The sequence below is a fragment of the Myripristis murdjan genome, chromosome 3, assembly GCF_902150065.1.
Source record: "Myripristis murdjan chromosome 3, fMyrMur1.1, whole genome shotgun sequence".
Taxonomy (NCBI): domain Eukaryota; kingdom Metazoa; phylum Chordata; class Actinopteri; order Holocentriformes; family Holocentridae; genus Myripristis; species Myripristis murdjan.
This window is the reverse complement of record NC_043982.1, coordinates 43,360,629-43,421,576: the sequence shown is the minus strand read 5'-3', so window position 1 is coordinate 43,421,576 and position 60,948 is coordinate 43,360,629. Positions and strand designations below refer to the sequence as shown.

Genomic DNA, 60,948 nt, shown 5'->3' with positions numbered 1-60,948 from the left:
TAGGGCTCCATGAAGGCCCCTGTTAGGTCCTCATGGAGGTCCTCCAACAAAAACCTAAGATGAAACATAATGAGACTGCTCCAGTGTTTGTAGCGGGTGCTGATTTTCAACATCTGTCCCTAACACAGGCTTTTGAGAAAATATGTAAAATAACTACAGAATATTAAAAAAAAAAAAAAAAAAAAAAAAAAAACTAGACATGAATACAGGGTTGTTGCTGAGTTCACCAATTCAGTAACTGTTATTATTATTTCTTTTTGGTCGTAGTAGTAGTTGTAGTAGTTTTAGTAGCAGTAACAGTAGTAGTAGTAGTGGTAGTAGTAACAGTAGTAGCACTAGTAGCAGTATTAGTAGTTGTTGCTAGCAGAGGGAACCAGAGAACTCTTATTTTGAAGGCGGCACGAAGAGAGAAAAATAATTAATAAAGCACTCCAGCCAATCAGGAGCAAGGAGCGTTTAAAGCCCACTAACAAATGGAAAAACAAAAGTTAAATTGTGCAGCTAAGAAAATTATCTTTGTGGTTATTGTTGTTCATGAATACAGATTAAAAAAAAGGGTTAGGGTTAGGGTTAGGGTCTTGTTTATTCCCCTTTCGAATAAAAGAAAAAAACAAAAACGATTAAACGCAGGCCTGCCATGATCCAATTTGCTCAGCTGACTGGGATTCACATTCATATCATTTTTTTAGTCAGAAATGATAACTGAATTGGCTCTGTGACAAAACTCACGGTGTTATAGCAGAAGAATGAAAAAGTAAAAGACTGGCATCCAGCGCACATCATTTTTTGATTTAGTTATTTGCATAATTTTAATGAAAACATAAACTTTATTGAATATTTATAAGACCTCCATGCCTTCAATCGTCTCGGTTGTTCGATATCAGTAAAAACAGTCGTATTTTTTCATTCTTTTTTACTTCATCGATCCTGTGCTCTCAAGTCGGAATTGCAATATTTCCGACAGCACCTGAGCTCTTTCTGCACTATTTCATCTAAAAAATGTGTAAAGAAAAAAAAAAAACAGCGCACTTTCTACAGTCAGTACAATGGCCCTTTTCTTCTGTGAAGTCAGGAATGGGCGAGAGGAGGTAAAACCTTATTTCTAATTCAATAAAGCTAATTGATTGGAAATGACTCCTGTGCGCCTGGGCCGGGACAGCCTCCGGTGACGCAGGCCACCTTTCGGCTGACGCATGCGCAGAGGCTGAGTGTCGCTGCACCAGCAGGAGTCCAGGCAGCCACGGGGGACGCGGAGCTGTCGTTTTGTTTATTTCACACAAGATAAACTTTCCCCAAACATGTCGGGATTTGACAGCAACCCCTTCGTGGATCCGGTGGACGTCAACCCTTTCCAGGTGAGACTCTCCCTCACGAGCTGCATGTATCCTCCGGTTTGCGGACACCTTGTTTTACGTCTCCGGTAAAAGCCTGTAAAAAGATATGCTGCGACAAAAAACAGGTTTGGTTGGTTGCTGGGTTTGGTCTCGGTATTTCCTGGCTGAGAATCGACTGGATTTTGAAGTTTGACGAGTTGCCATCCAGTTGTGTTCGCGAGGATCGCTTGTATGTCGGTGGATTGGCGTCGACAGGTGCGTCAGACTCACCTGAGCAGGTGAGCAGATCCAGAAGTGCCTGCTTGTGTGTGATCATGACCCCGCTGTGACTTCTCCTCATCACGCCGGCAGGTTGCACCACATCATCCACAGCATTTATTTTTTTTTTTTAATGCCGGTGCCAAACCGGCAAAATGAGTTTTAAGTTCGCATTCGTGTCCCTTTTAGTTGAACAACAGAGTTTATGTTGTTGTTAGTGTTTTTAGTAATTCGCCCTTTAATATTTTATTCTTCTTCATGTGTGTTTCTGTTCACATTTTATTATAAAAACTATCCCGACATGGCTGATTTTTCTGTTTACCTGTGATCTACAGTTATGATGGTGTGAATGAGGACTTCGCAGCTGTAGGCAGCAGCAGATGAGAGCCAACATGTTTGTCTCTCCTGTGTGAGGAGTAACTTGTTTGTTTAAGACTGAGCTGAGAAATGATGTCTGCCCTGACACGGCGCTGCCCCCGGGCCAGGACTCTATTAATAGTTAATGTCGTGTGAGACAGTTCAAATCAAACAATACACAGACTCCTGGACAGGTTGGACTCCTGTGGGAGCTTTAAGGCCTAAAGTCTCTTAGCCTTCCTGTTATATTTGGGGTCAGTTTAACCCCATCCAGTGTCTCTAAAGACATGGTCATCATCATTTTTGTGCTTCATATTTCATGGCGTTTCCTAATTTAATGGGGACAAGTGGGTAAACATAAAACATGATGACATGTTTTCAAAGTCCTGGACACATTTTGTGTGCATCAGTGTTTCTTTGGGGTCAGATTGACCACAGGCTTTTTTTTTTTCTCTTTTTTTTTTAGTTGAATAAAACATTTAAGAAATATCAACATTTTACACACATTTATTTTAGAGGTTTTGGACACTGAGGAACTATATAGATGACATTTATAATCTGCAAAAAATTTCCCTCTGCTTTAGGGCCCTCACCTGTAGTAACACCTGTAGTAACATAACCACACCTGCACTGACCCCTGTAGTAACATAGCACACCTGAAGTAACACCTGTAAAACACCTGTAATAACATAACCACAGCTGTAGTAACATAACCACACCTGTAGCAACACAACCACACCTGTAGTAACATAACCACACCTGTAGTAACGTAACATAACCACACCTGTAGTAACATGACACACCTGTAGTAACATAACACACCTGTAGTAACATGACACACCTGTAGTAACATAACACACCTGTAGTAACGTAACATAACCACGCCTGTAGTAACATAACCACGCCTGTAGTAACATGACACACCTGTAGTAACATAACACACCTGTAGTAACGTAACATAACCACACCTGTAGTAACATGACACACCTGTAGTAACATAACACACCTGTAGTAATGTAACATAACCATGCCTGTAGTAACATAACACACCTGTAGTAACATGACACACCTGTAGTAACATAACACACCTGTAGTAACGTAACATAACCACACCTGTAGTAACATAACACACCTGTAGTAACATAACCACAGCTGTAGTAACATAACCACACCTGTAGTAACGTAACATAACCACACCTGTAGTAACGTAACATAACCACGCCTGTAGTAACATAACGTAACCACACCTGTAGTAACATAACCACAGCTGTAGTAACATAACACACCTGTAGTAACATAACACACCTGTAGTAACGTAACATAACCACACCTGTAGTAACATAACCACACCTGTAGTAACATAACCACACCTGTAGTAACATAACACACCTGTAGTAACATAACACACCTGTAGTAACATAACACACCTGTAGTAACGTAACATAACCACACCTGTAGTAACATAACCACACCTGTAGTAACATAACACACCTGTAGTAACATAACACACCTGTAGTAGTCGTAGAACTGATATTTTATGACAAATGGTCAAACGGAATGGAAAAACATGATTCCCACTTGACCTTTGATGTCTAAGAGGGGGTTAGCAGGGAGGTTTATGTTTTATTTAAAGGGCTGTTTAGGTCGTCAACATAAAGCACCTGACACATGAACTTGGGTATAGATGATTATTATAATCATTTTTCTGTAGGTTTAAATTACTGGGGTGAAACTGACCCTAAGTGATAAAAGATGTGAGTAAACTGGAAGGAAACAGGCGGGTTAACAGCTTGTTATAACACCAAGTCAGCAAGCCTCTCTTTTTCTTTTCAGGATGCTTCAGTCACACAAGCCACCAGCGGAGCGACTGAAACCGTGGGGGAGTTCAACCCGTTTTCAGCAGGTGGAATGGTGAGGCCTTCTGCTTTTGAAGCCCGACACCCAAAAGATGCAAATTGGTGCCATGATTACACCGAAACTTCAGATAAGCAGAGTCGGTGCATTTTAGTCATTTCTGTGTGTCTCATAGGGAAATCACACCGCCACCACCATCCCCATGTCTGCTGCCTCATCTCAACCTGCTGTACTACAGACCTCTGTGGAGCAGAGTCCACAAGTAAGTGACACACACACACACACAAACACACACAAGTGCATGTGAAAGGAACTGAGAGAGAGAGCACGTTTCAGACACTTTGAATATCAGCAGAGATTAATTCACCGGTACAGGATTATTTTACTGTGGGCTGCTGAGGGCTTCAGTGATACACCACTCTGGTCTTCACTTCTGCAGTGCGTTAAATAAAAGTGAAGTTAAATAAAAGTGAACATACGTTGTAATGAGCCTGCAACAAACAGAATAACAGCCCCTTGGAGGATAATTTGTATTAAAATCTATCCACACTATTTTAGAGAATTTATAGGAATAGTATTAACGCAGAGTATCTCTAGAGAAATAAAATGTTCAGGTTCTTGTTTGAGGCTGTAGGGAAGATTATTGATTAGTATTGTGCAATCAGTGCTAAATTTGATCTAAAAAACTAAACTATGCATGCAGTGGTATAGATAGCGAAATAAAATTTTTATTGCAACTTGCAAGACAAAATACTAAGAGAACAGCACGAGAAAGACAGGAACAATGGATCCATGACAGTTAAACATTTTATCACAGAACGACAGAATAAGGTGATGAAAAAAATAAAAGAGAAAGAGACATAAGTTAAATAAAAAACTACATAAAACCAATAAATAAACTCAGGACCACAAAATGCCACTATCATGCATCCACTGGTCCTTTGGAAGCCTTGTCTAAAGATACTTCATGATTCTGGAAGTTTCCCACAGTTAGCATGCATTGTGTGAGCTGTTTTAATATTTCCACGGCGGGCCGGTTGTGCTGCTGATCCGTGCTCACAGGGAGATCAGAGCCGCCGAGCAGCCGCCCTCTGAAGTGTCCTTGAGCAAGACTTCAGGTGTTTCCAAGTGGTCGACTGTGTACATCTGACGCAGATCAGAGTGTCCCCAAGTGACATGTAGTTCCAGAAAGGCTCCAAAAAAAAAAAAAAAAAAAAAAATCAAGGTCCAAGTTGGTTTTCGGAGATGGTGTCGTGTGTTGTGCCTACAGGCCAGAAACTGAGGTGGGGCGAGTTGCAGCCTGTAGCCCATGAATTTCCCATTGTCGGGCCAAGTGGGAGAACAAACACATTATTTCTGATGCAAATGCCCCACTTGGCCCAGGTTTCACCCGCTAGCTCAGGGATTTCTTTTAGCTTTTTCATGTTTTGTGTCCTTAAGTTGACTTTCATGAGGGTGTGGACCCCCAGGTGAAGTGGTTTTACCCTTGGGACCCTAATATGGAAAGATAGTTTGTTGTTTTATGCAATAGTAAAATACTCACTAACGTTTTTTTTTTAGCATGTATTATAGCAATTTCTTGTGAATTAGTGAAACTATTAATTTAGATATGGCCCCTCTAGAACCCTTTAAAGATCCCTGAACCCCACTTGAAAACTGCTGCTCAGCAACATGAGTGTTGCCACCAAATTTTGTGGCAATTCACCAAATAGATTTGCAGGTGTGTTGCTGCTGGTTTGGCTGCCGACCGACTGACCGGCATGGTGCAAGGCCTCCGCATCTCAGTGCAGAGAAAATCACGATGAGGCTGTGAAGATGCTGCACACGTATGCCTTTTCCACCACAAGCAACCGGTTCCGTTCTGGTTTCTGCACCAAATTTTGAACCATTCATTGTGTTTCCACTAATTATACATTGCCTTCCAAACAGAAAAGTTGGCTCTCGGCTAGAACCAGAAAATAGTTGTTCTCAAGTGTGAACCGAGTGAATGTGTGTTATTCTACAAAGAAAGATGGAGATGAGAACTAAAATAACTTTGAGGTCTGGTTAAAAATGTTTTTGCCAACACTAAACAGATTCCCTCATGCTTGCATACAAATCTGCAAATAAAAACATAACATAAAAAAATTAGAGTTTATCATTTTCAATCTGAAGCCTATCAGGCTCAGATTATGTGGGTTAATTCTTGCAGCAGTTGTGAAGGGTTGGGCTCTGTGCTGCAGGTGACAGCAGGCAGGTGCACACCCACCGCTGATGATAAAATGGTTCCACTCCAAAAACTGGTGGAAATGCAGTCCAGTTCCTTAGTCTGCACCTTGGATCCAAGAATCTTGAACCAAACCAATTCAAGAACCGGAAATCTTTATGGTGGGAAAAGGCATCACGATGTTGTGGTGCAGTAGTTTCCGACCTTTTTGGCTTGTGACCCCTTAAAATGAGGCAGACGGGTCGTCTGCCACAGGCTGCATAGACAGAATGACAAATAGTTCAACCAACCAGTTTCATTACATACAAGAGGAGGCCTAGACATTGAAAACGATTCCACATTGTCACTTTGTGTGGCAGAACTGTTTTTATCCCGTAACTCAGCCCACAACCTGTCCAGAATCATCTCGTGACCTCCTGGGCGGTCCCGACCCCCGGGTTTTAGACACCCCTGTTGTAAAATACAGCTCTTCCCTCATCCACCAGGCAACTGCGGCCGCTGCCCAGGCCAACCTGATCAAACAGCAGGAGGAGCTGGAGAGGAAAGCGGCTGAGCTGGAGCGGAAGGAGCAGGAGCTGCAGAACAGGGCGACCAGGGGGCTGAACACTGGAGGTGAGCCACGCCAACACCACGCTCGGATCCTGACTGACACCGCAGCTGCATGACACTCAGGGCAGATATTGGTTCATCACAGATACACTGGTGTCAGCATATACAGACTGTTTGTTATCTGCAGCAAAAAGAACCAATTTCATTTCATTTCGTTAAAAGCCGAGCAGCTGCATTTTGGACGGTTCAAAGACGTTTTATTCAAATAGTCCAAACAAAAAGAGATACTGTAAAAGCATGAGTAATTATGTCCATTCCAGCCGTGGACACAGCAGTTCTTAATGTAGTTCTTGATTTAATTTAATGCTCCTCAGTTGGAAAAAAACATGACCATGTCAGATGGCTGTCAGGCTTGTTGAAACTGTCAAAGTAATTTTGCTATCTGATTTTTTTTTTCTGTCTCACTTGGATCCACCAAGTGGATCCAAGTGAGACAGAAGAGAAAAAAAAAATTCTTAAAGACCCCATGAAATAGACTCTTAGTTACAACAGGACCAACAGGATCTCAGTATTAAGACAGAAACAATTTTATTTGAAGGGACAGCTGGATGAAAGAGGAGGCTTAAAGATTTGTGAAGGTTTTATTGGTTGAAACTTTAATTTACAGCCACTAGAGCAGGATGATGTCACTGTTTAAGATGCTCTGTGTTACAGGACATAGAGGTCATGTGAGGTCGTTTCATGGGGATTTTAAACTGAATCACCAACTTGTGAATTAAACTGAATCTCTGTTAAGCCAAAGATTCACACCTGTGGTTGTACATACAATGCTAGATACACAGGAACCAGATGAATTCACTGTCTTATAAGTCCAATCTTTGTGTGTCAGTCAGGGAAAACAACTGGCCGCCTCTGCCCAAGTTCTTCCCGGTGAACCCCTGCTTCTACCAGGATTTTGAGCAGGACATCCCTGAGGAATATCGCACAGTCTGCAAGAGAATGTACTACCTCTGGATGTGTAAGGACACTGTGCAGCACTCCTTCAAAACTGACCTGCTTAGTGTTACTCTGCAGGATGAAAGTGCCGGTCACTGATGGTGGCCGGGTGCTTCCTGAACGTAAACGAGTCCAGGTCAAAGCTCTGGGTTTGTATGTCGTAGTCAGGAATCTGAGCAAAATCACAAAGGAAATGTTCCTTGAGTCTGTTTGGTACAGAGGAACCACGGCTGCCATGTACAGTTGAACAGCTATGAAGCTGTTGAGCACCTCACCAAGACACTTTATGTTGGCTTTTATGTTGCTCATCTATCTGCAGATCAGTGCAGTATTCCTTTTTCTTTCTTAAATGGCTCTTCCCATCCCAGCATCTAACAGTACTTCTGCTACTCCAGTAGAAGTACTGTTCCTCTGCTGGTATCTGACTGCAGTAGAAGTAGAAGTACTGTTCCTCTGCTGGTATGTGACTGCAGTAGAAGTAGAAGTACTGTTCCTCTGCTGATATCTGACTGCAGTAGAAGTAGAAGTACTGTTCCTCTGCTGGTATGTGACTGCAGTAGAAGTAGAAGTACTGTTCCTCTGCTGGTATGTGACTGCAGTAGAAGTAGAAGTACTGTTCCTCTGCTGGTATGTGACTGCAGTAGAAGTAGAAGTAGTGCAGTAAAAATCTCCTGCAGTAAAAGTCCAAAGTGTCTCACTTCAAATGTCCTGGCAGTAAAAGTGACTGAGCTCCTTTTTCCAAACAGTAACTGTGTTAGCTGGGATCTTTTCCATGCAGTTAGAAAAGGAGGAGAGAACACGCTGCACACTGCATGCTTTTAAAGGGGCATTACACTAAAACTGAAGTGAGAACCTTGTAGACTCAACTGACACATGTGGAATAAGCATGCAATATGATGTTGAGTCCACATGGTTCTCATTGTCCACACTTATTCCACTTTTTTCACCAGTTGAGTCTAAATGGTCCCCGCTGCAGTTTTTCATGGTGCAGCTTTTATTGTGGAATTTTATTGTGAAATGACAAAAAGTAGAAGCAGGCTCTTCTTCTTATCTTTGCTGACTGAGCTTTTATTGTGAAAGGTTCTACAATCTGTCATTGATGATCTGTTCTCTGTGATGGATCTGATTTAAAATGTAGTGAAGTGAATACTCTAAAAATGTACCTAAGTAAAAGTGAAATTGCTTACTTTAAAAAAATACTCAAAAAAGTACAAGTACACCAAAAAAGCGACTTGGTGACAGTAATGTGATTAACCCCCTCCCTCTCTCTTGCTGTCTGGCTCCCTGTGTGTCTCTGCAGTCCACAGCGCCACTCTCTTCCTGAACGTGCTGGCCTGCCTGGCTTACTTCACAGGAGATGCGAAGCATGGCGTGGACTTTGGTCTGTCCATCCTCTGGTTCGTCCTCTTCACCCCCGTCTCCTTCATCTGCTGGTACCGGCCCGTCTACAAGGCCTTCAGGTACGCTGTGATGAGCCTTGGAGCTTGTTGTCTTGAGATATGGCGACCCACATCACTTATTTAACACACGAGAAAGCTCTTGGATACATTCCTTCCTTTAAATTAATCCTTTTGCAAACAAAGACGTCACTTAAAAAATGGTTGAAAAAACTGCCAAGAATGTTTGACTGCTTTTATGTTGTTGTTTCCTTGCTGGGATGAGAGAAAAACCTCCATGCATTAAAATAAGCAGCACTATGTGACTCTTCAACTTGGATAACATTTGTAACATGTTCTTTATTTTTGTTTTTGCTCCCCAGGTCTGACAGCTCCTTCAGCTTCTTTTTCTTCTTTTTTGTGTTTTTCTTCCAAGTGTCAGTGTACATCATCCAGACTGTGGGGATCCCCAGCTGGGGCAACAGGTCAGTGAGAAGTCAATTATCACATTTTGGGTAGAACACCCAAAACCCATAGGGAGGCCCATCGAGATCTTAATCATGAAGTAAAATTAAATGGTCTGTTTTTTTTAATCTAGAGGTTTTGGAAAGCAAATTATTGTTGCCGTTTTTTTTTTTTTTTTTTTTTTGTTAAAATGTCCTTTTCTGTTTGTTCTTCTGCCTTGGTGCCATAGAAATGCATATTTGTTTGACTTTGAGTACACATTGTGCTTATTGCATTATTCATGTCCAAATCCTGACTGTCTGCAGAAAACAAAATGTTCCCATATTTTCCTTCCTTCCTTCCTTCCTTCCTTCCTTCCTTCCTTCCTTCAGTTTTGCCGGTGGTGGATAGACTTTGTCCTCCTTCATGTTTGCATGTTGTTTCAACCTGAGACCTGCTGAGTTGGAAGCAGTGTGTTGGGCCTGTGCTGCCACCTGCTGGCCTTTTTTTTGTGCATTGTGCAACGAGTGCCTTTATTTTTCAAGGCTGCTGTTCACAGAATACCTGCACGTTTTGGGCAAAATCCCTGTTTTCTGACATACCCAGACTGAGACGAGATGTTTGATACCATTTTACCTCTGTATGTCTTCTTGTGCAGTTCCCATGGATAGCATTTTGTGTTAGCTTAGCATAAAGACTTAAGGTCTGTGGGAGTTGTTAGCCTAGCTATGTCAAAGTGAAAAACGAAACCTGCCTCATGCTGCCCCATTGCTCGTTGCTGTGGGTTAGAATGCTGGCTCCATTTGTTATATGATGGATTTTGTCATGCACATGATTTCTTTACTTATTTTTTCCTACAATATTAATCCAGTGGATGGATCGCAGCGATCTCCATGATCGGCCACAACCTGGCCGTGGCCGTGGTCATGATGGTGGTGGCAGGCTTCTTCACCGTGAATGCCGTCCTGGCTGTCATCCTGCTGAAAATGGTACGTCAGTCACACCTTTCTCCTGCCTGTAGTGACCCTTTCATCAAAGTCAAACAGCTCAGCGGGTCTGCCACACAGTGGGTTTGGAAGATTAGATTATACACTGAATTCCTCATGTGAGCCTCCCACCAGACAAAGCCTATGTCTAAGGGAACGTGCAGCAGCTGTTTAATCCCACAGACAGCTGAGCTGAGATAGCTGAATGTTGCTGCTAACGGTACACCAGGGACGCACCGATTGTGAAATTCTGCTCAAAAACAGACAGATAATTATCGTCCACTGCCATCGGTGAATGTCATGTTATTGGCTGGTAGCCCGATGGTTAATATGGGCCGATACTGATATCCCACTGAATAATTGGTGCATCTCACACAGATACATGAAAAGGGCTCAGTGCATGAGAGATATTTAGGCTTTTGTACAGTGTGGTTCCTTTTGATAACTCAGTTTATCAGAAATTCTTCATGAAATTCTTTTTTTTTTTTAAAACTATTTGTCTGTGAGCCTCCCCCATGAGACTGTTTGTTTTCCCCCCGGCTGTGCAGGCTCAATTTAGTCTCATCTTCAGTGTTAAAATCTTGCTTTTCTTCAAACAAGATGAAAAAAAAAAAATCTGCCAGCAGGGTGAGATAATCCCACTTGTTTCCAATGCGGTTTCACTTGTTTCAGGATTTTTTTGTGGGAATAAATGTGTTGAAACAAGGCAGAATAACATCAGCCTCTAGGATCAGGAAAAAGATACTTGATTCAAAAATTTAGGGAACAAGTTGATTAGGACAGGAAAACGTGGGCTTATTTTATCCAACTGGGAGTTTTTTTTTAACCCGATTGGAAGAAAAACATGATTTTTGGAGTTACATGGTGCAGGCAGGGGAGATGGCGTCTTAGTTGGGAGGCTCTGCAGTCAAGAAAAACACAATTTTAAAGACTAAATGACTTGTTAAGATATATTTTTCCTTTGCAGTGCAGTGGCGGATACAGAACATGGCTAATGGGTGGGCCTAAAAAATTCTGGATGGGCCTGTTATTTCATTTTGTTTATTTTTTTAGATAGACATGTATAAAATGATATAATGAAAGAAAAAAAAAACCTCTCGGACCCGTAATAAATTTTGGTATGCAATTTCCTAGTAGGCTGGTCATTTCATAAAATAAACGTTGGAAAAAGGACATTAAAACATTTATTTAGTTAGTTAGTTATTTTTTGGTCTTGAATCTGATAGGGTGGGCAAGCTGTCAGTCTGGGTGGGCCTACGCCCACGGCCGGCCCGTGGCATAGGCAGTATAGGCAAATGCTAAGGGCGCCATCTGCTGGAGGGGCGCCGCTAGCGGCCAGAGGGACGCTGGCACCGGTTGTTCTACCACATAGGCGGCGCCATTTTGAGCCAGGCCCACCCAATCAAAACAATATGTTTTCGGGATTAAAATGTTCATCCAGCCAGCCATGCCAGCCTTAGCAGAGCTCATGTGAAACTAGCTTCTCAGTCAATCAGCAGCTTTCTATCATACGTGAGTGCCCGCCCCCAGGCTGCGTCATCAGCATGTGACCCAATCAAATGAATGAGTTAGTTTGCACGCAAACGGTCCCTCGCCGACTCAGGAAGAAAGAAATATGTACAGGTAAGAGAAAAAAGAGAGACGGAGACGGAGTTTATTATGGCGAAACAGAGCAGTTTACTTGGCTTTTTCACCAAATGACTCCGTGTTGAGCAGGAGGAAACTCCTGCGGCCATTCCACCACTTGATTTAAATGTTACGAGTGCGAGTTCTAGTTTACCGGTGAGCTCAGCCGTCCGGCCCCGCTCCCAAAGCAACACCAGTCCTCCTCCTCCTTCATCCCTTCAGTCATGTCAGCAAGCCAAGCCACAGTAACAAAAATAACTGGGACCATTTCTGCTGCACTTAATAGCCTATGATAGATTTATTATTCTGAATAAGCTGTAACCAAAATAACTTGGGGCTTTTTATGCTGTGTGCGTTTTATCCGTTGTTTATAAGACGGGTGCTTCCCATCCTTAAATGTGATTGGCTGAGCCGCGTTCCATGCCGTTGTAAAATCAGTGTAACCCGCTGGCAGACCGCAGCACAAAATATCCCTGTGCCAGTGTAAACGGAAATGCGTTGCCTAGCAACCAACTACTCTGCACTCAGCTTACTCGTTAGGTCACATTTGTCTCAAGACTTTTGTGAACAAAATGTCAGACTTTGTAGTGAATTTTGATTTGCTGGATGACCTGAGCCTGGATGAGTGGTTGGAGGAGGTGCTTGGTGTCTGTTAAAAGACGCTGAATTCACCACCAGCAACAGTGTTTTCGCCGGTGTGGTAAAGAAACTCCGCCGAGAAGGACGTGACAAATCTTCCCACCACCAAGCCATAACCGAGGCAGACTGCCAGAAGATGAAGCACTTTCAGGCACGAAGCTCAGACACACCTTGGGGGCTTGACTGTAAAGTCTGGTTTGACGTGCAGCTTCATATGGGATGCAGGGCGAACGAGGGCAACCGTAAAGCCCGACTCTTTCAGCATACGCCACGACGAAAATGGCCCAAAATATGTCACGCTGAATGCACAAAAAAAAACGCACCTGTTGCGAAACGCACGCCACCGTCCCTGCAAAGAGGAGTCCAAACATAATTGAACACTATTTTAACAATTGCACCATTAATGTAAATATCCAATTCAACATTAACGAGCCCAAATAGCCTGATGTGACATGATGATGGCGCTAGATGAAAAAGTGATCTTAGCGGTGGAGGGGCGCAAGAGAGTTCGCCTCGGGCGCCAACATAGGAAGGGCCGGCCCTGCCTACGCCCATCCAGGCCCACCCGTAGATCCGCCTCAGTTGCAGTGTGTGTCATTCCAGAGCTTAAACAAGGTGTGAAATTGTCCTGACAGACTTTTAGCTCCATCACAACCGTCTGTAACCTGTTTAATCAAAGTTGAGCTGTTCCACCAGGGCAACACTGTTCAGTCAGTTCGTGTGCATGATGATTCTGAGTGGATTTGAACGATGAGCCTGTATGTCACTCCAGAGCGCTTCAGCACGGTTAAAACCACTGCAGCCGCGACACACCATCGCAGCCGTGAGCCGAGTGTTCCCAACACACACCGCCAGACACGGCGCCGCATGCAAATCTATGAACACTCGCTGCGGCTTCATATAGTTTGTTTGTTCATACTCGACATCAGCGGGAGGCGCGTGGAGATTAAAGAGATAATTGTATCCAAAGGAGACCGAAAATAGCAGCGACAGAAATTCAGGCGGCAACAAAAACGCCTGTGGTGGGAAAAAAACAACAGAGACAGCCGAGCGAGTGTGAGGATGTTGAATCCGTTTGATCGGTCGTGAAGGAGCAGATACTCACCAACCCCTTCATTTTGAAAGAGCCAGCCTCAGCACGCCGGCACAGAGATGAAAAGTCGAGCGTTGAACCAGAAAAGAAACGTTTTCCTTTTTCCGCCAGAGAGTGTATAGTGCGGTCTACATTTCTGCGGCGTGCTTTGCATTTGCAGCACGGTCGATGCTACACAACGCTTGATTTCTCCTGTTATACATCCTGAGAAATGCACTCATCCCTGTAATTTATATCGACTGACTGGGTGAACCTCAGTGACAATGTGCAGATTGAGGCGTATTCTTCCCTTTTCAAAGCCAGAGGTGGTCAGCTGTCATCTTGTCCAGGTGATGTGCTGCTGTGCTGGACAGGAACAAAGCTCATTTACCTGAGAACTGAACTCAAGCACATTTTTGAGTGATGGTACTTTCCATTTGTATTGTTTTCTTTTTGGGTTGGGACTTGACTCCACTACATTCCTATGCAGGTTTTTTTTACTTGTTACTTTTAAGCCCCGCTTTGGAGTCAGCTGTTGATTATTTTTTGTCTTTTCTAAAATGCGATTGGCCGTGCACTGTGTATGCATTAATCCACTTTAAAACTGTAAATCAGCCATAGTTAGCATCTGTTGTCCCTGGCCCGATGTTAAAAGGAATCCTTAAAAGTAGAATGAAATAATCTGCACAACATGGATCATCACAGTGACACAGAGTCCACACAGGACAGAACTGATGTACACACGAGTAGAACATACAGGCGGAAATGAAAAGATTTTTAACAAAGGAAATCGAGATGCTTTTCCTCAGGCGGCACAACCAGTTTTTTGATATTTTGTCCTGAATGCACACGGTCACGCTCTGCCAGCAGGCCGGGTCACTTTACGACGCCTCAGAGCGACAGGGTGCTGTGTTTCCTGCTGCGTGTACGCATTTCTACCACAGTTAGTTTTGTATTTTTCAGGAGGTTTTATTTTTATTTCATTTTTCATTTTCGTTGTGAATTTAGTCTCGTGTCAGTTCAGTCTCCAGAGTGCGTCTCAGCTGAGTTTTTGTCGTTTGAAAATGTTTAGTTGGAGTTGAGTTTTTCTTCGTGTCAGTGTCAGTGGGAGTTAGTTTTTTTTATTCTAATCTGGACGGTGTTTGGCCGATGTCATGCTGGCTGGGCTCACACATTTCAGCAAACTAACCAACAGCAACACTAAACACATTTTCTGTATATTTTTCTTTTATTTTAGTTAGTTTTGTTTGCACACAATATCGTTTCAGGTCATTTTTTGCTCTTTAAATTGTAGGTTATATTTTTTTTAAGTGCACTGCGGCTTTACTTGAGCAGGAACCATTAAATAGTGCATTTTAGAGTGCACAATAAGTCACAGATGGCACTTACCAGTGTCCCTCTTCCTCGTTGGTCCAGGTGCACTCCATGTACCGCAGGACGGGGGCGAGTTTCACCAAGGCCCAGCAGGAGTTCTCGCAGGGAGTCCTGACCAACCGGACCTTACAGACGGCGGCAGCCAGCACCGCCTCCTCCGCCATGCAGGGAGCCTTCCAGGGGAACTAAGACCCTTCACGCCTGCAGCTCGTCTCTTCCTCCAGCAGCGCACCACTGAGGTCATGTCCCCGTACTCTTCAGCGGCTTCTTGTTCATGGTTTGGGTTTGCTTATTTATTGAAATGATGAAAAAAAAAAAGGAGCCACTTGTGAACAGGACTTTTTAGCTGGTTAATCTGTGCCTAGGTCTGCACATATCGGCTTACCAGGCTGATGCAAAGGATGGCAACCGAGTGGTGATGCAATGCAAAGAATGGCAATAACGCAGTTGCCAAGTGAGATGTCTCCACTCTGAATGCACCAACAATTTGAAGGGTTGGGTTACACTAAAGTTTAAACGGCAACATCACTACTGGTTCAGTCATTTTACTGTTGAATTTGGCTGTTTGTAAAAAGTACAACTAGCATGGTTTTCTGTATCTTAAAGCAAGCCTGTCTGCAAAGCTCCACCTGTTTTGCACCCTCAGCTGAATGCAGCATCTGCTTTCTGGAAGGCAGTCAAAAGTGATTCTGGGATACACAGGGAATCTCCAGCTGAAGCAGAAATCGGCCAGGCAAGTTGAAAGAAAGTGGGTGCAGCAGAAAAGTGAATTACACCAGTGAAAGCGGTGCAGTAGTGAAAAGGGCTGATGTTTGCTTACATTTATCGAAATCCTGTCTTTTTTTTTTTTTTTGGTCTGTGGGTGCAAGAACACTGCTGAAAAGTATGAGGATGGTGCCGTCTCTCTGTGTTCCACTACAAAATAACATGAAGGGCTAAAGACTTTCAACCTTTTGCCTGCACAGAAAGTTTGAAATACATGAACTCAAACTTGACATGAGAATGTGGTGCTGCTGGTGGATAATGAATCACTGTTATGATGTACTAATCATTTAACAGCATCATTGCAGGAGCGTGTGGGATTGTGAAAGGCAGGGGTTTTCAGAGTCCGAGCCTGTGGGCCTCCCCTCCAACAAACTAAACTCTCTCTTTAACCAAATGACAGATATTTATGCAATTACACTGCACGGTCTCCATTTAATAAACAAAAAAAATCTGTTTAATAGAAATCCATCATGAACATCCTTTTCACCATCGGTCTCTTGAGACATACCTACCTCCCACTTTGAAAACCTCTTGTCTCATTCTGCCTTATACACACTTAAATACTCTTTAAAATGCTATGCTGTGATTGCTTTTCTAAGAGAGCCCATTTCTGCCACATGAAAAAATAAAAAAATGGCTAAATTGCTTGTTACGACTGAGGCATAATGTGGCGCAAATGTGACTTTTTTTTTCTCAGTACATAAAAACACATTTTAGCCGTTTGTTATTTTTTCATGTGGCGGAAACAGGCTTCCGTACTTTCCTACTTGATGTCCTCTCAGGAAACCGACACTTTCTTTGGGACGCAGGCTGAAAACTGAATGGAAGTGAGAATCAAAGGTCATTATTGTTTTATAATGTTACATCACTCATCAAAAAAAAAAAAAAAAAAAAGTCTGAATGTACTCATCACTGCTCAAAACTATCCAGTGGTGATTATTATTTTTTTTAATGTTTTTGTTACTACTGTAGGATAAGCTGATTGTTAATGAAGGGTGACGGGATGAAGGGTTTTCTCTGCTGTTGTTTAATCAGGTTACTGAACTAGATGAAGTCACACAAAGACTCTGAGATGGTCACATGAAGACATTAACTATTTATCTGAAACGGTGCATTGACAGGAATACTGGGATAATATGTAATCATTATTATTATTATTGTTATTATTATTATCATATCGTACTATTTTCTGCCATAGTTTGGATCCTTATTTTGATAGCGTTAAAGGCTGGGTGGTGCTTTATGTTTGTGAAGCTGCTGTAGGGTAGACTACCGAAGAGACGACCCAAGTAATGACGTGCTAGAGAAAATAGAATAAAGAATTAAATGTAATAAAGAATTAATGAGCTGAAAGAACATTTGATTGATCTGTTGACGGTGACCAGTTTGCCTAAAGTGATTTTGAGGCCATAGGCATTTCAGTGCAGAGTAACGTCACCGCAGCACTGGAAGAAAGAAAGCAGGCATGGTACTGTTCTGTATTTACACTGGCTACTAGATAGATATCTGTATCTTATCATAGTTATCTTTTAATTAGCTATTTATTTACACTATTGACTGGGAGTACACGGTCAAACTCAGATTTCTCCCCTTGCCGTCTCAGTCTAAATCACTGTGCTTTGACAGGTGTAACCTCAGTGCCTTTAAGTAGATGTACCAATATTTGTGTGGGGATGTTGGTGCATGGACAGAAGTTGTTAGTTTGTCATGGGTTTGTTTGCTTTATCCCTCCTCTCCTCTACAATGTCGATTGTTTTTGTCATTCTTTTGAGAGAAAAAAAATGTTTTATGCCGAGTTTTCATTTGACTTGTGTATTAAAATGTGTTGTACATATCTGTGACTTATTTAAAATACCTTTTATTATAGACGGGGGAAACGTAGCTGTTGGAAACTGGTTCTTGTCGACTTTTATTCAATTAATTGATAGATCTGAAGACTGGAACTTTGTTTAATCTAAGTCAAGAAAGATAAATGTCTTTGGTGTTATGAAAGTGAAATGAACAAACAAATTAAAAAAAATAAATCACAAATGAATCAATGAATAAATAAGAGGAAATAAACTGCAAACTGACCTGTGAGCTAATCAGGAATATAAAGGAGTTGGAGGCCTTGGGTTTTGACCTGTAGCTCTATCATAGCGCCCCCTTTGGTCCAGTTGATGTCACCTGGGAACCTGAGAGCCAATAGAATGGCCTGGTCCAAACCACACACTCATTTGTTAAAAGCCGGGTATACACTGTGTAATTTTGGGCTGTCCTGGATGAAAGATGACCATCATGGAAGAAACATGGCGATGTCTTTCCATCTCAGAATGTGATTGCTGCTATGACCTACGTCTACTAACCAGCCAATAGGAATGCAGCATAAAATATCACACTGATCAACACGACACTGGAGCTGAACCCACTGATGAAGGTAAAACGAGCAACACAAAATGTTTGGGATTTTAACACAGAACAAAAGTCCTCATCCTCCTCCTCTTCTTCTTTGGCTTTTCCCCCAAACTCATTCCTGTCACTTAATATTAATAATTAACACATTAATATCACTATTGCAAGGCCTCATTTCTTTCTCATCTTCATAGTTTACCACTACAGCAGTGCAGATGGATCACGTACGCCGATGATGCTCTCTTGTTCACTGACTTGCATCGTAATCTGTAATATTCAGTTCTGTAGTCGACATACACTATATTACCAAAAGTATTCGCTCACCTGCCTTTACTCATACTATGAACTGAAGTGCCATCCCATTCCTAACCCATAGAGTTCAATATGATGTCGGTCCACCTTTTGCAGCTATTACAGCTTCAACTCTTCTGGGAAGACTGTCCACAAGGTTGAGGAGAGTGTTTATAGGAATTTTTGACCATTCTTCCAAAAGCGCATTGGTGAGGTCACACACTGATGTTGGTCGAGAAGGCCTGGCTCTCAGTCTCCGCTCTAATTCATCCCAAAGGTGTTCTATCGGGTTCAGGTCAGGACTCTGTGCAGGCCAGTCAAGTTCATCCACACCAGACTCTGTCATCCATGTCTTTATGGACCTTGCTTTGTGCACTGGTGCACAGTCATGTTGGAAGAGGAAGGGGCCCGCTCCAAACTGTTCCCACAAGGTTGGGAGCATGGAATTGTCCAAAATGTTTTGGTATCCTGAAGCATTCAAAGTTCCTTTCACTGGAACTAAGGGGCCAAGCCCAGCTCCTGAAAAACAACCCCACACCATAATTCCTCCTCCACCAAATTTCACAGTCGGCACAATGCAGTCTGAAATGTACCGTTCTCCTGGCAACCTCCAAACCCAGACGCGTCCATCAGATTGCCAGATGGAAAAGCGTGATTCATCACTCCAGAGAACGCGTCTCCACTGCTCTAGAGGCCAGTGGCGGCGTGCTTTACACCATTGCATCCGACGCTTTGCATTGCACTTAGTGATGTGTGGCTTGGCTGCAGCTGCTCGGCCATGGAAACCCATTCCATGAAGCTCTCTGCGTACTGTACTTGGGCTAATCTGAAGGTCACATGAAGTTTGTAGCTCTGTAGCAATTGACTGTGCAGAAAGTCGGCGACCTCTTTGCACTATGCGCTTCAGCATCCGCTGACCCCTCTCCGTCACTTTACGTGGCCTACCACTTCGTGGCTGAGTTGCTGTTGTTCCCAAACGCTTCCATTTTGTTATAATAGAGCTGACAGTTGACTGTGGAATATTTAGGAGCGAGGAAATTTCACGACTGGATTTGTTGCACAGGTGGCATCCTATGACAGTTCCACGCTGGAATTCACTGAGCTCCTGAGAGCGGCCCATTCCTTCACAAATGTCTTGTTTCACAGTCTGCATGCCTGAGTGCTTGATTTTATACACCTGTGGCCAGGCCAAGTGATTAGGACACCTGATTCTGATCATTTGAATGTAGTGTACATTAAACTTGATGTCATTCATTTTCTAGTTTATTAGATTCATGTTGTACAGTGTGGCTGGCAGTGAACTTATAGGACTGCTGAAATCTCACAGTCTGTAAGCACCATAACAAATCGTTTCTGTTCTACAAATAATATTGACTTAGTCTGGAGTTGTGATTACACTGATTGACACCAACAGGGGACAACTGAACAACCAAAACTTTGGAAAATGGGAAAAACATCCAATTGAATACATGCACATAGATCCCCCCACCCCCACCCCCCGAACCCTAACCCTAACACCTAACTCAGTGGCAGATTCCACAAAAAAAGGAATTTCATTTTGACAAAAACTTCCTCTTAAACATCGTCGGGTGGTGGGTCTTTATATTTTACACAGAAACAGAAGAAATTAGTTCCATGTGTTTTCTCCTTTTTACTGTTCTTAATAATCAAACACAAACTCTCAGTGATTCTTGATCAGAATGTAGAGATAGATACTTTTATTTGTCCCCATGTGGAAAATAGTTTCCGGCATAATCACAAAGGGCATTTCATGACATCACAGAGTCACTAATGGAAAATACTAATACAAACATCCGTACAACATCTTGCACAGGTGACGAGCAAAACAAGACAAGAAACAAGAGAGGCATAATTAGGACTGGGATACTCTCCTACCCAGACCAGCTGGCCGTCCTGTTTAATTGATTATAGACACTGTCTGTTTAAAAACTTAATGGCTTGAGGGACAAATGAAACTTTTGATCATTTTTAGTGAGCAGAGGGGGGCAATACAAAAGAGTAATATTTAAACACAAACAGCACATCAGTCAAGCACAGGAGTTAGTCATAAATGAAGCTAAACAAATACATGGCTTTACTAACCTGAGAAACAAGGCCAGGTGTATCTACACATTAAATGACTAATTATCATCAGTCATTTGTTTAAACATCACATAATATTGAGAAATGCACTGAATTAAATGCTAATTTAAATTTAAATGCTAGTAGGTAACCAAGGGGTGCTCAAGCAAATTCATTTGTTACCGGAATCAACACCAACAATGTTTTGTTGGTCGTTCAGACATGTTTTGAAATATAGGCTGTTGGGCTCTTATTTAAAACAGCTGGGGAAAAAATTATTCCATAACACACTGTAGAAAATCATGGAGGAGCAATTATGTTGACACTGACAGTCATATTCACTAATGAGCAAATTATGAACCATTCAGAGGTCTGTTTCCTTGTCATAGACAAATGAGCCTGAATGAGTGCATGTTGTGAGCATACACCTGGTTTCAAGGTATGGCCACTGCCAAACCTTGCCATATCAAATTGACACCTACACTACTCACAAAAAGTTAGGGATATTTGGCTTTTGGGTGAAATTTATGGAAAATATAAAAAGTTCACGCTACTGTGATATTATATCATGAAAGTAGGGCATTTAAGTAGAAGCATACACTGGTGATTTCCTCATCTCAAACAATTTCTTGAAACAAAAGCCAACAACAGTGGTGGATATACCACAACAAAAAATGTCAGTGTCAATAACTTGTCATGTGCCCTTGAGCATCAATTACAGCTTGACAACGACGTCTCATGCTGTTCACAAGTTGACTTATTGTCTGCTGAGGCATGGCATCCCACTCTTCTTGAAGGGCGGCCCTCAGGACATTGAGGTTCTGGGGTACAGAGCTCCAAGCCTCTATACGGTGACTCAGCTGATCCCATAGGTTTTCTATGGGATTCAGGTCTGGAGAAAGTGCAGGCCACTCCATTTGAGGTACCCCAGTCTCCAGCAGCCGTTCCCTAATGATACGACCTCCATGAGCTGGAGCATCAAACACCTGATGTGAATTTTGCCGTTAAGCTCCTTGTTAGAGAACAGCAACTTGTGCAAAAAGTACTGAAACACTGAACAGTTGGACATGTGCATTCAAAAGTTTACAGAAGGTCACATTAAGTTCACCTGTAAAGGTTAGAATGCATTTTAGGTTCATCCTGAAATTTCACCCGAAAGCCGAATATCCCTAACTTTTTGTGATTCAGGATTCGGGCTGAATTCACCCTCACATACCTACATAAGAAATGAACAGGAAAAGTCCTGCATAATCTCTGAGTGAGCTGACAAAATCAACCTTCCAGGACAACAATCAGATTATCTGCCCCAACCACCTCATAAACAAAAAAGAACATGACTTATAATATTGGACAGAAATAAATAAACCCAATATGCAAGATAATCGTTATATTACATCGTTAATCGTCATTATACTCTCTCTGTCTGTACTTTATGTCCAATTCCATAAGGAGATAAAAGTCACATATTCCAAATATAGGAGGAAAACCCCTCGCGGTGAATTTTTTTTTCTAGAATGGCGAAGTCATGACCCGCCCTCCTCTGCCTCTGATTGGCTGGTACTCTTGCCTTCGTTGCTTGGGTTGGTTAGAGTTGGAGTAAGAAAATCATGTCAAGCCAATCAGAGGCAGAGTAGGGCGGATCATACCTTCGTCATCCTAGGATAAAAAAAAAACTCTCCAGTGCTGCGGACACAGAGCGGATTAATAGCTTCATCGTGACATCATCTTCGGAGAGACCGCGCGCCCCTGACGTTTCCATGGCAACGGCTTCTGCTGTTGATCAGCTCAGGCAAAATGGCCGAAGAGGAGAGATCCGCGGCGGTGAGTGCAGAGACAAACGGGGTTTTTTTTATTATTATTTTTTAAAGTTGAACGAGTGAACATGAAGTCTGGTCTTTTCGCTCCGGTAGCTGAACTGTGTGTGAATAAAACAGCGTGTGTAACACCGCCATGCACGGCGCCTCCGGGGCGAACCACCGTTAGCTGCTGGCTAGCTAATCCAAGTCAGCGCTGAGTTAATTATAGCGAACCTGTCCTTTCGAACCGGCTCTAATCTCACTCCTCCATCGGTGAACATGTAGCAGAATTAGATATTAGCTGTTATATACCAAGCTGGTGCTAAAAAATTAACTTAATCTAAAGACTTGACTGTTAAAGTGCAGCTGGTCGTTGATAGGTGCCGCTAGTTTTCTTACTCTCTGGGTAATATTTACTGTCCAGCTCTGTCTTACTTTGCAGTAAATCCTTTTTTTTTTTTTTTTTTTTTTTTTTTGTCCGAAACGTCACAGTGCACTTATGAACTAAACATTAAACAGGCTAATTATGAGGGGAAAAAACTATGAAGGTGATCAGTGTATTGCGCATGCGTGCATCCTGTGCTCTGTATAAGATAACGATGGGTGACAAATTACAGGAAAACCCAACGTAAGCTGCTCAGCACCTTAACAGATTCAGCTTCTTTTACTTTTACTGCAGTGGATTTTTACAGCAGAACTTCTACTGCGGTAAAACATCAGCAAAGTGACAATATTTCTACCAGGGTAGCAACTTGTCGTATTGTTTATTCCGCTGGTGAGCGGGCTGAAGATGTTGGGATGAGAAGAGCCATTTTAGGGAAAAACAGGAATACTGCACTGATCCGCAGACAGGTGACCGATTTAAAACCCAACATAAAGTGTCTTGGGAGGTGCTGACCAGCTTCAGAGATTCTCCAAGTCTCTGGAAGTCTCCTGGAAGGATGGAGCTCCAGTCCTCTAAAAGATATGACCTCGTTTGGTGTTTTGATGCTGCTGCTTGAGAGTCCAGAATCTCCCACTGGTGTCAGCCGGGTTGACTGCATCATCATCATCATCCTCATCAGACCATTCAGTGCCCTCCTGCACTGTGGATGGAGGTGTGGTCGCTCTGCAAGAGACCACTACCATCAGGATAGAAATTTTTCAATATTAAATAAAGGTGATTACTCAGAATAACTTCGTCTTGATTTGCAGTGGGTCTTCCTTCCCTCTTAGGGGTCAAAGTGGAAAATGCCCCTCTAACAGCATAACAGAGCCAGCGGATCCCCTCACTGTCAGGGTCCAGGCCTGTAGCGTTTTCTTGGCGGACTCGCCCACCTGTCCAAAATATGGTGAAGGATGAATCGTAACTTTTTTCCTCATTTCTGTTGACCAGTGGCTCTCCACTGTAAAATGTGCATTTGTCTTTGTACTGAGGGCTTTAGGCCTTGCAGCCCTGCAATAATATCCCTCTCTGTGTGCAGGATCTTTCGGAGGAATGGAGCTCCATCCCTCCAGGAGACTTCCACAGACTTGGAGAATCTCTACTATTATTACTACTAGTATTGAAGCTGATTTTGCTGCTCGTGGTGGCCAAACACCTCCCTAAGAAACTATGTTGTTTTTTTCCCTTTTATTTGTCACCCATCTGTAGTAATAAAAATGTAAGTTGATGTGATAATTGGCCAAATATATGACTTGTCATCAGGAGAATAGAAAATGGGATCTTTGTTTTAAGCATTAAACAGACATTGTTCACCTGAACAATCTCTAATCAAAGAGTAAATATGGGACACATTTACTAATCCAAAAACAAGATCCAGAAAGGAACCATTGTAGACCAAACATTTAGTAATTATCATTTAGTGATCATTTGTTATCTTTGGGCTGCACCACAAACCAGCCAGCACAATATTCCCCAGATCAGTAAAAGTAATTACAAATAATTTTCAGTCTGGAATGTATTTTCCTGGCTCTACCACCATGATGACAGACTGTGTTCAAAATGTCATCAATTGAATCTCTATAGAGCTTTATCTGCCCCGAGTCGTGACAGGAGCCTGTTATCAAACACACACCCAGAGGGCCAACACAGCCTCTGTCAGCTGAGCTAAAAGGTGACATGTCACCGCTGCCAGGAGAACACAGTAACAAATGCCTTGATCAGAATAAGCAGGAAGAAAAAGACCAGGTTTAACATAATGAAAATTAATCTCGAAATGCATGCTGGAGTTTGAAAATGGTACTGATTTACAATTTAATGATCCGTAATTAATTTTAAAGACAGCAACACCAAAGGAGATGTCACAGGAGGGGAACTGGCCAGATGGCCCGCAACACTCAAAAGTCTACACTGAAATGGTGCCAGTGTCAGATTTATATAAAATCATAAATAATGAGTGCTTCAGGGAATATAGAGTATATTTAAAATGTAAAGTAAATTATTTGGAAAATAGCCTTTAGTCTTGAATAATAACTGATGTCTGTGCATCACTAATCTAACCACTAAAAGCAGTTGCTTTGACAAGCTAATTTAGTTTTGTCCTGCTATTAGTTGTAGAGAGATTAGACTTGACATTTGTAATATCCGTTTTGGATTTTTTTCCCCAAGTAATGCTGTCGTAAACAACACCTTTCTGTTGAAGGTGGATTTGATTGGCTTAAGTCAGCTAAAATGCTAAAGGAGTATTTGGAGATGTTGGCAAGATCAGTGCCTGAGTTGCATTTTCACATGAATTGCTTGTTTGCTCTGTCGCTTCATTCTCACACAGTTGTTTTTTGGATGTATGTAGCTGTCTGTGTGTTTGTTTGGGACAGTGTGCTTTAATTAACCTGAGGGTAAATTCACCAGGGCTAGTCTACTGGATAGTAGATAGTAAGCCCACTGGATATTTTCTGTTGTAGTCCCTGTGGAGAGATATTAATCACTGGAAACTCTGGTTAAGAGCTAAGGTTAAGGGTTAAGAATCATGCTCATGTATTAGTAATAAGCCATGATTATTACTGTTGTAAATCGTACTGTTATACTGTGTGTTGAGGTAATAGTTGTGGGTCATCTGCTGACGCAGGAATTCTGCTTCACGGAGGAAGGCTAGGCCATTAAAAACTTTATAAACAAGACAGGCGTCTGTAAATTTAATGAGATGATCCCAGCTCACAAGGTCACGCCTGGACAGAATGCTACACTGGAGGTAACGCTTGGGTTTTCTATCAAGCAAAGACACCCAAACAAATTATTAATAATTTATCCAGATAGTACAAACCTACAGCATTTCAGTCAGAGCCATGAGACTGCCCTGTCTGCAGCAGCCTGACCTCATGGTTCAGGCAGATAACACCGGCCCTTTTACCTTAAAAATCTTACCAAGGCGGCCTTTACTGTGCCTCGCGACTTTCACTACTGTCACTATCAAATAAAACAGAAATGCCAAAATAAAAGTGTTTTTTAAAAAGTCCTGCCTATTGCAGCTACACTAAAAGCTCACCAGCTGTTGGTGTCCCTCCATCTCATTTCTCACATTTACACAAGGAGAAACTGGGATTGTTCAGAAGCTTGCTGCAAAAAAGATTGCAAAAGACCTAACGCACAATCTTCAGTTTAATATTTATCTTTGGGGCTGTTCGTCAGACTTGGTAAGCAGCACATGCCCTTCTACTACACCAGAGAGGAAAGCAAAGCAAAAAAAAGAGCTATTGCATTTTTAACATTTTTTTTTATTTCCTTCACAGACTCTGTTAAATGCACAACTGTGCTCCCTCCTGTTTAGAAACAATATTTAATAGATACTGGTCAGGCCTTTGACTTGGACACCGGCCTGTGCCTTGTCATCAGGACTGAGAACTTAGATACTTTTATCACATTGAAGGTATCATGGTATCTAAAGATGCCATGATACCAAAATTTCAATACCAAATGACACTCATCAGCGTCAGTGAGCCAATAAGCATGCAGGATACCAAGATCTAATAATGCTGATGATTGGCTGATGTAACACATGACAGAGGTATGCAGGAGAAACATCACGTTACACCCAGAGATGTTTTAAAATCAATGTTAAAACAAGATTTTAACATTTTAATTGGTGTTGAAAATAGCACTCAGGACCTGGTATTGAGGTCAAGGGTCTGGTGCCGGTATCACACATATCTGGATGATACCCAGGCCTGCTTGTCATGTCTGTAAGTTGAAATGGTATCTTAATAAAAATTGGTTCTTAACAAAGTGGCTGTCAGTCTCAGTGTTTACTACATTGCAAAGTACACTGGTGAGAAGCTTTTCTCCAAGCTGTGAGTTACTGTTACTTTTTTCAGGCAAAAATCCAAAAAGTAACAGTAACTCAAAGAAAAGAAGGAAGCATTTGAGGTGGCATGATGAACCTTTTCAAACTATTTTCTCCAAGCCGGTACGCACAACCTCAAATACAAATACTTTGGCATTTAATGACGTTAGAAAATGTCCTTCACATCATTTGTGGGCAGGCTGCTTCAGACACCTGTCACCATGATGCACACATGGCACCACAGAACAAGCAGTATACAAAACGCTCTGATTCATCCTTGACTGTTGGAGCATGATTTAACACACACACAGCAGACTGCATTCCCGAAACCTCTGGATGCAGCTTATCATAGTGGGCTCCACTGTAAAACCGGTGATATATTCAGAGAACAATGTAATCTTTATCCGAAAGTAGAATTGCAGTTTCTGACCTCGGGAAGGAGACTGTGTTGCTTGTCGGTGATTTATAAGCCCCTCGGTTCACAAACTGCTGCATTATACTTCAATATTAGACCCACTCCCACAGGAGGCGATTAATCTCAGGAGAGTTACAGTATGTTAAACTGCTGTGAGCTTCTATACAGCACACAGCACACCCTGAACCTCGAGCTGGTCAGGTTATATAGCTGATTTCTACAGTTAAATGTATGGTTCTTCAATGTGCAGGGAGCTTGTCTCTGTGTGTGTGTGTGTGTGTGTGTGTGTGTGTGTATTCTAAACCTCAGTCTGTTTATTCGGGGTGTCTGCAAGTTCTTCAGCCTTTGAAACCTGAGCAAATTCAGCTGATTTCTTTGTGCAAAAAATTACAAAAAACAGAAAATCAGCAAAAAAAAAAAAAAAAAAAGTCCAAGTAAATGACTGAAAAAATAAGATTCACACAAAATTTGTAAAACATGTCCCAGAAAACAAAAATATATACATAAAACGCAAAATTACATAAATGTTTGAAAAACACTATTAATTAAATTAAATGAAAATTAAATTAAACTAACAATTAAAAAGAAATTTCAATTTAGTAAATAAATGGCCTTAAAAGTCATTAAATAGTTTTACATGTGAATATATGAGGACTTAATTTCAATAAATATTTTTAATTCTAATTTATTTATGTCAAAATCAATCAATTTTTTTCTGCGTCAAAGTGAACGTGTTACAGAACCCGAGGACTTCTGCTGAACTTAACACTGCCTTTCTACTGAGCTGCTCTACTTTTCTGTAAATTGTCTGTTGTAGATTAACTATTAATTCACTTTATACTTACCAGTCATATTCCAGTCGAGAGAAATTTTGGTTAGATTAAGTTAGATAAAGATTATAGATAGATAGATAGATTTACTTTATTGATCCCAAACTGGAAAATTATTATGTTACAGCAGCATCAAAAACACACTGTACAATATAAGTAGGTAGATTAAATAGAATAAATCAAAATATATACAATAAAGACTATAAGATTATTATTTATTAAAGAACCATGCACAATAGCATCTAACCTGAAGGAAACTGTTCAGAGTCATCTTGTTAATTATCTGCTGTATTCCTGCCTAAAACTTCCCTCTGCACTGGACTAAACATGCACAACTGAGCTTTGTACTTACCTGTTGCACTTAGTTGAAAAATTAAAAGATCAGTCTTAAATTTATTGGTAAAATGGATTTAAAATGGTCTTACAAAGCATTAAGTCTCTTATACCTATACTTACATGCATACAAGTGTCACCTGTATGTTCTGCATATTTTCTGTATCTGTGTAATGCAGAGCTCCATGTGCTTTATTAATGACTTTCTTTGTGTTGGTGTGTTTGTCATATTGCAGCTCCCAGTGGCGACTGAAGCCAAGAAACGGCGGGCTCCCAAAGGTACAGTAAACTACCAGCATGGCCTGAACGAAAAAAACAACAACTGTATCTTAAGATGATAAATCCCTGAACTGGTCTGTGACAGGGGAGGAGTAGCATCAGAGTTGTGTTGTGAGTTAATCATCCTGCAGAGGGCACCCTCTCCACTCTTTCTGCCGTCTCCAACCAGGAGGAGCTGAGCTGATGCTGAGACATCTTCCAGATGTTTCTCTGCATGAACAATGTTTATTTTGCTGCACTGTTAAGCATTCGGGATATCTTGCCTTCATATTTATGACCCAATTATCAATTAACCAGCTAATTCTGTACCCACAGGACTCTGCTGTCATGCTGTCACCATTTGTATAGTGTACAAGCATTCAGTATAAGTAATAAAGTCAACTAGGTGATATAAGGAGGAGAATCAAGTCAAAATCATGGACCCATGAGAGTAGAATGTGTTGGTTAATGAAATAATAAAGAGATGAAGGAAAGATTGCAATTTTAAATGGTTTATGCAATGTCAGTGTTGTTTCCGTTGTCTGTGACAGCTATTAGGAATAGATATTTGTATATGAGAAAAACATAGAGATTAAAAAATAGTATATAAAAGGAAACATAATAATAATTGAAACTGAGAATGCTTTGTAAAGTATGAAGTTTAGAGCAGACGAAGTGCACAACAAAAATCCGAGCACAAAGGAGGTCAGGCCAGCTGGCACTGAAGTAGATGGGCAGTGTCTTTAATAAAAATGTGACACACACCTTTAAAATGTGAACTGTACCAGAGCTGTAAAAATACAATGGCAGTGAGGTGTACTGATCAAAGTATTTCATAGCCCTCGCTGCAGCGAATTGTGGCATCGTCAGTGTGTGTGAAAATAATCAGCAATAAAAGTTAAGTACATTATTTACGAATGGAGTGTGTTGACGTGTGAAATGAGTGCACATGCCCGCATGAACCTGCGTTTCTCAGAGCTGACATGAATTTTAGATTTTAAACTGTGGTTAGATGGTGATGTTTGATCTGAAGTGCAACAGACAGTCACTGACATATGAGCAGGAATTAAAGCTGTTCCACACTAATATCTGTAACTATGTGTGTTGAAATAATTGTATTGTGTATGAATAATTGTGTATGAAACAATCAGGGGAATACAATTTTTTTCTAGTACTCAGTTTAATGAAGTGTCCATAATTCACCGATTTCATTCTCATATTCAACTCATAATGTAATACAGGACTGAACATGAAATATGATATAGAATATAATGCACACACGCAAAATCACATTATACATCCAGTTTGTTTAATAGTTCACGGATGCCATCACATCATAGATAAATAGATAGATACACTATCTGGACAAAAGTACTGGACCACCTCCAGGAGCTTCTCTGACCTCCCATCCTAAATCCAGAGGCATTAATATGGAGTTGGTCCCTTTGCAGCAGAACAGCTTCCACTCTTCTGGGAGGCTTTCTGCCAGATGTTGGAGTGTCTGTGGGAGTTTCTGCCCGTTCATCCAGAAGAGCATTTGTGAGCTCAGACTCTGATGTTGGACCAGAGGGCCCGGCTCACAGTCTCTGTTTTAGTTGATCCCAAAGGTGTTGGATGGGGTTGAGGTCGGGGCTCTGTGCGGGCCGCTCCAGTTCTTCCACACCAAACTCAGCCGGCCACGCCTTTATGGAGCTGCTCTGTGCACTGGGGCTCAGTCACGCTCTTTAGAACGAGCCTTTCTTTCACTAATGTGTGTAAAGGCAGACTGCATGGCTAGCTGCTGGGTTTTATACACCTGTGGCAACGGGACTGAATGAAACACCTGAATTCAGTGATTAAGAGGTGTGGCCCAATTTTGTCCATATAGTGTAGATAGATGGATGGATGGATGTAGTTTATTGATCCCAAATTGGGAAATTCTTGTACTACAGCAGCACCTAATCCAGACATTGCATGGGAACTAGTACACATAATATACCTATCAACACTGGGGGAATAGAAGCTGTCACTACATTTCATACAATGCAGTTCACTGATTCTTGGGAATTTGGATAAAACAGGTTTTAATTTTGAAAAATAAGTGAGTTAAATTACAAAATCTGAAGGTATATCATTATAGGCCAAGGTCTTGGCTGTTCAGCAGTGTACCGGTGCAAACTCCTCATTTTGCATTTTTTTCATAAAATAGGCGTTTTCCCAGTTATTAGGCTACTTTGTTTTTGTCAACACCATCACCATAATGTTTTTTTTATTTATTTATTTGAAAAACATATTTTTTTATTAAAAGAGACTATTACTTTAATAACTCAACAGCACCAAAGATACATATTGTAAGCATATTCATTTAAAACCAATATAACTGCCTCTGACGGTGGTGACAGTGGCCTCATTAAAACATACATTTCCAAAATTTATACCACTCAAGTCAATGGCTTCTTGCTTAACAACTTTATTTAACTATTTGGTACAAAAAATAACAATCCTGAGCACTGTTATAAGCATTTTTCAGACTTCAGTCATCACCGTCACACAGAAAACCTGACGGTGGTGACGTCTGACGGTGGTGACAAAAACCTGCTCTTTCACATGATAAGCATGAGTTGTTCACATTAGCCAGCTTGTTTTCGCCCTGTTGCTACCTGCATCAGACCTCTTCTTAAAAAGTATACATTTATTCCATAATCTGATTTAATATTTTTTAATACAGAAGTGATGGTGTTGACAATTCATGGTTGTGACAGTAGCAGTGTCCAAAAATATGAAGAGATTTTAGAGAAAATAGCAAACTTCCAGGAGCCTGAGCGGTCTTGAAGCATGCAGTAGAGCTGAAGGTTTGAAAAGGGCTCCTCAGGAATGTAATTGACCTTGTAGTTGTAGAGTTTTTTTTGTTTGTTTGTTTGTCTGTTTAGATAAATATCTGACGGTGGTGATGAATATTTGGGACACATTTTGAGCAACCACAAAATAATAGTAAATATTGTTCAAAACTCATCGTTTGTAGTTTTTAATACATATTATGATGTACTCTTTCATGTGGTAAATATATTATTCAGTGAAATTATTACTTTTTGTTGTTTTAATCAAGTTGAAATGATTATCTTTTATCCAAGGACAATTGGTTATGTAGGCCATGGGCCAACATATAATCATTAAATTAATAAAAATTAAAAATAAACCTATAAAAGAACCTTACAAATGTGCAAAGGACCCCCTGATTATGCCCTTGATTCTTTTTATTCATTAAAACAGAAATAGAATTTTTCTTAGTGGGACATGATTTATCCAAATTCCCAAGAATCAGTGAGTTATTACATTTTGAACTGCACAACACCCCAAATGTTTCCTTCTTTGTGTTCTTAGAGTTTTGCAGCAAAACTCTAAAACTAAGTAAATTTGATCTTATTTTTCATGATATTCTCCCCATGTGTCTTTTGATCTCAGCATGCCTCTCCTTTGCTCTTATCCCATTTTAACAGATGGTTAAATCACATTGAAGGCAAATCTGTCTTGGCATTAGCCAGATCAGGCACAACAATGAGAGAAATCCACCATGTTTGGGATGAAGTTTTTCACAGGGATATATTTAGGAGGCCTCATGCTGTGCCCCTTTTTTTGCTCCTTTCTACTCTCCTACCACAGTCGCAGGAATATGTCACACATGTATTCCCACTCTCTTCTACAAATCTGCCCGTCTTTTGTATATGTGGACATTGGTGTGCCACAGGGCCACAGCTGAAACCCAGAGACAAGAATATTATTGCTGTCTCAGCAGGAGGAAAGAGGATTAAGTCGCTGCAAATAGGGCCATTCCGAATCTTGATGCGTCGAATGTGTGAAGCTCATGCAGTTTTTTCACTGTGTGATGGAGAGGGTTTTTGTGAAGTGATTGGACAAGGACTCGGGCTCCGGTTCTGGCTGCACATCAGCACAGCACTGCTTTAAGGGCTGACTTATGAAAACAGAAGGGAGCTTTAGTGTAAATCACACTGTATTTCTATCCCCCAATGTCAGTGGCGCACTCAAAGCCTGGTTCTTCTTCACTTCACATCGCCTTGGATCCTATTTTTAGCCTCAGAGGAAGGTAGTAGGTGCAAGATAACAGGATTACCAGAATCAGAGTCACTTGATTTGGAATTACAATTGCCTGTCTTGTAAAATGAAATGTTGTACTCAATAGGGAGGACGACTTGCAGCATTGTGGCTCAATTTGTGGGGTAACCTCACCCTCCTAAAGCTGGCTTTGTATTGTACTGCTCATTTCCTCCCTCTTTCTCCCTCTTTCTGTCTGTCTATATACCCTTTTTCTGTTCTGTCATAAGTACCTGGTGTGCCGGAGACACTGTTGCCTTGGCAACGCGGTGAATATCTTAACCTGCATAGACATTAAAAGAGCAACAGAAAAAAAGTCCCTGTGTTCAACTAAAAACTTTGTAACAAGCTGACATTTACAGTGTGGATGCTGGACAGTTAAGGCGGAGGTTTTCGGTTGGTGTGTGAACATCTGTGGTAACCGTCAGATCAGAGATCAGATACTGCTGGCCGCAAAAGCCAGCCGCTTTCATGATTATATATTCGGCTATCAAAAAAAAAAAAAAAGACATCATCCTAAACTGTGAGGTGTGGTAAGCTGTAAAGGTTTACCAGAATTTAAAAGTCTACTGTCTTCCCCCGCAGCTCCAGAGCTTCCCATTTTGGAGAGGAGGAACTGGCTAATTCACCAGCACTACATCCGCAAAGACTATGAGACCTGCAAGGTAATGAATTCCTGTCACTCCGTGCTCCCAGTTGTGTCTCCAGGGTTGGTCAAATTGTCCTTTGTGCGGACAAGATGACGATAATTAATGCTTAGCAACAAGAAGGTTCCTGGTAACACCAAGCTTTACAGTGCCCTTTTTCCCATTGCATTAGCCTGTATATTCCCATATGAAAACACACAGTGGGTAAGCATGCAGTAATACATCGTGAGCACTTAATGAAATCTCCCTAACACGTGCATGCACTTGATCTTACAACAAAATGCAAGTAGAAGATGTATTAGTGGGGTCCTCCTCCCTGCCATTGTATCAGGAAACCTAATTTCTGTAAGATGATTACAGAGATGTAATCCTCACTTTCAATCTGTTAAGATGCAAGTGCAGAGAAAAGGGGCTGTGCTGTTGCCCCTTATCTGACAGAATAGTCTAAGATTACAAGATGTGTAGAAAGCCAGACAAATTGGGGTTACCGTTCTGCAGGGCATTAGATGTTCATCTTGCCAGGTGCTGTAGCCAAAAGTGTTAACAATATTGTTTTTACAAAAACTTTGGAACAAACATTATGCTTCACTTCTGGGGATTGTTTCTTTTTTTGTGTCATCCTAGGCAATCATCAAAGACCAGCTGCAGGAGACCAATGGGATGTGTGAATATGCTATATATGTTCAAGGTAAGCTGTGGTTTTCATAATTAGACTATCCTCTCTCCCCATGTATTAAGCATGTGGAATTACAATTACAGCTCTAACAAAGAAGACTTCTGTCGAACTCGACACCCAGGCCTCCCAGTGCATCATTACCTCCCCAAAATCTGCTCTCAGGACCCCTTGCTGTGCGGTAGACTTTTAATGTGTTTGAAAATCCCCCCTTTTTGTCTTTTTTTCTCTTGCCACAGCACTAATCTTGCGTCTGGAGGGGAAGATCCAACAATCCCTGGAGCTGTTCCAGAGTTGTGCTATCCTCAATCCCAGCAATGCTGACAATCTCAAGCAAGTGGCCAGATCACTGTGAGTCGCCTTCCCGCACAGCCTGGGGCACGGCACTTCTCTTTCATCAGCTAGCAACGCTGTAGAGATGCATAAGGAAAATCAGTGATATTCACCAAACAGAGCGGCTCAGGACATTTTTATCCGCCAAATTAATCCATTTGCTGCCACCAATCTCTGTTTTTCACTGTTGCATGTAAGATTTTAAGCATTTCTTTGTACAGCATCCAGTGATTGAGTTGCATTAATTCGGCATTTGAATTGCTGTTGTTTATCCTTTCTCTAGTTTTCTGCTCGGAAAGCACAAGGCGGCAATCGAATTCTATCAGGAGGCTGCGAGACTCAGTGAAAAAGACTGGGTAAAGTAAAAGATTCATTCTTTAAATTGAGCTGCTACTTTGTCTAAAATTAGTCGGGGGAAAATCATCAAGAGGGCTGGCTTCCTTTCACTCTAAATTCGCATCATCAAAGCAAATTTCTCTCCACAAATTTTCTCCACATTTGGAGCGGGAAAACGCCCAGACTCAAGTTAATTTTTCCCCACTGGAACAACGGCTTATCAACTAAAAACATAAGGTTTTCCAAAACCCCCTTGGCTTAGGCTTGTTGGCTTTGTAAAAATTAAAACGTCCTGCCTGTGATATGCGTTTCCTCAGTAACCTGTGAGTGTCTCGCTGTTACCTGAAACACAACCGCTGCCACATGCTTGCAAGCCTCAAGCGTCTGGCACAGCGTAGCCTGCTCACCTTTTGTCTATTAAACAATATCAGGATCATTCTTGCACACTAAGGGCTGTTGACATTATGAAGACTATGCAGATGAAGGCAGGAGGGACACAGTAATTAGTCAGGCATGATATATAATCAATCATATAATGTAGAAACTAGCAGGGTAACATGTTAATATTATTATGGCCACCTTGAAGTCAGTTGCTATATAATATATAGTCCACAAAGCTCTTGTGCATCATAGCTACTGCACGTGGAAGTGTTGTGTTGTCTAGCTCCATCTGTGTGATCTGAGTCCACATGGAGGTGAAATGTCCTCATTAGCTGCTAATCCACAGCACTAGATTTGTATCTCTCCACTCACTTCCACAGGAAATCAGCTCCCATAATAACCCTTTTGACATACAAGCCAACACCAACAAAGAGGATTATGACTATATAAAAAAAACAAGTCCTAGTGCCCTCTTTTTTGGAACTTGTTGTTTTTTATGTTGTCTTTGTTAGTGTTAGTGTAGGGAGCTGTTTTCCTGTAGAAGTGAATGGAGAGATACAAATCCAGTGTTGTGCATTCGCAGCCCAGGGGAGCACGGAGCAGCTGATGAGGAGATTTCACCTCCATGTGGACTCTGATCACACCCAGAGAACTAAAGAACCCAACACCACACCAAAGTTCAGTTTTTGCTTTAACCATACCTTTTGTTCCAGGCCTAATTAGATGAGCATGCGCTATAATGTGACCTTTTCTTACCTCAGGAGATCAGCCACAATCTGGGCGTGTGCTATTCCTTCTTAAAAGATTTCAAAAATGTGAGTATGCCTAATTTCACCAACAATATGCATACTGTTTGTCGAGTCATGCCCCGGTGATTTGATCACAGACCTTTCCTGTCTCTCTCAGGCAGAGGAGCAGCTAAACATAGCCCTCCAGTTAAACAAACATGACAGGACTTTCATGATGCTCGGGAAGGTTCATTTGCTGGCTGGAGACACTGACAAGGCGATTGAGGTGTATAAGAGTGCAGTGGAGTAAGTAAAGCTGGCACGTGGGCAGCGTTAAAGAGGCACCGGGATGAATTCTTTCTTTTGTTAAAGCCCTTGGTGAGGAGAGGAGGCTGAGATTTGTGTCATCTCCATGAGGAGCTCTGGCCTGAGGCTTCTTCGTTTTTTACTCACCTGTCCTGTGTTACTATGTGGTGTGATGTGCTGTGGTGATGGGATGCTGTTGCCTAAGTGTGTTGTATATATATGTATTGTATTGCTGTTGTGTATATATGTACAGTGTTGTGAAAAGGAATTTCCCCTAGGGGACAGTAAATCTAAATCTAAATCTAAATCTAAATCTAAATCTGTAGGTAGTGCTGAGCTGCTCTACGGGTGTGCTGACTTGTTTTGCTAGGTGTGTCCTATTTAAAACAGCCACCTGTTTAATTATTTCATAGCATACTTGAAGACCATACTGCAGAGGGATGACTCCTAATGATCATCACTCAGGAACTTATTACCGCAATACCTTGAAATTATTACACTCCAAGGTCATGCTGCTGGAAGTGTTTACCACAGCATCATTTTTTCATAGAAAGCCAAATAATAGGCAGCCTTATTGAATGTTAATAACTGCACAACCGCAGCATGCCAAATTTTTTTCATCATGAAATTCATTTAAAAGGCCATTAAAGATGACAGGAGAGCGTATTGTCGGAAAAGAAGATTAGTTCTGAGTGTATGTCTGCCTTAACAAAAGCACTTTAATCGCAAGGCGAGTCATTTTGATTTATTTGTTTTTTCCTCTGTTATTAGAGCTCATTTCTGTGTAAGTGTTCCTTTCTCGATTTCACAGAAAGTTCCAACTTAGCCACATTTTACCCCGGGCTCTTTTCAGTTCACTAGAAATTTTGTTCATTTTCTAGTTCTGTTCGCATGTTGAATATTTAAACCATTAAGCAGTGGTGTAAATAAGGAAGTGGCAGTCAGTGTCTATAATAGGCCTCATTATGGCTACCTCCTGTTGGGGTAAATGAATTAATTAAGTGCCCCAACACTGGTGTTGCCTTTAATGAGACGAACCACTGTGAGTCTTATTTTAACATCTTTCTCTCTCCTCTTCTCCTCTTCTTCTCTGCAGTCTTTTCTTTAAGCCAAATCGTCCCCCCACGGGTCATAATTAATATGCCACAATTATGCTGAATCAAACCCTGATTGAATAATCAGCAGATTCCCAGAATATCAAGCTATGTTTACTTGAGAATAAGTGCAGGCATTAAATGTAATTACAGGCTTAGATAAAGTGATATTTTTCATCCAAGGCATCTTATCTTCAATTCAGGTTCTCTCCAGAAAATACCGAACTGCTGACTACTCTTGGTCTGCTGTATCTGCAGGTGGGTTAATTTTTATACAACCTTCTCAGTGAGGATAATGTGTGTGCCAGTGACGGGGACTGTATTAACATTTGTCATGGGGATTATTCTTAAAAGGAAAATATGGCATTTAGATGTCAGGAACGTTTAAACAGGAATGGATTATGTACTTATCTGTGTTCCATTTTCTCAGCTCGGGAAGTACCAAAAGGCGTTTGAGCACCTTGGGAATGCCCTCACTTTTGACCCTAACAACTATACGGTAAGTGGGTGGTGGAACAGCCAATCCTCTGTGGCGTACTTGTTTTGCTACTGAGCTACATGAGGGCAACACAGTGGACTTGTGTCAGAACAATTCAGTCAAAACAGAAGGCCATTCAGTCTCAGGTGGCACACTCTTCCTCATCATGTGAAATTTCAAAGGGTTCTTTTTCCCCTAATATCTCCATGCTGTATTTATTCCCAGGCTATCCTGGCTGCAGGCAGTATGATGCAGACCCATGGTGACTTTGATGTGGCCATGAACAAGTACCGGGTGGCAGCATGTGCTGTGCCCGAGAGCCCCCCTCTCTGGAACAACATCGGCATGTGCTTCTTTGGCAAGAAGAAATACGTAGCTGTGAGTAATGCTGTTTAATGCTGTTTCCCTGCGCTTCATTCATCTCAGGCTGGATGGAAGCGCCGTCCTAAGCAACTCGAGCTCCAAACGTGTTCGATTTTCATTCCCTCATGTGAATAATAATCTGCCATAAAAGCACCCAGAAGAAGAACCAACTTCTGACCACCCAAATGAAAGCCGTACATTTGGGCCGCTGTTTGTTTAGCAGGACTAGCTTTAGCATTTTAATGGCAGAATTATCTTGCAGCATCACAACTGATATGGCAACAATACATAAATGAAGAAACGCTGTGCTTCACTAACTTGGACGTTTTATGATGGTAAAACACACATATGGTTTATTTGATAGAGTCTGATACAGTGTACATCAAAAAACTGAAAACAGCTGTCCAACGCAAGTATTAAAGTGTTGTAGCAGATGCTAATCTGCAACATCTGTCCCTAGAAGGGCTTTTGTACAAATAAGTATAACCACACATTTAGCAGTAACGTAACTACAGAAAAATAGGAAAGGACATAGTGGTAAACAGGACAAAAAAACAGACATGAGTCAAGGTTGTTGCTGAATTAACCAAGATTTGGTAGTTCTCTGAAAAGTGGTGAAGTTTACAGCAAATTTCAGGTAATCAAGTAGCAAGGTCCAAGACTTTTAGGCATTTGAACACAAGCTTCACATAATGAAAACCAATAAAGTAAGCAAAACCTAAAATCTTGTATTTACATAAAATGCGACAGTGATGGTACCTTATTTGCTTTTTGTCCTCTAAGATTTTCAAAGCCCAGGTTTACTGTGAAAAAGTCTGAATCAAATCTCTTTGTTTGCAAATGAGCTCAGATGACATCAAAGTAACTTCTGGGTTCCTCCACTGTTAGTTTGCATGCATTGCTTTGATACAGTGATAAACTGTGTGGTTATATAGCTGAATCTTTCTGTGAATGTAAGATAATAGCGCATACTGTGGCATGTTACAACAGAGAACAGTGTATAAGCAGTGTAGTATACAGTACATGTAATCTGCTACAGAGGCTGTCTGCTGTTGGTTCAGGTAGCCTGTCTGGACTGTGTTCTCCATGGAGAAGATCAAAGCAGCTGATCAACCAAAGAACCAGAGAACTGAAATCACACTCAAATGAATGAATTACTTATCAGTTTGGTCCATTTGTCATAACAACAAATGCACCACGGTACTTTATAGATTTTGTAGAATCTGTTTTCAGGTCTTATAAATGGCGTCATATATTAATAAGCCTGTTGGCTAGTAGCCCTGTCAGCAGCTGACTTGTCTGTCCCATGTTCACTCCCTCACAGGCCATCAGCTGCCTGAAGCGGGCCCACTATTTGTCTCCGTTTGACTGGAAAGTGTTGTACAACCTGGGTCTGGTGCACCTGACCATGCAGCAGTACGCCTCGGCCTTCCACTTCCTTGGGGCAGCCATCAACCTGAACCCCCGCATGGGGGAGCTCTACATGCTGCTGGCAGGTACGGAGTCAGAGGCATATGAAAACAGGACCAGGACAGGATCGTGCCTTTATAGAACAACTCACTGCTTTGCAGCAAGAGGATTGGAAACTGTTTTACTTTTGTGTTTCCAGTAGTTTGCCATCATGTGTTCACTTTACTCTTTGTCAAACAGTCTATGTTGTGAGAGGATGACTGCCAAACTGTCATCCTCTTAGAAATGTTGCTTAGTGCAAAGTTGATCTAAAAGCTGAAAAGGTAAGACGGCTGATTTTAGATAACCTGTGTAACAAGACGTTTCAGCTGAGGCATGTTCATCATGTTGACTGCAAAACACTCAGTGTTAACTGACACAGACAGACTGAAATGGCTTGGTCAATACAGAGTTTTTGCAGGTGCTTATTATCTAGAGAAAGCATAGGATTTGCGAACAAAAAGAACATTATCATGATGTATTTATCTTGGCTTACGTAATGTTGCTTGAATGTTCCCTTTATTTTTTTTGTGTGTGTGTAAACTGTGTTTACCTGGCAGCTGTTATTGGAAGTGATTGCAATGATTTGTAGATCAATTGTGTTTTTGGTGTCTTATAATCTCACAAGGGATGGGTTGCAACACAAGACACAAAAATAAATGAAATTTGTTCGTACAAAAATCCATTCATTCACTGTTGAAAATTTGTTAAATATCCATGTTATTTTTTTAGACTTTTTACTGATACAGAGCTTTCTTTAAAAAGTAATATTTTAAACAAGTATCATCAAATTGCTGTGTAAACAACAAAGCCACACACTGTATCTACTTTATATTACTGAATTTTGCAGCCACAACAGTGCCTTATGTTCACCATGACCCCCTCCCCAGGCAGATTACTGATAACAGGCATATGCTCTCATAATGTTTGTTTGTGCTAGCAAGCATTTGCTCGCACTCAAAAACAAAATACCTCGCTGAACACCTGCTCATCTGTTCCCTCATTTAATAAAAAAAAAAAAAAAAGATTCAGTTAAAGTTTTATTTTAACACCTGCTCATTTCATTCTCAACAGTGGCCCTGACCAATTTGGATGATGTAGAGAACGCCATCAGATCATACGAGCAAGCTGTGGCGCTAGACGAGTGAGTCCGTCCTCCACTTGAACTCCAGTTCATTTTGAAAGGGACCACATCTCCTTCTGAATTTGAGTCTGGATTGAATTGAGGTTTGATTTGGCTGTGATTCACTTCTTCCAGGTCCAACCCTCTGGTGAACCTGAACTTTGCCATCCTACTCTACAATCACGGGGACAAGAAGCGAGCCCTGGAGCAGTATCAGGAAATGGAGAGGAAAGTCAACCTGCTAAGAGACAGCAGCAGCAGCATTGAATTCGATCCTGAGGTACTGAAACTGTCCCTGGTGTCTGCTTGTCCGTTTTAGGAGTCATTTCTTGTTTCCTCGTCCTACTTTACCTTTGTATGGATGGATGGATCTCCCTAGCACAGGCCATCATTGTAAATAAGAACCCGTTCTTAATGATTATGCCTGTTAAAATATAGGTCAAATAAAAAAATGAATAAAAGGATGATGGAAGGATGATGGATGGATGGATGTACTTTATTGATCCCAAATTAGCAGCAGGTAGTCCAGACATTGCACAGGAACAATAGTAGACCTCACAAAACAAACCTGTCAACAGCAGGAGAAAAATATCTTTAGAGAAATTAGTAACAAAGTAACAAAATAGATAAACTGGATAAATACAAAGAATACAAAAAAAAGATTAACCTTTGTAATCTTTTTTATCTCATAAAAAATAAAATACACTAAAATATATCTATGTCCAAGATCATAGACTTTTCACCTTTCAACATGTGCATAAATTATATGTAGAATAACATACAGTGCTGTGAAAAAGTATTTGCCCCCTTCCTGATTTCTTTTTTTTTTTTTTGCACATTTGTCACACTTAAATGTTTCAGATCATCAAACAAATTTTAGTATTAGACAAAGATAACCAGAGTAAATACAGAATACAGTTTTTAAATGATGATTTCATTTATTAAGGGAAAAAAGCTATCCAAACCTACCTGGCCCTATGTGAAAACGTAATTGCCCCCCTAACCCTAATAACTGGTTGTGTCACCCTTGGCAGCAACAACTGCAATTAAGCGTTTGCGATAACTGGCAATGAGTCTTTTACATCGCTGTGGAGGAATTTTGGCCCACTCCACTTTACAGAAATGTTTTAATTCAGCCAAATTGGAGGGTTTTCGAGCATGAAAGGCCTGTTTAAGGTCATGCCACAGTATCTCAATTGGATTTAAGTCTGGACTTTGACTAGGCCACTCCAAAACCTTCATTTTGTTTTTTTTTTTTAAGCCATTCAGAGGTGGACTTGCTGGTGTATTTTGGATCGCTGTCCTGCTGCATAACACACATAAGTGCGCTTGAGTTTGAGGTCATGAACTGATGGCCGGACATTGTCCTTCAGGATTTTCTGGTAGAGAGCAGAATTCATGGTTCCATCAATTATGGCAAGTCGTCCAGGCCCTGAAGCAGCAAAGCAGCCCCAGACCGTCACACTACCACCACCATGTTTGACTGTTGGTATGCCAGATGTAACAGGATTCACACCTTCCAGAAAGTTCAACCTTTGTCTCGTCAGTCCACAGAATATTTTCCCAAAAGTCTTGGGGATCATCAAGATGTTTTTTGTTTTTTGCCTTGGAACTCTCCCATGGATGCCGTTTTTGCCCAGTCTCATTCTTATTGTTGATTCATGGATACTGACCTTCACTGAGGCAAGTGAGGCCTGTAGTTCTTTAAATGTTGTTCTGGCTTCTTTTGTGACCTCTTGGATGAGTCGTTGATTCACTCGTATTTTTGGTAGGGCAGCCACTCTTGGGAAGGTTCACCACTGTTCCAAGTTTTCTCCATTTGTGGATAAGGGCTCTCACTGTGGTTCACTGGAGTGAAAAAGCCTTCGAAGTGGCTTTGTAACCCTTTCCAGACTGACAGATGTCAATTACTTTGTTTCTCATCAACAATTACTTTTTCACATAGGGCCAGGTAGGTTTTGATAGCCTTTTTCCCTTAATAAATGGAATCATCATTTAAAAACTGTATTTTATATTTACTCGGGTTATCTTTATCTAATATGAAAATTTGTTTGATGATCTGAAACAGTTAAGTGCGACAAATATGCAAAAAAATAAGAAATCAGGAAGGGGGCAAATACTTTTTCACAGCACTGAATATTTGTAAAATATCTATAGAAATAGAATATGTATAGATAAAATAGATGTACACTCACAATAGAATGAGAATTGATACATAATTAAATAAAAGCCGTATTATCCTATATTTGTCACTAACAGCTAATAGACATGGCTCAGAAGATGGGGGCCGCCCTGCAGGTGGCAGACAGTCTGGTGTGGACCAAACCAGCCAAGGACTCCAAGACGAAACCCCGCTCAACAGCAACAGCCAAAACCCCCGGCGCTCCCCTCGGCACCAACCAGGCGCTGGGCCAGGCCATGTCCTCTGCTGCGAGCTACAACAGGAACATCCAGCTACCGACAGGTACGCCCCCTGCAGGTCAAACCCTACTCACCCAGTGCTGCTTTGTTCCCAGCAGATCCACTTGTGCAGCTTATTGTCTGTTCATGCAGCATGAAAGCAAAGTTAGTGAGTCAGTTTTCTGACATCTAGTGCTGGAATATGGAAGGCTAATGGGGCAAAACTGTCAACACAGCCATTTCTTTGTAACGTTTCCGTGGGATGAAACTCAGCAGCATTGAGACAGGTGTGAGAGCCAAGACTGTGTGTGATTGGTAATTGGGCCAACAGCAACATTCAAAGTGGTGCCCTCCTCCCCGCCGGCAGCTGTTTCCTTTCCTAGATCTATAAAACATTTTGTCACAGTCCTAGGAGAAAAAAAAATGCTCAGCACCACCTCACCGTCCAACACAAAACAGGCCAACGCTGCCGCTTTTCATCCTCCTCTCCCTCAGAGCTCGCCACCGGGTGAAAACCAAACCCGGGTTTCACTCTCCTTATGGAACGAGCTTTGTCTGTCTGGTGTTTCTCCTCGCTAGATTTCCTTTTGTCTGCAGTCACCATCCACGATTTTCGTAGCGTTCCTATTGGATGTGGTGCTATCGATCTGGCACTGGGCTGCGCTGTGATTGGCTGGGAGCTACACACCCGCTGCCCAAAGGCCGACGCCCAGAAAAGCCCCGAGCTCAGCAAAACAAGAAAATCTAGGCAGAGGGCAGAGTCTCTGCACACACACACCAACACACCAACACACCAGCACACACTGCTAGTGGCTCAGGAGTGATGACTGACAGTGAATGAGAAGGACTTTAGGAAAATCCTTCTCATTCAAACCTTTAAGACAAAAGCATGTGTGAGAAGTGATGTTCAGTTTGTACTTCTGTGTCTGACCTGCAGAGGCTGCCTGTAACTTACATACACTCCCCCGCGAGTGTGTGTGCATTCAGGGTGACATGAGACCTCTATAAATGTGCCTAACTGCAGAACGCCCCTCCCTACAGTATTGCAGTACCTGTGGTGAGCTGCAGCGACGGGCACAAGTCACACCAGAGTTCAGCGGTGATGACACTGGGTTTGGTGGCTGGCGCTCTCTCTGCAGGCGGAGAGTAGCTCGGGGCGTTCTTGGTGAGCACAGGTTGATTTGACATGTTCTGTCAGTCCAGCACTCGGGTGGTGAGCCTGACAGAGGCAAATCTGACAAGTCAGATTGCCAGATATTGTGGTGGACATCGCCTCTTGTTCTCTGTTTTCACACCCTTTCGCTCAGCTGCGAGCTGTTGTGTGCTAGGCAGCGGGATACGTGCTCGTGCAGGAAGTCTATGCAGGGCCACAGGACAGCATGTTAAGCAGAAGTGCACATAAATCCCTGTACAAAAGCCTCTCAGATTAGGACCTGAGCATTCCAAGAGGCTGGTCTTATTGATGGGGCACCGATTTGTGGGGCCTCCCTCTTTACTGGAGGGTCCCACAATCACATTTAAACCGATTTGTCATATGTACACCAGATATAATGGATGAAAGTAGTTTCTTTAAAACAGTCATGATATCTCCTAGCAAATGATATCAAACATGGCTTATCTTTATCCATGTTGTTGTAATAATCTCCATCATATGCATCTTACAGACGTCATTCAAACACAACTCAGAGTAAACCAAGGAGGTGAAACTGAATGAAGCACATCCAATTTTTTGTGACCAAATTTTTATTGTTTTTTCTTTTTTTTCCATTTGCTTTCATTATGGAGGAGACATCGCATAACAAAATCATATGTATTTTAAATGTGCATGCGTTTATATACACATAAAGAGATGGAGGGAAATACCAGAATAAATGATGTGAATAATACAAAAAAGGAGCGTGTGCCCAGAAGCCAACGTAAGCAAATTAGTGTGTTATGACCAAGCCAAACTTTCAAAAAAATTAAATCGCAGTCAGTTCTAAATAATTTTACAATCTGCATTTAAACCTCCCGCGATGCAGATGATCACTTTAGGCCCTCCCGTCCTTGGTGAAGCAGGTATTATAACATAATTCCCGATGAGTGTCTTTTCTGAGTCTTTGTTTAGATGTTGAATGGAGAGTCTCCAGGTGGTGAGACAGTTTGTGAGTGCTGCTTGTGGCCGAGCTAGACGCGGGTTTGGAGAGGGGAGAAAATGGTTTTGAGACCTGCAGGCCTCCATAGTCGCTACATATTACCTCATAACGCACTACAAAAACTCACATCGAAGCGGCACTTTTGCTTTTGTCATCGCATCTTCAAGCACTTCAACCAGTGACGTTCCTCATATTTGCATGTCTTTCCTTAGCGTGCGCCATCAGCCTTCCATATGACACGAGGCTGTCATAACTAATTACATCAGCCACTCATTAATACAGCACGAAATACCATGTGATCACATCAGTGTGAAGAAAAGCAAATAGAAGCAGCACCACTGGTTGAAGTGCCTGAAGACGCAGTGACAGGGGACGTTTACACCGCGGTAACAGGGAGTGAATGGCTGTGCTGACAAGAATTTAGTGTCCGTACTATAAAGTAATCTAGTCCAGAGGTAAAGCTTGATGTTTAGAGGCTCAGAACAAATACTTTTTTATTTAATCTTGGCCGAGTGTCCCACCGGTGGTGCAGCTGGCTGCTCATTTCAGAGCCTCTTCATCTCTCCATTAAGCCGCATCATTATATCTCAGTTATGATATGAGCGTGTGTTTCTTTGACTGATCTGTTGATTAGCGGTGTTTCCGGCCTCATGGGTGAACAAGAAACTGTCTTCCAGCAGATACATTCTTCGCATCACGGAGAGTCAGACGTGTTGGAAAAAAGCACAGGAGTAAGCTAATAAATTCAAGACCATTCTGCAAATTGTTAAGGCGCATTACGGCTCTCAGACTGAAAGGCAAGAGGCCAGGAGCGCTTTGCCTCGCCGGAGCCTGGAGGCTGTGTTTTGCCACCCGTTGGTTTATCTGTTAAGCGTAGTATTTTAGAACAATGCACTCATGTTCACTGGCAGACGGTTTGGAAATGAGCACAGCACGGCCAATTCAGCTGCTCTCTGACGTTCCTAAGTGTTTGTCGAATGCAGCCCTGAGTATAGAAATACTATTACTACAATTAACTGTGTTCATTTTATACTTGTACTTTACAGTGATTCAGTACTGCAGTACTCCAGTGTATACATGGTGTATATAGCTACACTTTTTACATACTCTCCATTACCTTATTTCTGCATATAATGTTGTTATATTACTGTCAGACTAATGCACATATTTTTACATAATGAACATAATGCACACACTTTTTTACAATTAGGATTAATGCACAAGGAAGGATTAATGCACATAATTTTACATAATGCACATACTTATAATTTCACTTATGCGTATATAATTTTTCTTGAGAGTCTGAGCAGCTGTAACTGACCTCTTTTCCCCTCGGGGATCAATAAAGAGTTTCTGATTCTGATTCTGTCTTCACCCTAAAGACAGCATCAGTGTCATTTAACAAGTTACAGTCGTGTGTGTTTGCCTGTGTCAGTATCAGTGGCCCAGAAGAGGTCAAACTGGTGGTTCATTAGTTACAAGTAGAGGTGTAAAACCGAACCATAAAAAGCAAACCGTTCAATGCACACACACACCCTACACACACACACCCACTGTGTGAGAGCCATCCAGCCGCACACTGAGCCGATGGATTAATGAATACGCTGGAAGTATTTTTATGTTTGTTTTAAATAATCCAAGGAGATGTTTGCCTTTGAAAGAATATTTGTTCACTTCATGTTGTGATCCCAATTCTCTGTCTTATATTTGCAAAAAAAGACATTTTCTGCTCCATTTCTAATGAGAACATTAGAAATGGTCGGTTTTTTTTTTTTTCTCCCTGTGGGACAAAACAAACTGAACCGAAACTGAAACTGTGACCCAAAAACCGCAGCACAGTAACAGGAGTGTGTTTCGGTGGCTCTGAGGAGAAATACTGAGCCGTTAGGGTCCAGGAAAAAATATGGACCCCTCACACTTGATTTGGTTTAGGTGTTGGGTTAGTTAGGTGTTGTCCACGGCGTCACGTCCACCGATTCACACAACGTAAATCTTTTCCAGAAGGAATGCTCTGTCAAAATGGAGTCCTTATTGTCCCACTGGAAATTTGTTTCTACAGTGTGTACTTACACAGAAACACAGAGATAACCATACTGCAACACACAGATATACACACAGATACATAAGCAAATACCCTGCAAGCCTCCCTGTGTCCCAACACACACACACACGTGTCTCACACACACAGAAGCCTGGGTCTGTAGGCAGTGTAAGCCGGCATGTTTGTTTTGCAGATGAACGTTTAAGTCCCTTCAACGTCTCCAACCCTGTTGCTGTTTGTATCTGCAGGAGCCACCAAAGCTCCCTCCATGCCCCTCGAGCCAGAGCCCGATGTGGAGAGTGCCCTCAGCCCGGCCGGCGACCCCCCCGGCTCCCCCGACCCCGAGGAGGCAGTCGCCCCCAAAACCTGAGACGCATCCCAGATGGGAGAGTGGACGAGCTCAGGGGCGGCGGTCAGTTTGTCCTGGGACGCTCTCACTCTGGGGAAGCCAGCCCGGCTCGTCCTGCTCTGTGAGCTCATAGCAGTTTGAGTTTTAGTCATAAAGCCTCGAGCTATAGGGTTTATTTTATTTATTTTTTTTTTTTATAGTAGGTACGTGGTGCACAGCAGTTTCATTTCCTGCACTATAATTTATTTCAAATGGAAAAGGGCAGGGGCAAGTTCATCCTTTCCTGTAGGTTTTTTTTCTAACTGCGCCTTTCATGAATACAGAATGTCTAATACATCATTTATCACTTCTTGAGCCAAAGTTGTATGTCTGCCACCACACTCCTCCACTTTGATACAGCGACTGGGTGTTTCCTGTTTTGTAAATGGGGCAGGCTGGGTGTCCATGTTTAATGGCTCTTTTTAGACTATTTATATGATGACACATCAACGGTTTTTGGTGAAACTGCAGCTATAATGCTTCATTTTTGAGTCAGCTGGGCAATAAGGGCAAATGATACATTTTCATTGTATTTACATTTGAAATGTGGTGAGCTTAATAAAGCTAAATAAATGTGGAAGAAACACTGTGACAATCACTGCTAAAATCGGATCATTCCAGTCAGTGTCATTCTGGCTTGGTTGTATGATAGGGCTTTTTTGAGCATCATTGAATGTAAATAGTGACACATGCTTTTATATGTGGTTAAATGTTATGTTTATATAGAGTCATGTATTTATTACAATTAAACAGAGTCAAAAGAAAGCATGTGTCTTGTTTTTGTCTCAGGTTAATGACATAGTAATTGGCTCCTGTGCCTCACTGTCTGTTCACCTCAGCACAAAGGGTTTTCAGCGCTGCAGCCACCAACAGGGGGCAGTGTTGTTTAACAGCACTGAGTCACAGTGTTCATGGTTTCCACCAGAACAACAGCCTTACAGTGAGTGAACTTCCTTTCTTCCACCCTTCCGTTGAGATTACCAACACACACACACACACACACATTATATATATATACACACACCAACATATTTGATCTTGGTAGGAATTTGGGTTTTAGACTCATAATCAGCAGCGTCAGTATTCAAGCTAAATCATAATTCAGCCAAGAGTCAACATCCGGGGATATGAAACCATCTGAGGAGTGAACTTTTGTTTTAAGACCAGCCTTTGTGTTTCATCTCCACTGATGATGATAACGTGAATAGAGATATTTATGTGTTTTCATTAGAACGTGGGTGGGTGGTGCCTTCAACAGGCAATCTAATTAAATCAACTGAGATCGCTGACATTTTCAAAATGGATTCATGTTCATTAAAATCCCCGACCCAGAGGACGGCTGCTTTATAAACTGGCGGTGTCCATAACCGTGAGGAAGTGTAAAAGATGATCGACTAAAAACCTTACAAAATTCATGCCTGGATAAAATTTGCACTTAAGCCAGACCACAAATCTGCCTGCTCTGCTGCGTGTGTGTGTGTGTGACATGTGAGTGTTAGTCTTCCCAACACAAAACACTGACTGACCTCTGTCCTACCTCGCAACATGCAGGCAGGGACGATTGCATTTGTTAACTTTTCTTTGCGTAACATTACTTTGATGAAGTCTGAAGTGTTAACTATACAAACCAATGAATGTGAGAAATGTCAGACTGGAGATGAAGGATTCTTGCGCGTGTGAAAGGCAGGTACCATGATGCAATTACTGTTTTCAAGATATTTTGGAGATATTTTTGCTCAGTTTCACAGTAAAAGTGCAGAGTGACAATAAATGTTTAAGGAACGGAGCACGGTTGTCTATCACCGCTGTCATGTGCAAACCTTAGTCTTCATTTCAGTTGAGGGTTTACACCATCCTCTGTGGTCTGAAAAAGTCTTCTGGCATGCTTAGCTCACTCTTTCAAAGCCCATGCAATAGTTTCCATACAATAGTTTTAAAAATGCACCGGTGTTAAAACTGAAAAACATCAGGTGGCTTTTCTTTTTTTTCAAATTTTCACCCAACAGCGATTATATGTTGAGTCTTTTGGCTTTTTTCCTCAAAGTTACCAAAAGTAAAGCTTCTTTCTCTGTCAGTGTCAACGTGGACGGCCTTGTCTAACTTCCCTTCATCCTCCTCCTCATGGATTCTTACAGAGGCTCTTCCTCTGGAGGGCTTGTGAACAGCTTAACTCTTGAAGATGACAGCGTAGAAAGTTTAAGAGGGGGTCTTTAATCCTTCATGGAAATCAGCGGCGTTTCCTTGGACCTCAGACTCTTTCTTCATGGCCTCGTATCAGTGTAAGTGTTGAAGCCCTCCCCCGGGGACTCAACATGGTGATTCAGAAGAAACCTGAAGGTGTTGTCTTTCTTCTTTTTGTGCAGACCACAGAGTCTCCGCTGGACCTTGTGAATGCCTTCAGAGCTTTGGTTCAAGGCCTGGAGACACACGGGGCTGCAGCTGGAGCTTTAATTTGAGCTCTGGAGATGGGGAGGGGAGGGGAGGGACGTGGGGGGCTGAGGGGATATATCCATGGCAGAATGAAATGATGGAAACGCAGGAGTTGTTATTATGTTGTGGAAGTACTAAGGCGGTTCCATGACCTCCTTTTTCATCATTGCTCATGACACCATTGTTTCCATGTCCAGAGGCAAGTGTAAACCAGTTATTGGTTCTCTGGCTGGGCATACAGTGAATATCGCTGCTGGTCAGCAGGGGTGCTGCTTGTCAATCGCCCCCGCTCCCCCCACACCACATGGTATTTCATCAGCATAGTGCAGCAATGGCTGCAGAGCAAGTAACTAAGCTCAAAAGTCAAGTCCCTTTATTATAGAGCACATTTAAAAACAATGGGAGTTGGCCCAAAGAGCTTTATAAATACGGCAGAAGGGTTTACAGTGCAATGCGCAAGATTAGGAGAAAAGAAAAAAAAACATGCACAAAAAGGTAAAAACACATATTGAGATAAATAATCACTCAGCATCACTCTGGTTTGGTCAAGCCTGGCTGGTGTGAATTAAAACCTTCCCTGCTGGTCCCATCGATCACAAGTGCATTACAAGTGCACGGTGAGCAGCCGAGCTTTGTTCAAACCCACAGACCTTTATTTCAAAATAAAGTAGAATCCTGAGGTTTCCAAAGATCCTAAACATGAGCTGCTGAATTCCAGGGAAATGTGTCTAAAAAGATGCACAACACATGTAGATCTTTTCTATGTGATGTGATTCTGCAGCCATAAACAACAGCATCTTGGCTTTGAGTATTTCACTCAGTGTCAGTGTGATGGAGCTTCAGTGAAGCTGCAACCAGCAGAATTCATGGGATTCATTTAGCAACACTTAATTTGAAGCTACCTTCATAAGACCATGACATGATGGGTATCATAAACATTAGTTAATATAGATCGATAAATAAATTAAATCTATGAATATAATTACTGTTGTCAATATCATTGTGTCAATCATGCCACTAACTTTGCCCACAACTATAAACACAACTTCTAATGTGTTGCCATTCATTTTGACTTGAAGGTGCTGTGACAGTGCAGATGAGTCTGGTGTCAGGCAGGTAAAATCATTCCAGCGCTCCAAAGGCTTCGGACACTCAGTCATCACCAACCCCACCCCCCCACCCCACCCCCACCCCCCTGCAGGCGTGTCCGTGGTAAATGACCTATATACAGTCTACATGGTACGGTCCATTTAATTCATGAGTTGCTTTGAGTCACAACCAGCTTTCAGTGCGCTCTTCAAATCTGTACCTTCACAATGTGGCATCACCAGCAGCACGAGAGCATCGGCTTAAAGGGTTGATCTAGATGGTAAAGCTTTGCAGGGTTAGATGAGGGTTAGATGAGGGTTAGATTAGGGTTAGATCAGGGTTAGATCAGGGTTAGATTAGGGTTAGATCAGGGTTAGATCAGGGTTAGATCAGAGTTAGATTAGGGTTAGATCAGGGTTAGATTAGGGTTAGATCAGGGTTAGATCAGAGTTAGATTAGGGTTAGATCAGGGTTAGATCATGGTTAGATCAGGGTTGGATTAGGGTTAGATCAGGGTTAGATCAGGGTTAGATCAGAGTTAGATCAGGGTTAGATCAGGGTTATATTAGGGCTAGATCAAGGTTAGATCGGGGTTAGATCAGAGTTAGATCAGGGTTAGATCAGGGTTACATTAGGGTTAGATTAGGGTTACATTAGGGTTAGATTAGGGTTAGATCAGGGTTAGATTAGGGTTAGATCAGGGTTAGATCTACCTGGTGTTTTTTCATGCTTCATCCTGGCCCACGGGGAAGTTTAGACCTCATGTTCATAGATGGCCGTGCTTGAGCAAAGAGAGGGAAGTATGAAACTGAAGGAGAACCTTCAGAGCAGAGAGAGGAGCGTTGATCTAAAAGTTTTAAGTTAACAGAATGAATCTCAGTTTGAAAGGCCAGTCGTGTCCGAAGGAAAGCTTCTCGTGACCTGAAAACCTCAAAGCAAGAGCAAAAGCTGCGATCTACAGCTTCCGTATGGCCTCACTCCTCCATGTCCTGGATATCTGCCAGTGAGGTTGAGACGTTCTGGTTTGTTTTCCTTTTTTTCTTTTTTTTTTTTTTTTTTGCAATGCATTGCTGTTTTTGAGTCCTATTTTTGCATTTAGTGAAGGGATTTTTGCCTGTGGATTGCATATAAAGGATGTTTGAGTTGGACATGGATGTTTGAGTTTCTTATGGATATTTACAGAGACACTAAGAGTTGAATTAAGTGCAAACTGACACCACAGAGTTAATAATAAACTTGTTTATTGAAAGCAAATTTTTTGGTTCATTAAGTTTTGGGAGTAAACGTGTAATTTATTTTTTTAAGCTAGCACTGACAGTGAAGAAAATTACAGCAGTGTCTGAAAGTCTTGTGGTAACTAGGCTCTGGAAATAAGGCTGATTGTTACAAGAAATCTCACTGATGTGTTTTTGTGTTTTCCTAATCAACCACTCTCTTTGCAGCCCTCAGATAATATGGCTGTAAATATTTACTCCATTTTGCAGAGGAGAATCTGCCCTTTGGAATGCATTTTTAGCACTAGACTTGGGGTGTCATTTATTGATGATATGTCAGCATGTATCCTCCTAGGCTGCTCATCAATAAGCCCTAATGAAGCCCAGATAGGCAGGCGGACTTTGTATATGGCCCAGTTTGGTAATGAAATATTAATGTGCACTAACTGCTTCTGCAAAGAAAAAAAAAAAAGTAAAGTGGGTTGTGTCTCTGTGAAACTGCGTCAACTCAAAACTCTGCCACGCCTTTGTCCGACCTGACCCGGTTCAGCGGAGCAGACCTTGACGCTTTACTATTTAGTGGAAATTTAGTAGAATAGAGCATGTGCAACCCGTTGAAAACATGGACATTCAACACTCCTGCAAAGAATTACATAACCGTTTCGATGCTCACACAATTACAGATGCTGTAGGATTTTCATTCGGTCCTTGTTGAACTGTGCATGTGTGAAATTCCTGTGGCGGTGACCTTATACAGCAGCCCGTGGCCGGTAAGCTGCCGCTCCTGCTGCAGCTATTTTTCAGCGCAGTGGCTGTGGTAGATTGTTTTCCCCCCATTTCATATTTCTCCACAAATCCAATTGCCTGCAGAAGTGTTTTGCTTGCTAGCGGAAGATTCATTTCAAGTTTTCTGCTTTTATTCCTTCAAACGGATGATGCTGACATAATTCTCTTTTGCTTTGATTTCGGGGATGGAGCTTTTTGTTTTACAGGCCATTTCAGCTGACAGTCTTACCCAGAACAATGCAGTTGAGTGTTTTGCCTGAGCACAGTTTCGTAGGATTAGTGATGGACTCAGCGGCTATTTTGGCATCAAATCTATAGCTATTTTGCATCCGTGTCATGTTCATTTATTACACTGTATTACTAAGTGCTGTATAAATAAGGTTTAATGTGGGCCGACCGCTTTAAGTAATGTGTAAATTGAAGCTCACCGTTCTGTGTAAATTGAAGCTCGCTGTGTTCGCGATTGCTCCCAGATCACCAATACAGGCTTTTTTGTGACTCGGTAGAATATCAGTGAAAGTGGCACCTTCCATCACTCGGGCTGCACCTTCAAAAAGCCTTTAAAAGTGCAGAGTATGAACTTGATAGATGCAGATGACTCCCACCTGTACCTCCCGTCGCTGCACCACCTGGCACAGCCTCTCATAGCGCCGGCAGAGCGAAGCCTGAGTCCAACAGACCATCATGTGATGCTGAAGCTGCACACAACAATGAGCCTCAACCCGTCTGTGCTGCCCTGCCCTGTTTCATCCCTGCACGTCCACATGCTAGTATACATGCCTGTATATATGGTGTATAGAGGTATACATTTTACATATGCTCAATTTCTATTTCTGTATTTATTGTTGTGATGTTTTTTCAGGATTAATGTACACAGTGCATGATGCACATACGTTTTTAATGCGCACATTTAGACATGATGCACAAACATTTTTGCAACGAGGATTAGTGCCCAAGTCGGATTAATGCACACATTTATACATAATGTGCATACTTATTTTTACATATTTCTAATGCACGGTTTATTTGTGATATCACTTGCTGTTACCGTATCCAACTGAAGAGGGTTTTGTTCATCTTGGAATCTGATTGGTTGGGAGGCGGACCCTCTCGGTGCATACCTTTGTGTTCTCAGTGGGATTGTGCAACAGTCACAGCTGTGGTAGGCTGATGTGCACCCGGTCATGAAAAACAGTGTATTATACAACATAGTCTAATCAATGTGAAAACGTTACTATTAAACTGTGTGAACAGACAATTATGATTGGAGGAGATTGACTGCAGTAGAAGTAGAAGTACTGTTCCTCTGCTGGTATGTGACTGCAGTAGAAGTAGAAGTACTGTTCCTCTGCTGGTATGTGACTGCAGTAGAAGTACTGTTCCTCTGCTGGTATGTGACTGCAGTAGAAGTACTGTTCCTCTGCTGGTATGTGACTGCAGTAGAAGTACTGTTCCTCTGCTGGTATGTGACTGCAGTAGAAATAGAAGTACTGTTCCTCTGCTGGTATGTGACTGCAGTAGAAGTAGAAGTACTGTTCCTCTGCTGGTATGTGACTGCAGTAGAAGTAGAAGTAGTGCAGTAAAAATGTCCTGCAGTAAAAGTCCAAAGTGTCTCATGTCAAATGTCCTGGCAGTAAAAGTGACTGAGCTCCTTTTTCCAAACAGTAACTGTGTTAGCTGGGATCTTTTCCATGCAGTTAGAAAAGGAGGAGAGAACACGCTGCACACTGCATGCTTTTAAAGGGGCATTACACTAAAACTGAAGTGAGGACCCTGCAGACTCAACCCACACATGTGGAATAAGCCCAGATGTAATGAGTCTTGAGTTGAGTCTACATGGTTCTCATCGCCCACACTCTCACAGTCCACATTTTCACCAGTGGAGTCTAAATGGTCCTCACTGCAGTTTTCCATTGTTCAGCTTTTATTGTGACATTTGGAAATTACAACAAAGTCGAAGCAGGTTCCTCTTTTCATCTGTACTGACTGAGCTTTTATTGTGAAAAGATCCACAGTCTGTCATTGATCATCTGTTCTCTGTGATGGATCTAATTTGAAATGCAGTGAAGGACAAAACTCAAGGAAAATGGAAATCAAATTACAAATTACTCACTGACTTATTGCTGAAACTATTAAAAAAAGTACAAGTGCACAAAAATCACTACTTAATTACAGTAAAGTGAATGAATTTCACAGTTCACAGTGAGGTGTGAATCTGCAGGAAGGAGCCAAGAGCCTCTCCCTGCTGCAGCTGCCAGGTTTTTCTTTCTTTCTTTCTTTTTTTTTTTATCTTGTCTTGTTTTGTCTTGTTTTAGTTTACATTTCTCTACAATTCATCCGGCATAGAAAAGCAAGGAAAAACATTAATTTCAGTTTCTCCGGGCTCTGGATAAGGTAAGCTGCAGCATCTGTCATCACTGGGTTGTTTTATCTGGACTTTGCATGCAGTTTGATGGACGTCTTCATTGTGAGGGAGCAAAATCATTTGAGAGTGAAATGTTTCTGCGACAGGCCTTCCTGCAACCGCTGGTTTATTTATTTATTTATTCACTTTTATCATTGTTATTATTATCAGTAGTAGTAGTAGTAGTAGCAGTAGTAGTATTATTATTGCTTCACTCTCAGGTTGCCTGTTGGGGGTAATCACATTACATCTCTTTGTAACGCAGTAATGTAACATGTTACTGTTCCTAACTTCAGTAATCACATTACAGTTATGAAGCAAACCACTGTGGCGTTACTTGAGTTGTATAAGTTCTTCATTTAAATGCATTATGGATGAAAGGAGAAGAATATAAAGTGCAGTATAAAGAGTATAAAGTATAAAGAAACAGCTCTCCACTGCTGAGAACACGACATCAGACCGGCTGCTTTTCACCGGCTCTGCAGGCGGCTTTGTGGTATTTTCTTTATTAAAGAGAATAAAATATCTTGTGTCTGTCCTTCATATCAGGATGAGATCAGATGAAAGCTCTAACATTTCACTGTATACAGGCAGTTATGAGAAAATGCATCTCAGGCCCTGTTGCAGAGTAATGCAGTAACGTAATGTGACGAGAAGTGTAACTAAATACTTTCCACAGGCAAACACCAAGTAAAGTAATGCATTACTTTTTTGAATAGTAATGAGTAATGTGTAATTCATTACTTTTTTGAGCAACGACCCAAACACTGCTGACAAAGTAGTACCTGTTATTTTGTGTGCTTTTCTTTCTCTTTTTGAAATTTCCCTTCTATTTTACTTAATTTCTCCTCGTCTTCCTTCCCTTTTGGTAATTTTCACATTGATCATATGGTGAAAGAAAGCTCAGTGTTATACTTTTTATTTTAATTAAATCTGTCAGCATCTAAAGACAAATCCATTACAGGCAGATCTCAACTTGGCAGCGAAGCCGATGGTCCCTCAGTGCCGGCGGCCCTGGCAGTGAAAGCAGAGTTTGAGGGAAGACTCATGTCGAGCATTTCTCCATCCAGAGGCTGAAGAGTGAGGCTGCAGAGGTCTGGAGGATGATGATGATGGGGGGAAGAGGAGGTCAGAGTCACACGCTCACCCATTTTTAAAAAAAAGGCGGCCTCTGCTCCGACCTCCTTCTAATGATTCCTCCAGATCGCCCAGACAGAAATCGATGAGTTTATCAGCTCAGCGGCGGCGGCGTTCAGACCTCAGCAGCGCTCATATTGAAAACACGTTCTCAAAGCTGATGAACATTTATAACTTATCTGGGAGCCTCATTTATTAATTGTCTCATCTTTAATTTTTGATGTGATGTTAAGATTATTTTTCAGAGCGGTGCTTTAGCTTGATTTATAAAAATGTCTGAGACTGGCGCGTATGCTCATTTCAATTAAATCGTATTCATCTGTCTTCAATGTAAAACACCTTGGGGTTCATAATGAATCTTGAATTCCTCACGGCTCTTTTTTTCATGTTAATCCAACTCCCAATAATTGGAGTCTTACCATAAAGTTATGAAGACTTAAAATTGAATCGTAGATCTGTCAGTTTTGAGTGATGATATCAGCACGATTACATTTTTCAGGCCGCTTCATATCAATTAAAGTATTTATACGGCAGTACACAGCACATCCTGGGGGTTCACACTTATAAATAAACAATAAACATGTGGCACATCACATGCAAACTTGATGTGGAGCCCCAACATCAACTTGACATTTTATGAGTATCATTTTCATCCCGGGGCAGATGAAGATGAGGATGAAGATGAGGATGAAGTGCAATGACTTGCACCAGCAAAATGGTAATTTTTGTCCCGTCTGTGTCCATTCGCTGCAAAAATCTCCATGTTAAAAAGTCGTTTTGTCTCATTCTCACTGTTGAAATCTTGTTTTTCTGCAAACAAGGTAAAAAGTCTGACTGTGGGATGAGATCCTGTTTGTTGCCGGTGCAGTTTCACTTGTTTCAGTACAAATATGTTGAAACATGGCAGAATAAGGCAGAGCAGACCACCAGACGCCTAATTCCAGAAAATTCTGGAGACAAATTAGATTGTTTTTTTTTTCTTTTTCTGACATCTGAATCTGGGCTTCCGTGTGGATTATGGCACAAACAAGAGCAACTTTAAATCTTGTGTATTGGTGAATGCATATTTTAACTAACCTTGCTTTTCTGTGTCTTTTGTGGAGACATCAGTTAAAAACAACGAACCAAAGAAGTGGAGCTGCAGCAGGATCAGTTTTACCTGCCCAGGCAAGGCAAGGCTGATTTATTTATGTAGCACATTATCATACAAACGACAGCAGCTCAAAGTGCTACTCTAGCTCCTGTACGTGTTCAAATAACCTGCCACAAACAGGCAAAAATTCATTGAAAAAATATTAACAGTACAAATTGACTGTCTCTTGGTGAATATTCAATTTTTTTCATCTTTTTTTTACTCAGTTCCAGTCGGCTGGGCCACACCGAGGCTGTAAAATGACCGATAAATGCATACTTGTGAGTGCATCAGAGTTTAAAGAGCCTGAACTTTATGACCCTCATGACCCGGTGGCTCGTGCCAGCGCTGCCTCCGGCACACCGGATTTCAAAATAAGTGCCATGCGCAAACCAAACAAACCCAAACGACCCTATAAAAAGACGTCTTTGTTGGAGCATTACAGGCCTGAATATTAGGATTTGCATGCTTGGTTCACTTATCTCCAAACAACTGGGACAGACACTGCAGCATTGTGCCATCTGACCCTGAGACGTGGACTGAGCACAGCTTTTCGTGACAACTGGCACACCATGTTGATGAGCGGCTCGGTCTACAAGGTAAACTTGACTGAAACAGCGGGAAAAGCCATGGCACAAGCAGTGGAATAGCTTTAATTTATATTAAAAAGATGTGATTGTCCATGTGACAGAAATCAGATATCAAATCACCTGAAAAATCTAAATTAATTCAAAGGGGTTACTGAGGCGTCCACAGAGTCACATGTCAGACACTAAGCTCTAATGTCTGATTCGTGTGTGTGTGTGTGTGTGTGTGTGTGTGTGTGTGTGTGTGTGTTTAGTGTCTTATCACAGATGTTTTTTTTTTTTGTGTGTGTGTGTGTGACAAAAACATAAAGTAATTTGAAATCATTTTAGTACCCGTGGCCTGTGAGTGTTTGGTGTTGTCCTGCATGTGACTGCATCCTGAGGCTGAGGCTGGATTTCTGTGGTGACAGACTGAAGGTCAGATGAGCAGCAGCAAACACTGGACTCTGATGTTCAAGGAAAACTCCAACACTTTGGGCAAAATACTCTTATCTGATTTCCAGACTGAGGCACGATCCACCTCTGGACGTCCACTGGTTTGATTCCTATGGGTAGCATTTTGTGTTAGCTTAGCATAAAGACTTGAAGTCTATGGGAGTCGTTAGCTTGGCTCCATCAAACTCTTTGTTTTTTTCTTTTTTCAAAATTCTAAGCCGTGTATTTCAAATGCACACGACACACTGTGTGAATTAGACAGCTCTGGAGTTCACTTTGATGGAGCTAGGCTAACAACTCCCATAGACGTCAAGTCTTTATGCTAAGCTAACACAAAATGCTACATATAGGAACTGAACCACAGGACGTACAGAGGTGAGAATGGCGTCCAACATCTGCTCTCAGTCTGGGGAAGTCAGAAAGAGGGTGTTTTGACCAAAATGTTGGACTATTCCTTTAAGAAACTCCTTCTTTCTTCAAACTAGATGAAATCTCAAAATTGAGCAGTCTTAAAAGAAAAGACACCAAAGGTTAGTCCTGACTGTCAGCTGTCAGCGCTCTGTAGTAAAGGAGAAATGGTTTTGAAGTTTGTCTTTGGTCACAACCTGAAAAAGAAAAAAAAAAGCAAAGCGAGGAGGAACTCTGAAGGCAGCTGCTGCTAACGCTGAATTGCTCATCCACATGTAACATGAATGTGCAAAAACAGAAAGGGGATAATCCAAGGTGGACACCAGAGACAAAGCAGCACAAAGGGCCTGGCAACACAAGAAACACAGAGAGAGAAGAGGCAGCAAAGCGGCAGAGGAGCCGTCCTGAAACCACAGAAACAGCAGAAACCACATTAACACGCTGAGGATAATATAGACTGCAGCGCTGGCTGATGTATGATCATACGCTCCTCATTATAAAACAACTGCAAGCATGAATATTTTAAGGGCTTTTCTTCAACAATGCAGAAACAGAATCTCCACCTACCTGCCGCTCTAATAACGTCGCTGCTTCACATTCAAAACACAACAAACAGCGGCTCAAATATTATATGATTTGTAAAAGTTCCAGTATGTTCAGCCAGAAAACACACACACACACACACACACACACACAAACACCCCCCCCCCCCTGTCAAATGGGGGCCTCTGGGTGTCTGGAGGGAGGAAGATGTGAGGATGAAAGTGATAATTGCGAAGGCTGGGCTCCACCAACAACATCGATTTATCCATTAATCCTGTTGCACCAATTTTTTTAAAAAAAAAGAAAGAAAAAAGTTTCAAATAAACAGGTCTAAATTTAAATCTCCCGTTTTAATCTTGGTTTCATTGATCAGCAAACCCCGATTCATTTAATTAAAATAATTAATCAAATGTATTTCTGTTGCTCCATCACTTTATACTGAGAATTAAAGCTGAGATCAGAGATTCGGTTTAAAGTTCCTCCCAGGCGGTTTAAAGGCGTCAGAACGGCAGCGTGTTTGAAGTGAATGGAGCAAAATTAGAGTTTCTCACGGAATAAGGGACAGACGCAGCCCTTTGGAAATGCATGAAAATCTGAATTTTCAAGGTGCTGTAGGTTCAATAAGAAGTCCATCACTGAACTGAACAGAGGAGCGATTTCGGTGACAGAAAAGCTGCTGCAGCTCGTCGGTGCCACCGGGTGTTTTCAAAAGGTGGACGGACACTTTCGAGGAATTCACAGGTTCACAAATCAGCAGCTGCAACAATGAAAAACCAATACATCAGACCGGGGAATAATGATTTTTTTAATCATTTAAAGGCAGAATGAGTTGGATTATCCTGAAAAACAATGTATAGACGGCTACAAATATAATCCGTGTGTGTGTGTTGGTACCACATCCAATAGGAAGCTACGAAAATCAGAGACATGGACAAAAGGAAATCTAGTGAGGAGAAACGCCAGAGAAACTTGTTCTACAGTAAAAGTGAACCTGGGGTTAGTTTTCACTGAGCACTGAGGAGGAGGAGGAGGAGGACGAAGAGCGATGTGATGTTGGCCTGTCTTCTGTTGGACAGGGATGGACATTTCATTCCGTCGCCATCCTAAGAAATGAAAACTCGGGCCAAAACCACCATTTCAGCATTGGGGGGGACCGACATTTTGGGAATGCCTGAACATTGAATTGCTAATATATTCCAGCAATATTTTTGGGGGGGACATTTTTGGAGTGCCTGAACATTGGGGGGGGACTTGTACCTCTCAATATATATGCGCGTTTGGGCCTTTTTATAAACCACAGCTGACAAATCCTACTCACTGCTTTAAAC

At 41.7% G+C, this 60,948-nt stretch overlaps 2 protein-coding genes across 2 annotated transcripts; both read left to right on the top strand.

Annotated features, from left to right (window-relative positions):
• The first annotated feature begins 1,162 nt into the window (after positions 1-1,162).
• Positions 1,163-17,824, top strand: LOC115357120 (secretory carrier-associated membrane protein 2-like). Its single transcript, XM_030048499.1, has 9 exons — positions 1,163-1,355; positions 3,783-3,860; positions 3,979-4,065; positions 6,495-6,621; positions 7,448-7,576; positions 8,855-9,014; positions 9,314-9,415; positions 10,246-10,363; positions 15,114-17,824. The coding sequence occupies exons 1-9, from the start codon at positions 1,299-1,301 to the stop codon at positions 15,258-15,260; spliced, it is 1,005 nt and encodes a 334-aa protein (XP_029904359.1). The 5' UTR covers positions 1,163-1,298; the 3' UTR covers positions 15,261-17,824.
• Positions 17,825-22,312: 4,488 nt separating this feature from the next.
• On the top strand, positions 22,313-48,220 carry bbs4 (Bardet-Biedl syndrome 4). The gene is made up of 16 exons (XM_030045109.1): positions 22,313-22,421; positions 28,470-28,512; positions 33,166-33,245; positions 33,852-33,915; positions 34,140-34,251; positions 34,517-34,589; positions 35,712-35,765; positions 35,857-35,984; positions 37,282-37,336; positions 37,509-37,577; positions 37,782-37,934; positions 39,244-39,415; positions 40,443-40,512; positions 40,627-40,771; positions 42,751-42,955; positions 47,316-48,220. Exons 1-16 carry the CDS (start codon positions 22,395-22,397, stop codon positions 47,435-47,437), a joined length of 1,572 nt encoding a protein of 523 aa, XP_029900969.1. The 5' UTR covers positions 22,313-22,394; the 3' UTR covers positions 47,438-48,220.
• Positions 48,221-60,948: the final 12,728 nt, after the last annotated feature.

What these genes read in the sequence shown, in the direction of transcription:
- LOC115357120 (XM_030048499.1), top strand. Translation starts at nt 1,299, where the DNA reads ATGTCGGGATTTGACAGCAACCCCTTCGTGGATCCGGTGGACGTCAAC. An exon ending in TGGACGTCAACCCTTTCCAG is followed by an intron (nt 1,356 to 3,782) that starts GTGAGACTCTCC and finishes TTTTCTTTTCAG; the next exon opens with GATGCTTCAGTCACACAAGC. An exon ending in CTGTCATCCTGCTGAAAATG is followed by an intron (nt 10,364 to 15,113) that starts GTACGTCAGTCA and finishes TCGTTGGTCCAG; the next exon opens with GTGCACTCCATGTACCGCAG.
- bbs4 (XM_030045109.1), top strand. Translation starts at nt 22,395, where the DNA reads ATGGCCGAAGAGGAGAGATCCGCGGCG. An exon ending in AAGCAAGTGGCCAGATCACT is followed by an intron (nt 34,252 to 34,516) that starts GTGAGTCGCCTT and finishes TCCTTTCTCTAG; the next exon opens with TTTTCTGCTCGGAAAGCACA. An exon ending in GAACATCCAGCTACCGACAG is followed by an intron (nt 42,956 to 47,315) that starts GTACGCCCCCTG and finishes TTGTATCTGCAG; the next exon opens with GAGCCACCAAAGCTCCCTCC.